This window comes from Nuphar pumila, chromosome 13 (genome assembly GCF_984573655.1).
Source record: "Nuphar pumila chromosome 13, dmNupPumi1.hap1.1, whole genome shotgun sequence".
NCBI lineage: Eukaryota > Viridiplantae > Streptophyta > Magnoliopsida > Nymphaeales > Nymphaeaceae > Nuphar > Nuphar pumila.
Genome location: NC_143261.1, coordinates 27,434,950 through 27,507,038, shown reverse-complemented (window position 1 = coordinate 27,507,038; position 72,089 = coordinate 27,434,950). Strand labels below are relative to the sequence as shown.

At 38.5% G+C, this 72,089-nt stretch overlaps 1 non-coding gene across 1 annotated transcript; it reads right to left on the bottom strand.

Moving 5' to 3' along the window:
- Positions 1–31,749: 31,749 nt before the first annotated feature.
- LOC149818184 (small nucleolar RNA R71) lies at positions 31,750–31,852 on the bottom strand. The gene has a single exon (XR_016427470.1). It is a non-coding gene; the product is annotated as a small nucleolar RNA R71 (small nucleolar RNA).
- Positions 31,853–72,089: the final 40,237 nt, after the last annotated feature.

Below are 72,089 nucleotides of genomic sequence, written 5' to 3'. Positions count from 1 at the left end.
TCTAATCCTTTTTTGCAAATTTGAAATAGAAATTCTAGGTTTAGAGCCTCGTCCCCTTCTTCGGGCAGAACCAATCCAATTTATAAAATTTGAAGATAAAAAAGCATCTAGATTATTTTCTTGATAAAACATTTTGAAATTAAGAGTTCTGGGGGTTAAAATGGGAAAATATGACAATTTTGAAGACTGAGGGGTTGGAAAATGATTTCAAAAGAGTTTGAAATTCGAATCTGGATTTAAAATTTTAAATCCAAGAGTTCTGGACCTCGAAATGACATGCTATGCAGTGAAGTGATATGAAATATTATGCGATGACATGCACTGACATGTTTCAGGGAATTTAATTTTGAATAAAGAATTAAAGATTTCAGCCTCCTGATATGAGTAAGACTTTGAAAATCCGCAACTCGAAGTGAAGATTTGAGCCCGAATGTAGAGATTTTAAGAATTGTAAATGAAATTTGGACTTTTGCATGGTCCAAGCTCAGAATTTGACCATTTTGCCCTCTGAAAAATCTTGGAGGACAGGCTGCGATGATTGTATGAGAGTGCTGGGGAAGGTGAGTGAAAATTTAAGGTGTTTACAAGAATGCATATACTGCACATTCAAACATATATATCCGACGATAGTCACAAGGCGACCACGTGCACACCAAAGTGTCCTAGAGGGCTCAACCAGGGACTAGGGTGAGATACTACTTTAGAAGGTATATGCTACATACAAACAAGCAAATACTTTAGAGAGATGGATCAACGAAGCGAACTTACTTTAAATCGCGGAATAAACGACTCTGTAATGCTTCGTCTGCTTCGAACGGGGTTCAATCCATTCTTTGAGAGGTCAGACTAGGTTAGTTGAGGTCGACCTAGTTGAGAAAGAGGAAGACCAGGTCAAGCTTCTAAACCCAAGTGGTTTGAACCAAACTAGGTTTGGTCCAGGTCAACTGGGTTCAACAGGTTCAAACTTAGCCCAAGCTGGCTGGGTCTGAGTTTAGAAAATCAAACCAAGGTTTGGGACCAAAAAGGACTTTGACTTTAAACCCAACTAGGTTTAAGTCAAGTCAACTGGGTTTGGATCAGGTTAGGTGAGCTAAGACCAGGTCAAGCAAGCTCAGACCAGGTCAGGCAGGCTCAGACCTACTAGTCTAGGTAGGGGAGGTTTAGGAGAGAGAGAGGAGAGAGAAAGAGGAGGCAAAAGGAGGGGAGGTCGATTTTTTCAAAGGGGGGTCACCTCCTTTTATAGGCAGGGTTACTTAGCCCCTAAGCAACGTCCTCTTTCTAGATTTTTCTAGAAAAAAGCTAGAAAAATCTAGAGCCTTCCTTCCCCTTCTTACCTTTTCCAGAAGGTTCCTCTTTGGTGTGAGGCCCACATGAAAATTTCATGGGATATTTTGTGGGTCTCACTAGATATTTGCTAAAGAATATTTTTGTGGGTCCCACCAACGTTTCCGTGGGTCCCACAAAAATTTTGGGTTTTCGGTGATTTTTTTTTTCAAAAAATTCTAAATACACCATTCTCTTCGTATTGACATAACTAAGAAAGTTGGCTCGCATAAATCTTTTGATTTTATTAAGGGAGGAAGTTGTGACTCCCTGATGGTTTGAGCATAAATTCATGAAGATACGAATATCCTAAGCATAACTGGTTCATACAAATCGATTTGATTCGTATTCTAGATTCAGATACTATTTTTTACTTGGAAATGCCTCATTAATTTATTCAGAAAGATACTGAAAAATTGTGGGTCTTACAACAAAAAAACAAAAGAGGAAAAAAAAATGCAAGGAAGAAGAAGAAGTAGGAGAAGAAGAAGAAGACGAAAGCATAGGAGAAAGAAGAAGAAGAAGTTGTGCTGCCACAAAAAAGAGGAAGAGAGGTTAAATAAAATAGGGTTGTAGACATGGACAACGAGTCGGGTAGGGTTTTATATAGAATAAGGTTTTACACAGATCTATATTAGGGTTTTACAAACATATAGATATCGTTGTTGCGATAACTTCATAAATACAAATCGACGTCCTGATAATTATTTATTGGAATTCTATAATTCTTTATTGTAATTCTATAATTCTTTTCTGTAACATGACATTCTATAAGTGCATAAATCTATTTTAATAAGTGTAGCACACAAATGCCACTGAACAAATCGTTGTAATGACCGACCTTCGTAAATAAAAATTAAACAAGCGTTTAGCGTTGTGTACTGTGAAAATTATGTTTTTCTTTTACAAGCTGTGTTCCTATCATGATTTACACAATGATTGATAAACGGTTGAAACGATTTGCACAAACATTGATAAAATGCTAAAATAATTTATACGTATAAAGACAATGTACTATCGCGATTTGCTTGATTCCGATTGCTTTGCAACCAGTTCTATAAGAGATCGCAATTTATTTTTTACAGAAGGTGTTCCATCACAATCTGTACATCCATCCCACCAAAAACCATCAATTAATCGAACCAAATCTGTTTGAATATCCTATTGCGATTTGCCTTTACGAGCTTTGTCTAAGTGAACAATATGTACCAACGTGATTTACACAATGACTGATTCATAAAAGGCAGAAAAAAATAATAATAAACAAATTGAGACAGTGTTTAGACTTAGTAAAGTATAAATCGACTTATAACCATAAGTCTTTAAGTTTCATAGTATAACAATATTTGTCCTATCGCGATTTGCTTTTATAAACTCTGTCTATGTGAACTATATGTCCTATAGCAATTTACACAATTCTGATTCATAAATGAATGACATGTCACACAAGTTTAGGAGGGTGTTGCTTCGCTTTGCTTCGTCAGTAAGTAACTAATGAATCAAAGTTTCCTCTATAAAATGATGTGTTCCATTTCGTCATTGTGAACGATATGTCCTTTAGCCATTTGCTTTTACAAACTCTGTCTATGTGAACGATATGTCCTATAGCGAATTACACAATGATTGATTCATAAAAGGCATAAAAGAAAAACAATAAACAAATCGACACGATGTTTATACTTAGTTAAGTACTAATCGATGTAACTTCAACAATACAAATCGAGGTAACTTCATAAATAATGACGACAACGATTGCAAGTTTTTTTTGCAGCACATATTGATAATTTCAGGTGTTAGTCGACACGATTTGCACAATGATTGATTAAAGGTTGAAACAATTTGTATGTATGAAGGCTACGTGCTATCACGATTTTCTTGACACCAATTGGCTTGCAACCAATTATAATTCATTATGTAATGTAACATTCTATGATTATATAATTCTTTCTATAATAGATCACAAATTGTTTTTCATAGAGGAAGTGTCCGATTTGTCCTATCACGATTTACTTTTACGGGATTCGTCTATGTCAATGATATGTCCTATCACGATTTATACAATGACTGCTTCAACGGTACAAATCGATATCCCGTTTAGAATTAGTAAAGTACTGGTTTAGGGTTTAGGTTTTTGGCTTTTACGGGTTGTAGGTTTCAGTGTATAGGGTTTAGGGTTTAGGGTTTGGGGTTTAGGGTTTGGGGTTTAGGGTTTAAGGTTTAGGTTTTAAGTTTTGGTTCTATCTAAATTCCAAATGGATCCTCTTAAATAAATAGAATTTGTTTTCATTTGATAACCAAATAAAATTAATTAAAATATATATATGTAGATATGTATCCCTAAACCCTAAACCCTAAAATCCTAAACCCTAAATCCTAAACCCTAAAACCCTAAACCCTAAAGCCACAGACATAAAGCGAAAATGATTTATCTTATTGCAATTTTACTTTACGAGCTTTGTCTTTATGAATGATATATCCTAAAGCGATTTACATAATGACTGATTCATAAAAGGTGGCAAAAATAAATAAATAAATAAATCGACGCGATGTTTAGACTTAGTAAACTACAAATTGAGGTAACTTCATAGATAGAAATCGATTTATCTTTTTATAATGTGACATTCTATAAGTGTATAAATTCTTTTTTAATAAGTGTAACACACAATTACTGATTCATAAAATGCATAAAACCAAAACAATAAACAAATCGACATGATAGTTTTTAATTTATTTTCTATAGTGATTTGCAATTGAAACAATGTTTTTTAATTAATGCGCAATGCCATTTATTTGCTTATAAAATTATAAACTTTGCGCACGATTTTTGAAAAGGAGCAGTATGTGAAACAACATTTCTTTTATAAATGAATGACACATCGCACAAGTTCAAAAGGCTGTTGCTTTGCTTTGCTTCATGAGTAAGGAATAAACAAATCGATGTTTCCTTTATAAACGACGTATTTGTGGGCTAAACATATAACCTGCTTTATCACAAAGGGGGTATCGATAGCAAGAAAGGAGACTTCGACAACTACACAACCAATGACGGTGAATCAGACGTATATTTTCTAAACCGTATTACGAGTTTCTTCAAAATTCATCTCTTTTATGTCATATATTCAATTTATTTTATGTACTATACAAAGGAATTGTAATATAATACGACAGATCATTTATTGAATATTCTGCTAATGTCAGTGGAACATCCACAAAAAAGGTGCCCAAAAATTCAACAAAGAGCTCCAAGATAACATCAAGCGACTACAAGATGAATTTGCAGAAGGAAACATTGATAATGTAGAAAACTTTGAGGCAAAGATGACGAAGCTGCAGGATGTATGAGATCCCATCATCATCAATATGTTCCTACAAGTAGAGAAGATGAAACCGCACGATTGTAGCATATTTGTCATTGCTGTATTATGTGTAAACTTTGATATACTTCACGACAAATATGCCACAGTCGTGGTCCCCTCATTTGTTTTAGATTGAGCACATATAAGCCTTCACATGTGTTCATGCCTGCGGGCTAGTGCAGAAAGCTTTGAGGCAGAGTTGATGAAGTTGCATAAGGTATGGATTGCAATAGGCATAGAAGATGGAGCCCACACGACTGTAGCATATTTCTCATGAAGTATATCGAAGAAAAGAGGAAGAGAGTAACAATATATTAGGGTTTTAGACCTGAAAAATGGGTCGGTCAGTGATGATGGACAACCTAGACAACGAATATTAGGCCTGGACAATGTATTCTTTTTTTAACAAGCATAAAATATTAGTACAACTGAATAAATTGTTGTAATGTTTGACCTTCGTAAATGAAAATTGTAAAAACGATTAGCGTTGTGTACAGTGGAAATCATAATTTGCTTTTACAGTCTTGCTATTGTGATTTACACAATGATTGATAAAAGGTTGAAACGATTTGTACGTATGAAGGCTACGTGCTATCACAATTTGCTTGATACCGATTGGCTTGCAACCAATTATAATTCATTATGTAACATAACATTCTATTATTATATAATTCTTTCTATAATAGATCAAGAATTGTTTTTTATAGATGAAGTGTCCGATCATGACATTTATAGCCACAGACATAAAGCAAAAAAAGATTTGTCCTATCGCGATTTGCTTTTATGGGCTTTGACTAAACCTCATGATGAGTTTCTTCAAAATTTGTCTCTTTTATGGCATATATTCGATTTGCATTATATACTGTAGAAAGGAATTGCAATATCGTTTATTGAATATTCTGCTAATGTCAGTAGAAAATCCACAAAAAAGGTGCCCGAAAACTCTGCAAAGAGCTCTAAGATAACATCAACTGAGTGCAAGATGAATTTGTAGAAGGAAACACTATCAGTAATTTTGTACGTATGAAACCAATATCAATTGTATATTTACTTATGCCATGGGTATGTATGTTACCACATAAATATTTGTTTAAAACAGACTATATACAATTTCGTCATGTATATTCAAAGCAACGCAACAACTAATACTATATGCATCGTCACCCCTTATTTCATTGTATATCGGTTCTCTTATAAACAAATCATTGTAATGTTTGGCCTTCGTTAATGAAAATCGTAAAAGCGATTAGCATTGTGTACAATGAAAATTATGATTTGCTATTACGGTATTCCAATCACGATTTACACATTGATTTACAGTAGAAATTATAATTTGTACGTATGAAGGCTACGCGCTATCGCAATTTGCTTGACACTGTTTGACTTGCAACAAATTATAATTCATTATGTAACGTAACATTCTATGATTATATAATTCTTTCTATAAAAGATCGTGAATTGTTTTTCATAGAGGAAGTGTCTGATCATGACATGTACCACCACAGACATAAAGCGAAAGCGATTTGTCCTATTGCAATTTGCTTTTACAGGTTTTGTCTATGTCAACAATATGTTCTATAGCAATTTACAAATTGATTAAGTAACAATTGCAAACCGATATGAGTAAATCAGGATATTACATATCAATATCGTTCATAGAGATAAACAAAGACATATCATTGTTGCAATTACTAAAATATTATTCCTGTATAAAACATAAATCAATATCATGCTATAAATCGATATGTATCATTGAATTTACCTCAATTTTTATCATTGAATTTCACGTTGATTTATATTTATGGGTTTAGGTGGGGGAGTGATTGGATTGGGTTGGTTGTGAGACATATGTATAATTTAATTAAATTTATTTGGTACTTTTAATAGTGTTTATTTATAGAATAACTTTTTGTGCAACGATTCAACTACAATATATATACAACAATGCATATATGTGAAGGCTAGATGAGACAACTATTTGTCCGTGCACTTTTACCGCGATTTGTACTCATGCACAATGCGATTTTCATCCAGTTGTGACCAACATATACGTCATTGTGTAAATCGTGATAGGACACTACATGGTATAATGATTTATATACCAAATAAATCACCATAGAGGCGATTTACTAATGGTGTAAAAATTAAGCTACATCGATTTAACAACGATCATGCACATGTAGTAAATGTAACAAGTTTTTACTTTTAAGACAATTTATTTACAAAATAACTTTTTGCGTAATGATTCAACTACCGTATATGTATAACAATTTATATATGTGAAGGCTAGATGAAACAATGATTTTCACTAATGGTATAAGCACTGAACAACGGCGATTTACCTACGGTATCAAAATTGTATCTCTATAGGCTAGATGAGACAACAATTTATACATGTGAAAGATACATATTACAATGATTTATACATGTGAAGGATACATTATTAAACTGAATTCACACACGATTCTTGTATTCCATAGCTCACTTTCGAATTGAACTGAGTCTGTCATGAAACAAAATAATATGACACTACATTAAGTTTCATAAGAAATGCAAACATCCTCCCAATATTGATTACATACCAAAAGACTTGTAAAACTGAAGCTATCATTCCAGAATAATTGGTCAGAAGGATTGAAGATTCCAACGTTGTAGTGCACGTCTGTAGAGTATTGCTGCATTTTAAAAATTATACAAGTTAGATATTGATAAGCTGCATGTAATGCAATTTACATGGGAAGCAATATAATGCATTACAAACCTATTCATGTGAAGGGCTTGGTTGTTTTTGCTTAGAAGTTGGTTGTTTCTTAGACCTTTTCTTGCCAACCAATTCTAATGCACCCTTTATCCTCCGACGACTGCGATTAGAGGCAGGTTTTCTTTTGATACCATTCGCTAGGTGAATTTTCCATCATATCTACAACGTTGACTCCTGACTTGTTGAAGATGATGTTTACGCTGCGGTGCAACTTCTCATGCGGGTCAAGAGAAACATGATTTTCACCTCCGCTGTTTGCTTCCATTTTCTTAGTTTGGTCTTCATGAGTTGCAATAGACTAATGGTAAATTAACTGCACATTTTCAAGTAACTCCCTTGACACTTTTCTCATGCATACATAGGCTTTTTCACTTTTTGATGCCAAATCTGTAATATGCATAAGTGACCTACATAGTTGTTGGTAACGAGAGGCTATGTGGCACTTCTCATCAACACAATATTGACTGACATTATCTGTATCCAGCAGTTCAATCTTTGCTTGTCTCATCCATCTTCACATTAAATATGACTCAGGGATTTCTTAGATCTTCTCTTGATTAAGTACTTTTAATGCATGACAACATAAAATACCTTTGAATTTATATATTTTGCACGTACATTCAACTATTCCATTGTCAACATTATACGTAACATGTGCTTCTTACCTTTTTGGATGCTCTTCGCCTTCCCATACAATATGGTATTTATGCATATTCTCGGTTTGCACGTGTCCTTCTATGTTGTAATTCATGAATTGTATAACCTCCTTCTTAATCCATTCAAATACAGTTAGTGTATACAGATCTGCAGGTCGCATCAATATTTTCATGCCCAAAGTTACGGGGCGTGTATTAAAGCATTTCACATCTTGTTCAAACTCATTCTCTCTAAGGTCGTCTACAAGTAATTCATATTGTTCTATGAAGCGAAACATTATTAAACATGAATACAAGGTTTTCTTCAGTATGGCATGAATAGATTCAACTCTTTGTATGATTATCATACATGCACAAAAGTATTATCTTTCATATGCCAATGCCCACTTCTCTTTTTTTGCATATAAATTTTATAACCACACACAGTCTCCAAGGTCGTACATCTGAATCATTTTCTCTCAATCAAACATAAAGGTGACCTCATCTACGCTCTCAAGTACACACCTTGTAAACTTTTTGTCAAACCCTGTCTTCTGATTAAATATGTGTCCTATGTTCTTTGCTATATTTTGAAAGATATACCACAAACATAGATGATGATATGCATCTGGCCATACATGAGACACTGCCACCACAATTGAGTAATCACCATCTGTAAGTACAACTTCAGGTTGCCTCCCATTCATTGCCTGTGTAAATACTCTGAACAACCACTCAAAGCTTTCCTTGGTCTGGTCATACAAAAAAGTATCGCCTATTATACAACTCTGTGAGTGATGGTTCACTCTAAAAAACTGTGTAAATGGTCATTGTTCAATATTAGTCTTCATCATCGTATAAAAAACAAGTACATCATTGAAGCATTCATAATCTACTCGACTTTGAATCTGCCCAAAACATATTCACAACATATCCATCTTCATCCAGTTGCATTGCACTAAAGAAACCATGGTCAATGTTTGATTTTTTTGTAAGTAATTAACCAAAGAACATATTTCTTCATTCTTCATGTTATCTATTCTCTTCCTTCTCAAGTGATTTCTTAGATCCATAGGTGTGAATGACACATTCTCGTGACTACCATTTATGTGCGCGTATAAGTTGTATGTCTTCCTTTCTGTAATGCCAACGCTATTAGCTATTTCAACAATTGCAACATGCACTTCAGTTACTTTACAACGTGACCTTAACATAAGAGTCATAAATAAAGCTGCTAAATCATGGTTATGATCATTGATTAAAGTACAAACTACATATTTCCCATTCAGAAGTCTTCTTAACACCATTCTCGCTGGACATCCACATCTTGAATCTGACTTGCTCCTTGTTGGATTTCTACTTGACTTCTTCCAACCTTCCTTAGAACAAACATATGTCTTTCTCACCATAACACCCTGTGCATTTTTTGACCAAGAATACCTTTTAACACTGAAGCCAAGTTTTAAGGCATAATCATTGTAAATTTTATATGCGACTTTCTCATTATTAAACTGCATTCCTTTTATGGAAACAAAGTCAAGTGTATTATCATGTACATTCCTAGTGCCTACACCTTTATCAAGTGTACTATCATGATCGTTTACCTTATTATTGAATTGCATTTCTTCTGCTGGAACATTCAAGTCAAGAGTGAATCCAATGCCTGCACCCTTCTTATCATGTGCATCATTAGTGCACATGTTCACTTCTTTAGGTGCGTCATTAGTACAAATGTTCACTTCTTCATAACTTTTCAATGATTGAGATAGATCATCTTCACTGCAACCAGATGATAAGCTCACCACTGTTATAAGCAATATATCAATTTGCGTTAGCCAGCGCATACGTTTGCTATGATTTATTCAAGATGCATATAATAACAAATATCGATAAGGTTAAGCAAGTCAAATAAACGATTGAATGAATCACAGTATAAAAGCAACAACGATTTGTTATTTGCTTATACTATGCATCAAGTTGTTATTTACCATGCCAATAAAAGAAATGATTTGTCGTATATGTGTGTTGACGATAGCAATTCACGTAACAATGATTTAATTATATCTACGATGCTGTGAAGCGATTTCAATAAAAATCGCTAAATGAGCAACGATTTGAATACGAAAATTGCCACCACAAGCGCGCAACAATGTATTTCCGCACACACATGTTTTAAAATTCTTTCTACAATTATCTTACAAATCGATACTAGAAAACACATAATACCTTACAAATCGATATACATATCGCATAATATATTACAAATCGACACTACAAAACACATAGTATCTTACAAATCAATATACATATCGCAAAATATATTACAAATCGATACAAAAATTTAGCATAATAGCTTATAGATCGATATTAACAAACAAAACAATATCTAACAAATCAGTAGTATGTTACTATAACCGCGATTTATGATACATTGCATATACTGAGTGAATGGATGATACCGAATGGGGTAGAGGCCCTTCTTCGCATATGTAACCAAGCATTCTTGTCAACAGGTCCTATCGTCTTACAAATATCTTTAATTTTTCAACCGTCGAAAAGACAAGATCCACTTGCAATAACAAAACAATGCCTTAATGACACTCATGGCGATATACGTTCTTCAACAATAGCATGATGACATGAAAAGGTACTCACGATGCCTTAATGGCACTTGTTGGAATGTTTGTGCGTCATTGCTTTTTTCCATATTGCCTAACGAAAACAAAAAAAAAGAGAAAACTGCAAAAAGAGATGGCCAACAAATGCCCCTATGATGCCCACCGTTGATCGAAAGTCGATCGATTTATAGTTATCTCCACGAGGTAGGAACGAACCTGGGAATGTTTTGTAACACAAGACAGGAATGAGAAGGCAACAATGTGTTGTAACACAAGCTAAAAACCAAGGCAAGAACCTGGACTCGAGACGACGACAAAGGGTGCTCCGACGACAACAAACGATGGTAAAGGGTGCATCGTCAAAGGGAGCTCCTGTTACAGCAGATGGTGCATCGTCAAAGGGTGATCCACTGACAACATAGGAGTTTACTGCTTAGGGAAAAAACATAACATTTGGACTTTTTGAAGAGTTAAGATCATCCTCCTTTTTCTGGATGGAGGACATTTTTGTCCTTTTATCGAACCATTGTTTCATGGCGGGAAAGGGTACTTAAGTCTTTGCAATTGCACTGGACTCTGATGCTAAGTGATGCTGACACACACGGGGATACGAGCCCCACATGCTTATATACGTGGCGCTCATTCGGACCCCGAACACACAGTGTAGCAAATAGTGCATCTTTGGGGGAGAACACACAACACCCTCCCAACATAAATAGTCAAAGTGTGTATAGTGACTTCTAGTCACTGAAGGGATCACATCCAGAATGACGCTTCCAATTTGATTGAAAGTAACAAGAGAAATCAACCAAATTAATAAGATTCATTGCTCTTTTAACTGAGCATATCAGTAATACGATATAATTAGCGCATCGAGTCCACAAGGGCTCCTTTCATCTCATAGGGGCAACTTGTGAATATCACTAAGTTGACCGAACATCACAAGTTTGAAAACTCATGGGTGGCATCCTTTGCCACAAGGTTGAAGCAGGGTGTACTTCTAGTGGGTGTGAGGGACTTTAAGGGTTTTACCAACCGGAGGGCCGCTAATGTGTGGTCGGTGATGGGGTTTTGTCTCTTAGATTATTAAAAAAACATATCTAGATTCTTGGGTATGTTTGGAAGAGAGAAAAACTCATGGGAAAAGAAAGTTTTGCCTATGAGAGTTTTTTATATAAGAAGTTTTTCAAAAGAATGTTTTTTCTTGTTTGTGTAGCATGAAAAAAAAAGAGTGAGAAAATGTGAAAAAATGAAAGAGAGGAGGAGGAGGGTGGTGGTGGCGATATGTGGTGAGATGGGTGGTGGAGAGTGTAAAAATATATTTTTTTTGGTAAAAAATATTTCTCCACTCCATAGAGGAAAGTTTCCTATCAAAAGTATACTTTTTAGAAAAACTCTCTAAGCGAAAAGGTCTGTCATTTGGAGGATCGGAAAATTGATATATTTTTTTTCATTTTGCATCACTTTTCTTACGTCTTTCTCACTTATAGACATGCACTTAGTGCATGTTTGATAGAGAGAAAAACTCTCATAGGAAAAAAAAGTTTTACCTATGAGAGTTTTTGATATGAGAAGTTTTCCAAAAGAAAGTTTTCACTTGTTTGTGTAGCATGAGAAAAATGAAAAAATGTGAAAAAATGAGAGAGTGGAGGAGGAGGGTGGTGGGTAGTGTAAAAATTAAATTTTCTCTTGGTCGAAAATATTTCTCCACCTCTCCCATAAATGTTTCCTATCAAAAAGTGTACTTTTTTAGAAAAACTCTTTCAGCAAAAAAGTCTCTCATGTTTGGAACGATTGCAAAATCTGTATGAATTTTTTCATTTTGCATCACTTTTCTTACGTCTTTCGGGCTTCCAAACGTGTGCTTATCATATTAAGTTTTCTAAAATACTATGTCTAAACCCAGTACCGCAGTAAAAGAAGCCAAATAGATATGTAATGTAAGTTTAGATATAGCATTCGCTGGCTGGCTCTAAAAAAACAAGAGAAAATCGTCCCTATGCACACAGGACAACTTCTCATGACAATGACGACGTGATAGCAATGATATACTCAAACCTCACTTTTTCACTATGTCAAAATTAAACATATATTTTCAACACGAAGAAAAGTTGCCGAGTACAAGACCCACTATTGACTTGACTTAGGGCATGTTTGATTGCGCAGAAGGCCCACCCAAAGTATTGGGCTTGCACGCCCATGCAAACGTGAGACACACGGATGGACAGGACATTGTGAGAGACACGTTTTGGTGCTCTGTGAAGTCCCTCCCTCGCCCCCGCCCTGAAACAGGGGAGGACATGACAGCTTGGACACCTTTGAAAAAAAAGCCAAAAAAATGTCATTGTGTATCCTTGTTCAGGGCTGTCAACAAACAGGATAGGACAGGACAAGACATGGTGTCCTTGTTCTTCACTGTTCGTGAACCAAACTCCCTCTTAGGGTATGTTTGCTTATACCAAAAAGAAAAGACTAAAATAAAAGCAAGATGGTCTTTTAACACAAGCCAACCATGGTTCAACAAAGGTTAATGTTGGGGCTAAGTCGACAGCCTGTTTGAGACTTCTTTTATTAATCAGGTTCTCATTTATAAAATCCCAAACATTAGGTAGATATTTGCAATTACGTTAAAAGTTCGGCATGTACCTGTAATTTTTTCAAAAAAAAAAAAAATCAATTGGCTTTAGTTGGAGACTTATGGAATGCACGCGAGAGCATGTCTTGGGCAATGCCAAAGCTCCCAACTACCGACGACCAAGACAAGGTAGTTGGGATGGTTCAACTTTTTTCGTTGATATTTACACGGAGAAACCGCCCCTAAGAACAGACACTTAGCCCAGTTGACTCTGCCTGCTGTGCCTATGGTCACTGTCCTGGTAGCGTAAAACTCCCTTGCTAGTGTGACAAATATCGCGAGATTTATGAAAAATCTTGCGATAATATCGGAAGAAATTGCCTGAAAGATTAAAATGTCAATTTCTTGTGAGATTTACAAAATATTGTGAGATTTATGAAAAAACATAAAATACCGTGATTTAATTGCGATATTTATGTTTTAAACGACTATTTATCACAAAAAAAAATCATGTATTTTTATTTTTAAATAATTTTATCAATATTTTCTTATAAAAAAATATTTTTTTATTTTTTAATTAATTTTTTTATTGCCGAGATTTTGCCAAAAAAATGCAAGATTTTTATGATTTTTTTTTCAATTTCTCGTGAGTTTCTTTAAAAATGAGAAATTGCCGATAAAAATGTTTGTCGCTATGCCCCTTGCCCTCATAGAGTGGCCACACGGGATGATTCAATTAAAAAAGGGCGAAGGAGACCCCTGTGTGTATCTCATGTGCCTTCAGGTATACTATGAAGATAAGACCATCCCAAAATCTATGATTATGGCCACACAATCTGCGAACACAGTTATCCATCAATTTCCTACCCACCTGCCCAACAAGATCAAGTACCCAAAGGGAAACCAACTTTTTCTACAGAGAAAGATCGGGTTAGGCAGACCCATCCCAACACACGTGCACTAACTGCTCTTGACAGACAAGCGGAGCCCCGGTTGGTCAAGTGTAACCAACTTGCCAAATATAAGAGAAATTAAAACACAATGTAAACTCATGCCTAAAAACAAATGGAAGATCTTATACAACAAATTAAGCATCCCCTTTAACAAAAACCACGATAACATAAAACCCCAAATTTTCATTTTCTTTACAATTAATCCAATGTTTTCTAATGAAAAACAAGCACACCAATTTATTTTGATCAAACGAAATATCATATTAAGCTCTGTACAACCAACGAACTAATTAATGGCCCAGATTGAATAGATGCAGCGGATTTACAAGCGTAGGAGATAGAGAGAGGAGGAGGAGGATTTATGGCTTCCTTCAAGGGATTTCTACCTCTGTTATTACCAACTATGACTTTCTATTAAATAGAACAGTACTATATTAGCATATTAGCTCCAAATATTTATCATATATAAGTACCACAATCTTGAGTAAAGCCCTAATTGCATTATTTAGTCAATCACACTTGTCATGGTGTGTGTATCATGGAGAGATTTAGGTTAGAGCACGATAAAAATGTAAGGCCCACCTGTCACCTTGAGTATCTCTTTCATGTACGTGTGCCAACTCTTGTAGAGTGCAGATCATATAAAACGGCCCACCAACCACAGCCACTAACCCTGCCCCTTTGTTAGAGTGGGATTTAGGAGAGCGAGGGTTAGTGGTTGTGGTTGGTGGGTGACATGGCCGTTTTATAAGATCATCTCTCTCTCTCTCTCTTGTGGGAGACTGTTGCATGTTGCCGACTACAATTTGAGAATGCTGTCAAAGCCTGCACTACAATCCATTCAGTGGTTAAGTCTTGAAAAAAAGTATCAGAAAAATTGTCTGAAACAATACAAAGATCCGGCTGAGACATGGCTTGGAAGGTATGAGTGGGGCCCACCCGAAAAAGAAAAAAAAACCTTCTTTTATAGGAGTTTAAACCTATGACCAACACATCAAACACAATTTCTCATGGGAACACCAATGTCACGGGCCTATTTCTTCAGCAGGCCAGTGCGGCGCGACAGTCCTTCCTTACTGTTGCAAGCCTTTTCGGTTGCTCGCTTGCTGCTGCGGAAGCTTTGAGTATAGAGAGTGCAAGAGAGGGAGAGAAATTACAATCACTTGAAGGTAATCACAACGAGGGTGAACAAAGAAAGCTCAACGCAATTGCATTCATTCACTATTTTGCCCACAGGTTCATTACAATTTAGATCTACGAGCTAACCCTTCAGGCTATTAATCAAACTGAACCAAAGTGTAAGGGTGGCCCAGAGAAAGTTACAAGTGACTCAACACTTACATCATGACTCAACCAAAGCAAAACAGACTCTAGACACAACGGTATAAAGTAGGTCACAAGGAAACATGCTCTCCCCTTCAAATCACGTGTCACCCTCAGCGCCATCTGTTTCATAGTAAGCTCTGACTTCATCTAGATAGCGGCTCTTCATCCGAAATGCTGGCTTTCATGTTGATTCTGTTGTCTCCTCCCACTGCACAAAATACTTCTTTGCTTCATCCAAATAGTTGACCTTGTGATGAAGGATCTTGCTGAGACGCTTCTCAACCCGTTGTGTTGTCGAGGCCATCTACAGGATAGGAGCACATTGTGGCATGCTACGTTCCAAATCCTCCTCATCCACATAGAACGGTTTTAGGTTAAACACGTGAAACACCGGGTGCACCTTGAAGTCCGGGGGCAAGTCCAGCTTGTACGCCAACTTTCCCACTCTCTTGGTGATGATGAATGGTCCCTCATACTTTCTGATCAGTCCTCAGTGTCGTCCATGAAAGATATTTGTGCGATCAGGATAAAGCTTAACCAACACTTGGTCCCCAACACGGAACTCAGCAGGTTAACCACGCTTGTCAGCCACTTCTTCATCTTCTTAGCCGCCTTGTGCAGAAATGCCTTCGCCAGCTCGGTCTGCTTGTGTCAGTCTCGAACAAGCTGATAGGTAAATGATGGTCTTCCCTTCTCCTGTGCGGCTAGAGTATGCAAAGTCAGCGGTTGCTGCCTCATGGCTATCTCAAACGGGCTATAACAAGAAGACTCTCTTCTGAAGATTGTAGTAGAATTATGCCACGTTCAGGAGCTTCACCCAACCTTTCTGATTGGCACTAACAAAGTGCCTTAGATACTGCTCCAACAATCCATTGATGCACTCTGTTTGCTCATATGTATGTGGGTGAAAACTTGTTAAAAGTAGCAGATCGGAGTTGAGTAGCCGAAACACTTTACGCCAGAATTTGCCCATAAAGCGAGCATTGTGATCGCTCATAATGCTTCTTGGTACACCCTAGTGCTTCACAACATGCTTCACGAACAGCTCCGCAGTCTTTTCTGTGGGGCACTCCTTCAAAGTTGGGATGAAGGTGGCATATTTAGAGAAATGATCCACCACCACCAGGATGGAGCTGAAGCCATCTACCTTCGGCAGACTAACAATGAAATCTATACAAATGCTTTCCCAAGGATGTTTTGGAATAGGATGAGACTCAAGGAGGCAAGCAATCTTCTGGTTGATACCTTTATCTTGCTGACAGATAAAACACGTTCGCACATACCCCTCACATCGTCTCTCATCTGCGGCCAATAGTAGCCATACTCAAGGAATGCTAATGTTCGCTCCTGACCTCGATGACTGACCCATAGTGTATCATGAAACTCCTTAAGCAGTTCGCGGTGAAGGCTTCTCCACCGCGGCACAAAGACACATCTCTCTTTAGTCATAAGAAGGCCACCCCGTAGCCAGAATCATCGAGTCTTTCTCGCTTGCGCTAGAGAGACAAGATGTTATGTCATCGGGTCCTGCTGAATACCTTCATGGATGCAGTCCAACAATACACCCTTCAAGTGAAGTTTGAAAGGCTCTGCCTATGCAATCGCTAGTTCCGCCTTGTGACTCAGAGCATTAGCAATAACATTGGTCTTTCCCACCTTATACTTTAAAGCGAAGTCAAACTCAACCAGGAACATTTGTCATCGAGCTTGCTTGGGCATCAGCTTCTTCTACGTCTGAAAATAGCTCATGGCAACATTGTTCGTCTTGACGATGAACTGAACATCCAAAAGGTAGTGCCGCCAGGTTTTGAGGCAGTGCACAATGACCGTCATCTCACGTTCATGCACCGTGTAGTGCGTCTCAACATCCTTTAACTTCCGACTCTCGTACGCAATCAGATGTATGATCATGCATAATTTCATACATTTTCATGCATGATTATGTGTGATAAATGCTTGTTTGCTAAGGGTTTCATCATTTTTTATCAAATCATAATTTGAGCAAATTGAGCCTCTTTGGAGTATTTTGGAGAAACTAATTAAGTTTTTAGAAAATATATTTAGAAAGAGAAGTCTTTTAAAATATTGAAAATTTTACAGACTCTTTTTGAAAGATTTTCTAAAAACCTAATTAGAGACTATAAATAAAATTTTTAGAAGGGAAAAACATTTTTTCCCTCTTGAGATCTGCGCCCCCCCTCTCTCTCCTCTCTACTTCTTCTTCCCCTTTTTCTTTTCAATCGGTTGCCTACCTCTTTCCTCTTTCTTCTTTTTCTTTCTCGTTCTTGCTTCTAAACCTCATTGTCGCCGGTTCTTCTTGCCTCCATCATCGAAGAGAGTGGAGGTGTGTGTGATTGCAATGGAAAGGCCACTTCTTTTTCTCAACCCATCCGTCGGAGGCGAGCCGCAAAGCTAAACCTCTTCTCCCCCTTCTCTGTAGTATTTATGATCATTGCATGCATCATAGTTAATATTTAATTTATTTTTGTCATCTTTATCGCATCTAGCATGACTTGATTTGATTTTTTTTACCTTGTTTTATTTTCAACATATTAGATTAGGTACATATTGCTTCGTAGATAGTTTAGTTGATTTTAGTTTTCTTTTAGAAATAGTCATAGCATTAGAATAGTTGCTACATGTTATTGTTTGCTTGCTCACAATCAGAGACAACCTGCGTGACATCTTTGATTGCGTGAACTATCGTGAGTGCACATAGCATATCTTGTTGCTGGGGTTTCAGCCGAACAACACTCACAAACTACACGATCATGATAGTGCACTTACAGCCAAAGACGTCGAACAATGTGATTTATCCGATCACATCATCTAGTCAACCCACCTCTATATCGTACAGCCATGCGTAGGAAGCCAGTGCAGATCCAACGAGCTATGATCCAGCTTAGTTAATCACGGGTTGTTGAATACCGTGTTAACCAAGCTTATCATTTTCTACAGATTGTGCACTGACTAATATAGCATGAAACACTGATCATGTGAGGCATGCAGAGGTAAGAACATGAGCAACCATAGTCATGTTGAGTCGTGTTAGTTTTCTTTTAATAGTCCATTTGCTTTATAGGTTATTGAGTCACATAGTATTTTGTTAGCATAGGGATTAATGAGGACTGTGTGATTTCTATGGTGTTGCATGTTTTATTTCGTTGATTAATTAGTTTATTTTTTAGTCGAGTAGTTGTATTAGTTTTAATGTTTACTGTTAGATATGCATTGTTTAGCATGAATTCTTTTAGTTAAAAGTTTAGTTTTGCATGTTTTAAGTTTGGTTTGCTTAGTTAGCTTCACATCTCACAGTTTGTTAAGTGGTGAATTAGTTTTTAGCTTGTTATATTATGTATTTGCGTTGAAGTTAGTTTGTTTTGATAATTTGTCCTTTAGTAGTTATTACACCTTAGTTCTTGTTAGTTTTACTATTTTGTCCTTTAGTGTAGTTTGTTATTTCATGTTAGTTCATTGCATGATTTTGTGATTTTTGTTCATACTAACCTTTGATTCTTGTGTAGTTTTCTTTCTCTTTTTTGTGTTTTATGCTTTTATTTTTTTTTTGCAAGGAAGCGTTCAGACATGCAATGAGCCCTCGAATAAGCCCTTGAAGAGTCTTTTGAGGTCCTGAAAAGTTCCCCTCTTCAGGCCCCTCAGGAAGCCCTCAAAATACCATAGTATAAACAAAATGCAAGGAGAGGATGAGCAGCTCAAGCACTGAAGACCTTTTCTTTCATTTTTAATTCATAATTTATTTTATTTAATTCATTAGGTCTATAATAAAACCATAAATTATTTTTTGTAAGCCCTCCGCAGAGGGCAACACTTATTCTTTTATTTAGTTAATTAATTAATTTTTATTTTCAAGGCAACAAAACTAGTTCTGCATGGGGTACAAAAGTACTTATCCCGTTCCCTAAATTTGACCTGGACTTCACCACTTGTGTGAACCGGTTTTTATTATTTGATGCACGATTTGCACAAACATTTTTATTGAAAATATATTTTTAGAATACTCTATTGAAAAAAATGCATCAAATTTTTGGTGCTGTTGTCGGGGAATGGCGAATTAAGAACTGAGTACCCATTTTGTTACTTAGTTCACGTTATTTAGGATTGTTAGTTTCTTTTCTGCAGTTTTTTAGGATTGCTAGTTTATTTTTCTGTTAATTAATTAAGATTGTTAGTTTGCTTTTTACATGTAGGATTGCAGAACCACATGCTTGTGAACCTAGAGATCATTTTATTTTTCCTGCATGACCCACCTACTAGGCTACTCCTAGGAGGTGGCTGTGCACGATTGGTACCGTTCTCATAGTTTGCTTTGTGTAAAAATATCTGTTGGTTATAAGTGTGTGGTTTGTTATTTCTTATTTTCCTATTTTCATTATTTTGTTTTTGCCTACTTTCGTGGTGCAGTTTGATCACGTTAGTGCACTAGTTAGGTAGAAACTCAACTTTTAGGACGGTTGCTACATCGGTCTACCCTAAGGTGTATGCAAGGGCGACACTCACTTGACCTCGAACTTATTGAGCCATTTGAGGACCCGAGTCTATTATTAAGAAAGCCCGTTGATCTGACCCCATGACTGAAGATCAGCAGTTGACCCGTCCCCTGAGGGAGTATTTTATTTCCAATAAATATACTCCCGCCTCCTGCATCACTAGTATGAGTGAACCAATTTAAGATAAAGGCCAACATCATTCAAATGTTACCATTCTTTTATAGCCTTAGCAACAAAGACCCCTACCACCATCTCGATGAGTTCCTCGAGATCTGCTCTATGGTGAAGATCAATAATTTCAAGAATGACGCATTGTGGTTGACGTTGTTCCCTTTCTCCCTCAAGGATAAAGCCAAGCACTGATAGAAGGCTTTAGATATAGTTTAAATTATTACTTACAAATACATGCAAAGAGAGCTCCTTAAGAAATACTTTCTGATTGGTAAGACAAATCAGTATAAAAAAGCCATCACCAACTTTTCGCAGATCGAGAGAGAACTATTTCATGAGACTTGGGAGAAGATGAAAGATCTTCTCCAAAAGTGTCCCCATCACCAGGTGCCCCGTTGGCAACTAGGTAGTACTTTTATGATGGGCTGACCGAGAAAAACTGCCAGATGGTTGATGCAACCTGTGGGGGCACTTTCATGCTAAAGAGTGAGGATGAGGCATTGTAAACACCTCAAATCTTTCACCTTCGTTCATAAACTCTTTCCTCTTGTCATTGGGACCCGCTCTCTAAATCCTTCAAGGAACCAGTTGGTCGACATCTGAGCCAGGGCTATTCAAAGCCTGAATTTTGCTCCAAATTCAAATACTTCAAAATTCCATCTCCATTTGGACTCAATTTCAATCATCATTTTTTGCCTTCGAACAGAAATGTTCAATTCTTTATCTCTGTCAGGGATCTGAGACTTCAAATCCCTTATCCAGGGTTTAGCATTTTGCATATCATCACATGTCATTTCATCGCATTGCATGTCATTTTCGAGATCCAACACTCGGGTCTTTCAAAATCTTTAAATCCAGATTCGATTTTAAAACCCTATTTCGAAATCAATTTCAAAAACTTGGTTTTTAGATTGATATTTGCCTTTTGTTAACCCCCAGGATATTATATTTTAAAATATTTTTCTTAGAAAGTGATCTGAATTCGTTTTAAACTCAATTTTTAATTGATCTTGATTCTCAAATGAGACCCATCTAAGTGGTGTCGCTTCTGGATTCCTTCATTTCTAAAATTTCTCAAATTTTAGAATTTTTTTAGAACTTTGTCTTTTCACCTTTTTGAACCTTTTCAAAATTCTTTTTTTTGGTTTTAAATCAAAGATAGCCTTATCCCTCATCCATTTCTTTTATTTTGGCCCAAATTTTAAAGTTTCAGTCAGACTAGGACTTTATCACAGAGTTTCAGTCGGATTAAGACTCTATCTTTCACTTTTATTTTTATTTGTTTTCAAGAAAATCTTTCATTTTGGCCAAAAAATTTATAGTTTCAGATGGACTAGGACTCTATTTCAGAGTTTTAGTCGGATTAGGACTCTATCTCTCATCGCTATTTTTATCTGTTTTCAAGAAGATCTTTTGAAAGAGATCAGAGTTTTAGAGTTTTAGTCAGATCAGGACTTTGTTCTAGAGTTTCAGTTGAATTAAGACTCTAACCCTGACTTCATTTTCGAGAAAACCTTTTAAAAACTTCTTCATTTATCCTTCAAAAAATCAAATTTCAAAATTTCAGAACTTTATTGTAGAGTTTCAAAATTTTAGGACTCTGCCTCAGAGTTTCAGTCGGTCCAGAACTCTACTTTGATCTCATCTTTTTACTTTTATTTCACTTATTTTTCGAAAATAGATCCAATTCTAAGAGTTTCAAAATTTTGGGACTCTATTCTAGAGTTCCAGTTGATTAGGACTCTAACCCTGGTTTTGTATTTTTGTTTATTTTCACTAATTCTTGAGAAGATCTTTCAAAACCTCTTCGTTTATCTTTCAAAAACCAAAATTTAAGAGTGTTAAAATTTTAGGACTCTAGTCAGGAATTTCAGTTGGTTTAGGACTCTAAATTTCTCAATTTTATCCTTTGCCTTTATTTCCATCTGTCTTAAAAACTCTTTTTAACCTTTATTTTAATCCTTTTTAAAACCCTAATGTGGGGCCCACATAATTGGCACCACATTTAGGAGAGTTTCAACTCATTCAGAACTTTAGTCATTTCAAAACTTTTAATTTTAAACTCATCTTTCATTTTAAAACTTCTATTGAAAACCTTTATTTTCAAAATCGTTTTCTAAAAAATAAGTGGGGCCCACAGCAAGCGGCACCACATTTGAAAATGTTTTTAGGTTAGTTCAAGTTTGATTAGTGTCCTAATTGAATTAGAATTTCAAAAAAATCCAAATTTATTTTAAAACATAACCTTTATTTTCACTTTTTAAAACCATGTTTTTAAAACTTGTAATTAGGACTATTAAAAATCAAATGTGAGCCAACAACAGGTGGTGCCACATTTGGATTTGTTTTATGCTGATTAGGACTCAATTATGTTAATTAGGATTGACTAATTAGCATTTTAGTTAGGTTAGAACTCCACCAAAATCGTCCCCCCTTAATTAAGCTAATTAGGAAGAGTTTTGAGAAAGCAAAATTCTTAAAACTCTACCCTAATTAATGCTTATAAAAAGGGATCAAGGGGTCGACCCCCATGGGTTCTCTCACCCTCTCTCTCTCTCTAAAATTTGTCTCTCTCTCTCTCTCCTCCAAGCTCCAGTTTCCTCCATTGAAGCTTCGAGGTAAGGTCTTCTTGCCTTTTCTGATTTTTTGTTTATTTTTCATTAAAATCGCCATTGTCGCCTCTTTTAGCATATTTTTTTCTTCTTTTTAATTTCAAGAAATCATGTGAGGGTCTCAAGATGATGATCAACTAATGTTTGATGGTCCCTTACACGTTTTGATCTATTAATAATATTTATTTTTTATTTATTTTATTAAACACCCCAAAAAATTGAGATTCGATCCCTCTATGGATCAAATCTCTCTTTTAATGGCTAAATCAAATTCTAACCTTGTTTCTCTATTTTTTTTTATTTCATCATATCTATGTTTATTTTACTCATTTAAGCATCGATTCATGATTCACTACATTATTGCATTTTTTTATGAGTTTTTATGTTTAGATTAGGTTATTCATGCTTTTTATCGATAATACGCATATATCGATCCCGGGCATGCGAGAACGACACTATTTCATGGAAGCAGATCAAGTCATGCTGAAAATGAGCATTTTTGCTCATGCAGACGTCGTGGCCGTCTGTTTGCATTTTGGATGAATGCCATGTGGTTTTGTTGACTTTTGAACTTTTTAAAATGCAAATCGGATGACCACGATGTCAGCATGAGCAAAAATGCTCATTTTTATCATGACCTGATCTGCTTCCTTATTTCATGTGCATTTTTCTGTCAATAAATTTTGATTTTTTTAGGGTTAAACCGTGCATGTGTCAGTGACTTTCCATAAAAAAATTGGATTATGTTGGATTCTATAACCCTGTTAAAAAAATAAAAAGCCGAACTCTGATTCTTGTACTATGAAAGCGCTATGTGGAATCAGGTACAGTTTATCGAGGCAAACAATTCATAAAAATCAGTGGGTTCATCAGGATGTCTAGTATATTCTGTGAAAATTTTAGATTTTTCTATGGTTGTTTGTTATTTTTACTCTGTCAGAAATCAGAATATTTTTCTCAGAGATTGTTATGCATTGCTTAAGCCCTAGGTCAATTTACGCGAATCTTATATCCCTAATCGGAGATCATTTTTCTGATCTGTAAAATGCCACAGATTTGGCAGCATGTCTAATTTTATCAGTGTAATTTTTGAACTCTATTTGCTATTTTTAATTGAACCGAAATCAGAACTGTATTTTCTAGAACCATTATGTGTTCGCCATAATCAAGCGTATATTGCCGGAACAATATCTCCCTAACCGAAGATGCTTTTTATGATCTGTGAAAAAGAATATTTTTGTTCATCTGTCTAGTTTTTTCATGTAAAATTTTACTATTTTTTATTACTATTTGATGCCTGATTCAAGCCTGACATTGTGATAGATACGTGCCCACAGACAAAATGGCATATTTTCACATTTTCATTTAATTTTATATCAAAATAATGCTAAAAATTATATTTTTTGATTCTATTTTAATTTTAGGATTATTAGAAGTGTCCATGTCACTTTTTACAGATTTTGGAATTCGTTTGGTACATTAGTTGGTTAAATCATGAAAACAGGATGCCCGTAGAGTCCCAATTTAACTGAAATACGGGCAAAATTTGATATTTTTATGATATTCTAATTTTTCATAAAAAGTTTTCTATTTTAGGGTTTGATCATGTTCATAATCATGCTAGGGTCCTTCACACCCGATTTGGTGTTGATTTGAATCCGTTTGATCCCTAAATTAAAAGTTTTACAAAAATCTTTTCTGAAAACCCTGATTTCAAGGTCATAGTCTTGTTTTTAGGGGTATTTTGGTTATTTTTCTCATAATTCTGAATTTTAAAGTTGTTTATTTTTATTATTTATTCAATTTTGCATCATATTTTATTATGTTTATCTCAGAAAAACATGAAAAAAGCTTATATCTGGATAAATCCCTTAATTTCAGATATTATTGGATAGATTCAGAAAAGTTGACATATCTTTACTAATAAGTTTGCTAATTTTGCAGAGGCACTCAAGACTATTTTATTTATTTTCTGTAATAACCATAATTTTAGGCATTTATTTTAAATATATTATGATATATGGGTGATTTGGGCCTAGGATCCAGTTTCGGATCCAAGACCCATAAAGGGGTATTTATGCTTAAATATTTGTGTTATATTAAAATAATATTAATGTTAGTAATAAAATAGAAATATATATATATATATATATATATATATATATATATATATATATATATATATATATATATATAGCGAATTCGAGGATCCACAGTTGGATCCAACTTGCGGATCCATATTGATGGGGGTTAAATTATATGTATAATGTTAAATTCAAATTAAATAAATAATTAATATTAATTATAAGAAAAAAATAAATAAACAACTGTCGGACCCACAGTTGGACCCACAAGGATCCAACTGAGGATCCGCTAGCTTTTGGCAATCCAGATCCAGTTGTAAACTGGATTTGGTATCGCGGGTCACGGGTTCGGACCCAGACCCGGGGCATGCCTTTTAAAACCTGTAAAAGAGAATCGTGCCTAGGGCACAATTCTTTCTATTAAGGAAAGAGGCAGGGGGGGGTTACGCAGGGCGTAACTGATCTCCCCCCATCTTGGCATGAAGGGGGGAGGGGTCTTGGCCGATAAAAGGGAGTGGAGAGAGGCCCCTCTTCACTCGTCTCTCTCTGTCTATGTGCGTGCGCTGGAGGGTAGAAGATCGTCGGCAAGCTGTGACAACCCACATCCACCATCGCCGACCTCCAGCGAGCTCCCTGTCACGGCAACAACAAGGAGCAACACCAGCCGGCCCTACCCACGCGATTGCAGCCTTCGATCGCCGAAAAACCAGCAAAAATCAGGTACGGTGCTCCTCTCGATTCTAGGTGAGGAATCAAACATGGGTTTGATCCCGTGTAATCTTTTGAGGCGAGGGTCCATGGGGACCCTTTTTGATGGCCGATTTTTTTTTGTTTCCTTGGTTACTTCGTGGGTTAAATTTTGTTTTGGGGGTTTCCATCGACCCTAATCCGAAAGCCCAAATCTATGATTTGGGGGTTTCGGATTTCCATTGTGAAAGGGGTATACAAATCTCGATTTTCTGCAAAAAGGGGGATATGCAAGGAAACCCCAAATCTAACGATGTGGGGATTCTCGGTAGACTTGGAAGAAAACTTGGCAGCTATATTATCCGAGAACGAATTCTTGGTTTTGATCATAATATTATGATATTCTCTGTTAAGAAATAAAGTGCTGGAAATTAATTCAACATATTTATGGGGGTTTTAGTTGAGGTAACGAGGGTCTGTACGCATGTACAGATCTCTGTTCATAATAGGTTAGGTGTATAAAATCAGCATGTAGTACTAGAAAGAATCACCTATTCTGGCCGAATGAATAATTTCCATCTGTATCTATCTAAGGTAATTAAGTCAGAACTTTTTACCTTTACACTACTATAATGCTTCGGGTGTATCGTAATTTTGTTGAGCAAATGAAATCTTAAATGATGTTCCTATTAGCTTTGAAAAAAAGAAAAAGAAAAGAATATGTGTCATAATCATGCTTATGCACAGTATGAGTCTCCTAATTATTCCATGATCAATGTAGTTGAAAGGTAGCGATATCCTGTACGTAATGGTTAAAGAACTATTAATGATGCATGAAATGCACATCATGTAAACAAGTTTTTCATGCATTTTGTATCAAGTTTAAGGTTTTAAACCCATGTTTAGATGTGTTTTGATAGTAAGGGGCTATGGTTCGAATTTCAGAAAAATCGGAGTTAAAATGAGAGAGTTATGGCTATTTCAGTGTTTGGGCACGGATTTTGAGGTGGATCAGATCCATATCCGACCCATTCAGGTCAATTGGACCTTGGATCAATTCTTAAAAAGTCCAAAACCCAACCCACACACCTATCCATATCCAAATTAAAAAAAGTTTTGCAGAAAACCCCCCAGAAAGTGGCGCCTAGCAATATTTTATTTTTTAACACTCTTTCTGAAAAATGTCAAAACTATAAATAGTTTTTTTTCAAGAACCCTAGGCGTCTTTGGCTGTGTTTGGACGCCCCTTGCAGTGAATCTACTCCAGCAACTCCTTCCTCTCCATCTCCCCCACCTGTTGGCCATTGAAGACCGGTCTATGCTTGATTTTCAAGCATATTTTCGATCTTTCTTTTGTTCATTTCCATTTCTTTCTTGTTCCTTGCTGTCTTTTCACCACTTTTCTGTATTTTTGCAGGTGTAGCAGAGGTGGAGACCATTAACCTTGAGCGGGAGTATGAAACACACCACCAAGGTGAGCCGGCCCTACCTCCATCCGGCTTTCTACTCCCTCCGATCAAGAATCGGCTCACATTCCACCGTCGGTGGATCTCCAACGTGTAGCAGCTGCAAAGGTGCCATTTTTTGGTGAAGTACAACATTCTCGAACTGTGTAGGACGTCCATCTCTAGCCACGGTCCGCTCTTCTTCATCCCCCCCAGTCGTCGGATCTTCCAAAAGGTAGGTCTTCTTCTTCCTTCTCTTCTAGCTAAAACCGAAGTGTGTGTGGTTTTCTTCTTCTTATTTTCTGAGTGTTTCTTGTTTTTCTTCTCGTTTCAACCTTAGATTAGATTTCGTGCATAGGCCATCACGTTAGATTAGGTTTATTTGTTTGCTTGATTCATTGAAATCGATTGTTTTTTTTTTAGATTTTTCATGCCTTTCATTAAAAATCGGCTAGATCTTCATCTAGCCGATTCTTCAAATTTCTCATAGGCGTTCTTGGGGCTGTTTTACAGAAAATCCAATAAAAAAAAGTGTTCATTTTGATTCACCTTAGTCGTTTTTGTGTGGGTTGCATTTGATTTTAATTGAAAAGAAAAATCCAAAAATCGGCTAGACTTATTCTATCCGATTCTTGATTTTTAAAAAAATATTTTTCTTTGCTCTGATTTTTTTTATGTCCAGCATGTGTGTTGAGCTGTTTTGCAGAAAATCCAATTATAAAAGTTCAGTTTAAGTCAGTTTATTCATAGGTTGTGTTTGTGTCTTGTTTGTTTTCACTTTTGAAAAAGAAAAAAATCGGCTAGAGATATTCTAGCCGATATTTACATTTTCGTTAAAAGTGTGTTTAGGTTAGTAAGACGTGTAGTTTACTGTGTGTTTAGTATGTTAACAGTAGCATAAACTTGTGTTAGTCATTTCATTGTTTTAGGGTTGATTTAACTAAGTGTTTTAATCATTTTTTGTTTTTGTGTTTTGAGTCTATTGACGAAAATTACAAAAATCAAGTTTTCTTTTTTTTTCATGTTTTTAATTCCAGCATAGTGCTGTTCTTGTTAGCATTTGTGTAATTAGAAGTCTTTTTTTTTTATTTTCTAATTTAATCTTATCAAAATAGTAATTATTTATTTTTATTGCTTTTTGTTAATTTATATTTTTATTTTTAATTTTCGTGTGGATCTTCTTCTTCCCCAAGGTGGGGCGGCGGCCATTAGAGCTCTTGGTCGATTTTCTTAGAAAGTTTTAAATGTCATTAGTTGAGTTAGGAAGGTGTCTAGGTTCAATGTATTAGGGTTTTCTTTCCTAGCTGTTTTTAGGGGTTAATTAAATAGGTTTTGAGAGTTAGGTTAGCATTAACTCCTAGGAAATCGTTTTTCCCTTTAATTCCTTTTATTCCCTAGGTAGATTTAATTCTTTTAGTTTAGAAAGTAAAGCCAATTAGTGTAGACGATTTTTGAGAAGGAAAGCAATTAATGCATTGAAATATGGAAAGTTTTTGGAAAAAGTTAAGTTTCAAAAATCGTGTGGGGTATTTAAAAAAGGATTTAATTCTTGATTGCCTATTAATAGGGAGTTACAAATTGAGATTTGAAAGGCCAATTTGAAAATCAATTAAATTTCCAAAGTAGGTGTTTATGGGTTCAAGAAAGAAATAATTGCATTTAAATTCTTGGTTGGAAAGCCAAAATCGTGTGACTATCTAGGTTGGACGGTTTGAATTCTCCAAAAAAGAATTAATTTCAATTAAAGGCTTTCCCTCACCTTGGTTTTGGAAATTGCATTGATCCATGTTTCCCAATTGGATTTAAAAGCTCATTAAGGTTGTAACTCCCCATTAGAAGGACGATTTTGGGACTTCTCCATTTCCAAAATTATCTTTGAATTTTTATTGTGTGCCTATCCTTATAACCGACCTCAATTGACTAAGTTAACCCGAGTCAAGCTTGATCCAAGCCTATCCCAACCGACCTAACTCAAACCGAGCTTAGTTGACGAAGTCAACCCTAAACCGAGTTCAACCTAGTCTTAATAAGCCTAAGTCCAAGACCAAGACCTAACCCGAGTCACGTTTTAGTCTAACCCAGGGTGAGTCCAAACCGAGCCTAGGTCGAGTCAACTCTAGTCTAAGTCAAACCTAATCTAGGTTAAACCAAGTTGAGTCAACCTTAACCAAGTTAACCCAACTCTATCCAAGTCAAACCGAGTCCACCTAAGTCAACTGAACCTAGTTGACTAAGTCAACTCAAAACCGAACCCAATTAGTTAGGCCAAACCTATACCAAGTCCATACTAGTCCGAGTCGAGTCAAACATAGCTCGAGCCTACCTAATCCAAACCGAGTTCTCCCAAACCAACCCTAACCCTAGCCTTTGTTCTTTAGTGAATTAATTTCATTTAGTATTATTTATGTTGTTTTTTATACTAATTAGTTTATTTATCTAAGTTAGTTTTAGTGTAGAAGTGTGTGTACGGATATCGTATTTGTTTCGTATGTGTGAAATGTGTTTATGATTGTTTGAATTGGTAATTAGATATTGTTTAACTTAGTAGTCGTATTGCATTTTATTGTTTAGCATAGTTGCATTTGCATTGTTAGTTAACGTAGTTCTAGTCATAATTTGCTTATCGTGTTTTGCTCGTCGTGCATTTAGCGTATTCATAATAGTCATCTGCATATGCACTGTTATACAGTGTCATTTAGATTGCATTAGGTTTGCTTTGTCTTTTAGAGTGTTAAAATAGATTCATAAAGTGAATAGTGCACTCAAATAAAAACCAGATTTTTGCCCTGTCGCACCAGCAGTATTTTCTGTGCAAAAATTCTGTGTTTTCCAAAAAAAATTATTCTATTCACTTGATAGTTGTGTTATTTGACTGCAGACCAAATTTCAGCTCATTCGGAGTTGATTTGGTCTGATTTTTAAGCGTTTTGCGAAAACCGCTTTTTCTGGATTTTAAATTACAGGACTGTCGATATCCTGATTTTTCCCAGATTTGAAACACTTATATCTGGAGTTCCAGATATCGTTTTTTCATTCTGTAAAAACTGTCAGATTGTTTAATCTGTCAGTTGCAGAACAGAATAAATTTCGGAAAAATCGGACCTTGTTTGCCCTGTCAAACAGTGGTTTTACGATAACCTGTTAGAAAGCTACTTTACACTAGTTAGGGGCAGTTTCATAATTTTATTAGTTTCAGCATTTTAGACTTGTTTTCAGTAGTTTCTGCATTTTAGGAGTTGCATAATCATCACACAGCATTAGTAGAAGTAATTTGGTTAATTTTAGAATTAATTTAGTATTTTATTTAATTTTTGTTTGATAAGTAGCATTTGTTTTATGATTTTTGTAAAATTAGAATTAGTTTTAGTTATTGTTTGCATTGTTAGAATAGAATTCTAACTTTGTATTTTCTGCATTTTTAGGTGAAAAGCATATTTAGTTTCCAGGGTTATTGTCCAAGTGCAAAGATTCTCTAATTGGCGAAAAGACGGAAAGACCCTTGGTGTGGAGCAGAAGACTGAGTGCTTGTTTATTTTCCTTTTAGTGATTAATTGTAGTTGTATTAACTTTATAATTGTAGATTGACATTTGTCATTAATAAATTAAATTTTCTAGAAATATTGTGATTAATTCCTGTTCCCTGAGGATTCGACCCGTACTTATCACTTTGTGGAAAGTCGGTTTTTATATTTTTGGTTGACGATTTTCCAAAGTTTTATTGAAAATAATTGTTTTAAAAAGATCATTTCAAAATATCAACCAAATTTTGGCGTCGTTGCCAGGGAACGACGAATTAATTACTTTATTTCTTAGAGTTTGATTTATTAATTTGTTTTAGTTAGTTAATTAGTTATTTTATTTTTAGTTAGTAGGATTAGTAAGGGAATATAGGATTAACATAGTTAGTAAATATAGGATTCATGTTATGTTCTTTCTAGGATTCAACTGAAATTCATTCTGCAAGGAGCGATTAGACAGGTGGGTTTTAGAAAAACTTAGTTTATGATTTCCTGTATTTATCTTTTTAGTACTTTAGAGTAGTTTAATTTGTTATTTCATTCACTTAGTTAGATCATTCTTACATAATTAGTTTAGCATATTTGTTTAGTAGTTGTCAATTTTGTGTTATTTACATTTTAGTACCTGTGTAGTTTAGATTTAGAGTTAGGTTGTTTGCGTACATCTGGTCTTAGTACCAGTGTATGCAGGGTCGACGAGGTCTAGGAACCCCATTACACCCATTTGTTGACAACCCAGAGAGAATTTTACATTCTCATCGAAGTTCGGCAACAATGGCTGACATGGATCCTCCACCTCCACCCCCAGTTCTTTCACGCCCTCTGAGGGAATACTTCATTCCCACAGACTATGTTCAGGCATCCTGCATTCGGAGACCCGATGTAGGAGCGCAGCATTATGAGATTAAGGCCAGCATTATTCAGATGCTTCCATCCTTTTATGGCCTTAGTCATGAAGATCCCTACCGACATTTAGATGAATTCCTCGAAATCTGTTCTACTGTTAAGATACAGAATTTCGATGATGATGCAATGAGGTTGACTCTATTCCCCTTTTCATTGAAGGACAAAGCCAAGTATTGGCTAAAATCCTTAGATTCTGTAGAAATAGAGTCATGGGATCAATTGCAACAGGAGTTTCTTCGGAAATATTTTCCCATTGGTCGTACGAACCAATATCGTAGAGCCATCACTAGCTTTTCAGAGCTAGATGGTGAGCGCTTTCATGAGACCTGGGAGAGAATGAAGGATCTCCTCAGGAAATGTCCCCATCATCAGGTGCCGAAATGGCAACTGGTGCAAAGCTTCTATGATGGATTGTCTGATAAGAATCGTCAGATGATCGACTCTTCATGTGGAGGGACATTCATGCTGAAGAGCGAGGACGAAGCATGGAGGCTATTTGATACATTGGCCGAGAATTCACTCCACCATGCTTCGAGCTCTCATTCTGATAGAGCCACACCCAGCATTCAGAAGAAAGCTGGTGTTCTTGAGATTGGTCCATCTACTGCACTACAGTGCAAGGTAGACATGATTGCTCAGAAGCTGGACCAGCTTCTCTCAGGACCATCCACTACACAACAGGTGTGTACTCTTTGTGCCAGTCCGGCACACGAGATCACTGAGTGCCCTTCGGCAGCTCAGTACCCTGAATTTGTTCAAGAACAAGTTCAGGCAGCTCAGGGTTACGTCAGACCGCCGAATAACCCATTTTCATCGACATATAATTCGGGTTGGCGTAACCATTCCAATTTTTCATGGAAGAATCCACAGTCTTTCATACAGATGCCTACATCCTCTCAGCCAGTTCGGCAGCCATCTTTTACTCAGTCATTTCAAAGACCGAACTATTCTCAGTCTTCTTCTTCTTCTGTCACTCCCCCGATTCAGCAGGAGTCTGCCCCACAGACATCTTTTGAGGAGAGACTTCTCCAGGCATTCCAAGAGGTGAAAACCTCTAATCAGAACGCCTTCGAGAAGTGTAGCCAGATTTTGAGCTCGCATACGCAATCCATTGCGAAGTTAGAATCACAAATGGGACAGTTAGCTGAGGCTATTAGTAGGAGACCCGAGGGTACATTGCCGAGTCAGGCTGTCATGAACCCGAAGGGTAAGGACCAGATGACTGGAGGCCTATTTCATACTGAGACACAGCAGCAGGCTAAATCAGTTATGGCCTTGAGGAGTGGACGTGAGTATCATGTCGAGAGCAGAGAGCGAGAGAGTAGAGAGAGGATAGAGGAGCCAGAGACCATTGTTTCACCTACGTCGGCTCAACCATCATCCCCATCATCATCTTCATCATCATCATCATCTTCATCCTCAGAGAAGAAGAAGGATAGGAGTGAGCCTTCTCACAAAGAGGAGGAGTCAGCATAGTATATTCCCCCACCACCCTATCCCAAAGCATTAGAGTCTCCCGGGTTTAGAGGGAAGCAAGGTGCGAAGATCCAGGACATGCTTGATATATTCAAGCATGTGCAGATCAACCTACCTCTGCTTGATGCGATTCAGCAGGTGCCGGCATATGCCAAATTCCTGAAGGAGCTATGTACGCAGAAGAGGAAATCTAGAGAGCGAGTTCCTAACAGGGTCCATCTGACTGAGCAGGTGAGTTCAGTACTTCAACATCAGACACCACCAAAGCTCAAGGACCCTGGAGCCCCTATCATTGCATGTACCATAGGAAATATCCGGATAGAACGCGCATTGCTCGATCTTGGAGCAAGCGTGAACATTCTGCCCGGGTATTTCTTTGATTCTTTCAGGCTAGGAGAGATGAGATCGACTCCGATTATACTTCAACTGGCAGATCGTTCTGTCAAGGTACCGAGAGGTGTCTTGGAAGACGTGCTAGTTAAGGTGGATGACTTTTATTTTCCAGTCGATTTCATTATTCTTGATATGGAAGGAGTAGACAGCCAGCACCAGACTCCGATTATTTTAGGCAGACCATTCTTGGCGACTGCCAATGCGTGCATCAACTGTAGGACCGGAGCCATGGATCTCTCATTCGGCAATCGAAAGGTCAAGCTGAATATTTTCAATGCCGCGATGGGACCAGCAGAAGACATGGACTGCTTTCATGTAGACATTGCACAGGAGTTAGTGGAGGAGCAGCCCGAGTTGTACATTACTGAGGATTCTTTAGATTTGTACCATATAGAGAAGAATAGTAGTGTAGATAGTATAGATGTGTCTAGAGTGTCGTCAGAGAGACCACCTTGGGGAGCTGTCAGGGAGCCTCTTCCACCACTTGCGGAGACCCCCACCAAATCATCGATCGAGTCACCTCCGAAACTTGAGCTGAAGCCCTTACCAGATTCACTCAAGTATGCTTATCTCAGAGATGATGAGACTCTGCCTGTGATCATCTCGTCCTTGCTCACTGAGGAGCAGGAACAGAGGTTGTTGACTATTCTTCGAGAGCACAAGGCAGCGATTGGCTGGGGAGTTGCTGATCTGAAGGGGATTGATCCTTCATTCTGCATGCATAGGATCCATTGTGATGAGGAAGTCAAGCCATTTAGGGATATGCAGAGAAGGCTAAATCCCAACATGAAGGAAGTGGTTAAGAAAGAGGTAGTGAAGTGGTTGGATGCTGGAATCATTTACCCTCATTCTGATAGCCAGTGGGTCAGTCCGATTCAGGTTGTGCCGAAGAAGTCAGGACTCACTATGGTTGAGAACGAGAAGGGTGAGAGAATTCCGATGAGGACCACTACAGGATGGCGAGTCTGCATCGATTATAGGAAGCTGAATGTGGCAACTAGGAAAGATCATTTCCCATTGCCATTCATTGATCAGATCTTAGAAAGACTCGCAGGGCAGAGCTACTACTGCTTTCTAGATGAATATTCAGGATACAATCAGGTAGTTGTCCATCCTGATGACCAGGAGAAGACCACATTTACATGTCCTTATGGCACCTTCGCGTTTAAACGTATGCCGTTTGGGCTCTGTAATGCCCTGGCTACTTTTCAGAGGTGCATGCTTGCTATCTTCTCGGACATGATTGATGATGTGATGAAAGTTTTTATGGACGACTTTTCAGTGTATGGCTCTTCTTTTGAAGATTGCCTCCAAAAACTTGCTCGAGTACTGAGTAGGTGTGCGGAGACCAATCTCGTCCTGAGTTGGGAAAAGAGCCATTTTATGGTCCAGGAGGGGATTGTGCTAGGACACATTGTGTCCAAGCATGGTATTGAGGTTGACAGAGCGAAGGTGGAATCCATTTCCCGTTTGACTCCACCCACCTCTGTGAGGTAGATTCGATCATTTTTAGGGCATGCAGGATTTTACAGGCGGTTCATAAAAGATTTCAGCAAAATCTCTCGACCGCTCTGCACTTTAATGGAGAAAGATCAGCCCTTTGTTTTCGGTGAGGATTGTATGAAGGCCTTTGAGATTCTCAAAGAGGCCTTGATTACTGCACCTATTTTGAGACCTCCAGATTGGACTCTCCCATTTGAGATTATGTGCGATGCATCTGATTACGCTATGAAGGCCATTTTAGGACAACGCATTAATAGGAAGCCCTATGTGATCTACTATGCGAGTAGAACTCTGTCTGATGCTCAGATGAATTATACTACGACAGAGAAGGAGCTACTTGCGGTAGTTTTTGCATTGGATAAATTCAGGTCCTATTTACTCGGTTCGAAGGTGGTTGTCTATTCTGACCATTCTGCATTGAAATATTTGTTGAATAAGAAAGACACCAAACCGAGATTGATTCGTTGGATCCTACTACTACAGGAGTTTGATCTCGAGATTCGAGATAAGAAGGGAAGCGAGAATGTAGTAGCAGACCATCTTTCCAGACTGATCGTGGAGACCACGCAGGATCAAAGGCCGATCAGTGATTCTTTCCCCGACGAGTAGATCATGTCAGTCAGTACACCGCAGTTACCCTGGTTTGCAGATATTGTGAACTATCTGGTTTCGAGGCAGATACCTAAGCATTAGAACAAGAATGAGCGTGAGAGATTCCTATCTCAGGTAAGGCACTATTATTGGGATGAACCAGAGTTGTTCAAATACTGTGCAGACCAGATCATTAGGAGATGTGTTCCGGAGGAAGAGTACCAGTCCATTCTGAATTTTTCCCATTCGTTAGCCTGTGGAGGGCATTTTAGTAGTAGGAAGATGGCTGCAAAGGTTTTGCAGTCAGGATTTTATTGGCCCACACTCCACAGGGATGCTCATGAGTTCTGTAGGCGATGTCTTCGATGTCAGCAGATTGGGAACATGTCCAAGAGGGACATGATGCCCTTGCTTCCGATTTTGATAGTCGAGATTTTTGATGTTTGGGGCATTGATTTCATGGGACCATTTCTGCCTTCATTCGGAAAATTCTACATTTTGGTGGCAGTTGATTATGTGTCCAAGTGGGTCGAGGCTGTGGCAACCAAGACCAATGATCACAAAGTAGTGCTTAAGTTCATTAAGCACAACATTTTCAGTCATTTTGGGGTGCCACGTGCGATGATTAGCGATGGTGGCAAACATTTTAGGAATATACACATAGCTTCTCTTCTGAGAAGATATTCTGTCAATCATAGATTCACCACTCCATATCATCCGCAGACTAGTGGACAGGTTGAAGTGTCCAATAGGGAGATTAAGCGAATTTTGGAAAAGACAGTTCGCCCGGACCGCAAGGATTGGTCTCAGCGCTTAGATGATGCCCTTTGGGCATATAGAACTGCATTTAAGACTCCCATTGGTATGTCCCCGTATCGCCTTGTATTCGGGAAAGCATGCCATCTTCCTGTCGAGCTAGAGCATAGAGCGTACTGGGCTATCAAGAAATTGAATTTTGACCTCACCCAGGCTGGCAAAGAGAGATCACTGCAACTCTCAGAATTAGAGGAACTCCGAAATGATGCGTACGAGAATGCCAAATTATACAAAGCTCGCACGAAAGCATTTCATGATAAGCATATTGTCAGAAAAGTGTTTGAACCAGATCAGAAAGTGTGGCTATACAATTCTCGTTTGCATTTATTCCCAGGAAAGTTGAGATCGAGATGGACAGGTCCTTACATCGTGAAAGAAGTATTTCCCCATGGAGCAGTGACATTATTCGATCCTATGACCCAAGGTACATTCAAGGTAAATGGGCAAAGACTGAAGCCCTTCATTTCAGATGCCTTGCAGGATGGTGAGTGTGAGATAGTGCATCTCACGAAGGCATGAGGATTCGACCAGAGGGATGTATCATATGTACATTAATTTGTTTTTCATTTCAGGGTTTTTCTTTATTCAGTATTTCATTTCATATGTGCTAACATTTGTTTTGATGTATGCAAGATGAATCTAACACTTAGTGTATCAGTTACCAGGTGCATGGAAGAGCTTTCAAAGAATTCAGAGATCAGATGAAATTCAACTTCAGAAGCTCAAAGCAAATCAGGTTGTATCTATCCTTTCTCCCATATTTTTGTTAGTGTCTTTTAGTGTGCATGTGCATTACATTTTTACTTATTTTGTATGCCACTAGGGACAGTGTCATTCAAGCATGGGGGGGTGGTTTAGATGCATGCACACAAAAATTTCAAAATTTTTTGTATGACTGGTAATCTAAGTAGGCATTTGAGAATAAGTTGTAGCATATATGATTATTTTTGGCATAATCTAACAGTTTATAAATTTTTAAGCCCCATAATTTTTTTTCTCTGAACTGAGTCAAATAGAGTAGTTATTCATGAGAAAATTCAAAGAAAAGATAGTATTTGATTGTTAGAAAATTTTGAATCACTTTAGTATAAGTATGCACAGTATGTTTTCTGAAAGAAATAAGCAAATGGAAAGATGTGTTTGAAAAATGAGTTTAAAAGAATAGAGCTACGTTTAGTTGTTGATGTCTTCGTGAATCCTAGTAGTGGAACTCAGACACGAGATGAAGTGTTTGAGTATCTTAACGAAAAGGATAACGAAGGAGATCATCTTCTTGTCTAAGTCGATATCTGTGGCCTTTGTAGTTCGAGTAAGTAGAATCTGAAGGGTGTTTTACACCTGGTGCCCCAAAGCCAGCTGGTTTGGGAGCCACCGGTTCGAAAGCTTGTTACATGGACTGCATAGAAAGCCTAAGAGATAGAGACATTGCACATGACGAGAGGCAGACTATACGTAAACTATTAGAATAGAAGGTCTAGTGACTCGAGCAATTAAGTCTGAGGGATACTTTGTATCTAGTGCCCTAAGGTTGGCCAGCCTGGGAGTCACTGACCCAAAGCTCGCTACACGGGTCACGAAAACTGACTATTCGAAATAGTGCTCATATGAGAAGAATGCGCAAGAGTTCAAAAGTTGAAAAAAAGAGTGAAAATGAGAAAAAAAAAGAATGTGCTGTATGAGAAAATTTTCATTGCTTAGGCATATATGTGTATTACTGTGCAGAAAATATACAAGTGAGAATAAATGAGTAAAACATGAGAATACTTGACTTTCAGAGAAAAATCATGAACTAGCTACAATATTAGAAAAGTGAAGGAAAAGAATTTTTACTGTGGCGGCATGAGATTTTTAAACTTGTTTTGAGAATGTCAATTACATGAAATATTTGTTCCAACTGCATTCTTAAGAGCCTCATATTTTTGAAAAATCATCCTCGCATTTCATTGATGTTTGTGGGTAGCATCTCTGCAAACCCTCACGAAACCTTACTCGTCCTCTAGTGTAAGCTAGGGGTTTAAAGGGCTTGTTGCATACGCTAAATGCAACCGTGATTCCTACGAAAGTGAGTTAGTATTATGCATTCATGCTTAGCATTTCTTGTCTTCAGTGCATATCATGATTAGGGTTTGTTAAGGGACTAACAAACATTTAAGCATGGGGGTATTTGATGATGCATGAAATGCACATCATGTAAACAAGTTTTTCATGCATTTTGTATCAAGTTTAAGGTTTTAAACCTATGTTTAGATGTGTTTTGATAGTAAGGGGCTATGGTTCGAATTTCAGAAAAATCGGAGTTAAAATGAGAGAGTTATGGCTATTTCAGTGTTTGGGCACATATTTCGAGGTGGATCGGATCCATATCCGACCCATTCAGGTCAATTGGACCTTGGATCAATTCTTAAAAAGTCCAAAACCCAACCCACACACCTATCCATATCCAAATTAAAAAAAGTTTTGCAGAAAACCCCCCAGAAAGTGGCGCCTAGCAATATTTTATTTTTTAACATTTTTTCTGAAAAATGTCAAAACTATAAATAATTTTTTTTCAAGAACCCTATGCGTCTTTGGCTGTGTTTGGATGCCCCTTGCAGTGAATCTACTCCAGAAACTCCTTCCTCTCCATCTCCCCCACGTGTTGGCCATTGAAGACCGGTCTATGCTTGATTTTTAAGCATATTTTCGATCTTTCTTTTGTTCATTTCCATTTCTTTCTTGTTCCTTGCTGTCTTTTCACCACTTTTCTGTATTTTTGCAGGTGTAGCAGAGGTGAAGACCATTAACCTTGGGCGGGAGTGCGAAACACACCACCAAGGTGAGCCGGCCCTACCTCCATCCGGCTTTCTACTCCCTCCGATCAAGAATCGGCTCACATTCCACCGTCGGTGGATCTCCAACGTGTAGCAGCTGCAAAGGTGCCATTTTTTGGTGAAGTACAGCATTCTCGAACTGTGTAGGACGTCCATCTCCAGCCACGGTCCGCTCTTCTTCATCCCCCCCGGTCGTTGGATCTTCCAAAAGGTAGGTCTTCTTCTTCCTTCTCTTCTAGCTAAAACCGAAGTGTGTGTGGTTTTCTTCTTCTTATTTTCTGAGTGTTTCTTGTTTTTCTTCTCGTTTCAACCTTAGATTAGATTTCGTGCATAGGACAGCACGTTAGATTAGGTTTATTTGTTTGCTTGATTCATTGAAATCGATTGTTTTTTTTTTAGATTTTTCATGCCTTTTTATTAAAAATCGGCTAGATCTTCATCTAGCCGATTCTTCAAATTTCTCATAGGCGTTCTTGGGGCTGTTTTACAGAAAATCCAATAAAAAAAAGTGTTCATTTTGAATCACCTTAGTCATTTTTGTGTGGGTTGCATTTGATTTTAATTTAAAAGAAAAATCCAAAAATCGGCTAGACTTATTCTAGCCGATTCTTGATTTTTACAAAAATATTTTTCTTTGCTCTGATTTTTTTTATGTCCAGCATGTGTGTTGAGCTGTTTTGCTGAAAATCCAATTATAAAAGTTCATTTTAAGTCAGTTTATTCGTAGGTTGTGTTTGTGTCTTGTTTGTTTTCACTTTTGAAAAAGAAAAAAATCGGCTAGAGATATTCTAGCCGATATTTACATTTTCGTTAAAAGTGTGTTTAGGTTAGTAAGACATGTGGTTTACTGTGTGTTTAGTATGTTAACAGTAGCATAAACTTGTGTTAGTCATTTCATTGTTTTAGGGTTGATTTAACTAAGTGTTTTAATCATTTTTTGTTTTTGTGTTTTGACTCTATTGACGAAAATTACAAAAATCAAGTTTTCTTTTTTTTCATGTTTTTAATTCCAGCATAGTGCTGTTCTTGTTAGCATTTGTGTAATTAGGAGTCTTTTTTTTATTTTCTAATTTAATCTTATCAAAATAGTGATTATTTATTTTTATTGCTTTTTGTTAATTTATATTTTTATTTTTAATTTTCGTGTGGATCTTCTTCTTCCCCAAGGTGGGGCGGCGGCCATTAGAGCTCTCCTTGAGCTCTTGGTCGATTTTCTTAGAAAGTTTTAAATGTCATTAGTTGAGTTAGGAAGACGTCTAGGTTCAATGTATTAGGGTTTTCTTTCCTAGCCGTTTTTAGGGGTTAATTAAATAGGTTTTGAGAGTTAAGTTAGCATTAACTCCTAGGAAATCGTTTTTCCCTTTAATTCCTTTTATTCCCTAGGTAGATTTAATTCTTTTAGTTTAGAAAGTAAAGCCAATTAGTGTAGACGATTTTTGAGAAGGAAAGCAATTAATGCATTGAAATGTGGAAAGTTTTTGGAAAAAGTTAAGTTTCAAAAATCGTGTGGGGTATTTAAAGAAGGATTTAATTCTTGATTGCCTATTAATAGGGAGTTACAAATTGAGATTTGAAAAGCCAATTTGAAAATCAATTAAATTTCCAAAGTAGGTGTTTATGGGTTCAAGAAAGAAATAATTGCATTTAAATTCTTGGTTGGAAAGCCAAAATCGTGTGACTATCTAGGTTGGACGGTTTGAATTCTCCAAAAAGGAATTAATTTCAATTAAAGGCTTTCCCTCACCTTGATTTTGGAAATTGCATTGATCCATGTTTCCCAATTGGATTTAAAAGCTCATTAAGGTTGTAACTCCCCATTAGAAGGACGATTTTGGGACTTCTCCATTTCCAAAATTATCTTTGAATTTTTATTGTGTGCCTATCCTTATAACCGACCTCAATTGACTAAGTTAACCCGAGTCAAGCTTGATCCAAGCCTATCCCAACCTACCTAACTCAAACCGAGCTTAGTTGACGAAGTCAACCCTAAACCGAGTTCAACCTAGTCTTAATAAGCCGAAGTCCAAGACCAAGACCTAACCCGAGTCACGTTTTAGTCTAACCCAGGGTGAGTCCAAACCGAGCCTAGGTCGAGTCAACTCTAGTCTAAGTCAAACCTAATCTAGGTTAAACCAAGTTGAGTCAACCTTAACCAAGTTAACCCAACTCTATCCAAGTCAAACCGAGTCCACCTAAGTCAACTGAACCTAGTTGACTAAGTCAACTCAAAACCGAACCCAATTAGTTAGGCCAAACCTATACCAAGTCCATACTAGTCCGAGTCGAGTCAAACATAGCTCGAGCCTACCTAATCCAAACCGAGTTCTCCCAAACCAACCCTAACCCTAGCCTTTGTTCTTTAGTGAATTAATTTCATTTAGTATTATTTATGTTGTTTTTTATACTAATTAGTTTATTTATCTAAGTTAGTTTTAGTGTAGAAGTGTGTGTACGGATATCGTATTTGTTTCGTATGTGTGAAATGTGTTTATGATTGTTTGAATTGGTAATTAGATATTGTTTAACTTAGTAGTCGTATTGCATTTTATTGTTTAGCATAGTTGCATTTGCATTGTTAGTTAACGTAGTTCTAGTCATAATTTGCTTATCGTGTTTTGCTCGTCGTGCATTTAGCGTATTCATAATAGTCATCTGCATATGCACTGTTATACAGTGTCATTTAGATTGCATTAGGTTTGCTTTGTCTTTTAGAGTGTTAAAATAGATTCATAAAGTGAATAGTGCACTCAAATAAAAACCAGATTTTTGCCCTGTCGCACCAGCAGTATTTTCTGTGCAAAAATTCTGTGTTTTCCAAAAAAAATTATTCTATTCACTTGATAGTTGTGTTATTTGACTGCAGACCAAATTTCAGCTCATTCGGAGTTGATTTGGTCTGATTTTTAAGCGTTTTGCGAAAACCGCTTTTTCTGGATTTTAAATTACAGGACTGTCGATATCCTGATTTTTCCCAGATTTGAAACACTTATATCTGGAGTTCCAGATATCGTTTTTTCATTCTGTAAAAACTGTCAGATTGTTTAATCTGTCAGTTGCAGAACAGAATAAATTTTGGGAAAATCGGACCTTGTTTGCCCTGTCAAACAGTGGTTTTACGATAACCTGTCAGAAAGCTACTTTACACTAGTTAGGGGCAGTTTCATAATTTTATTAGTTTCAGCATTTTAGACTTGTTTTCAGTAGTTTCTGCATTTTAGGAGTTGCATAATCATCACACAACATTAGTAGAAGTAATTTGGTTAATTTTAGAATTAATTTAGTATTTTATTTAATTTTTGTTTGATAAGTAGCATTTGTTTTATGATTTTTGTAAAATTAGAATTAGTTTTAGTTATTGTTTGCATTGTTAGAATAGAATTCTAACTTTGTATTTTCTGCATTTTTAGGTGAAAAGCATATTTAGTTTCCAGGGTTATTGTCCAAGTGCAAAGATTCTCTAATTGGCGAAAAGACGGAAAGACCCTTGGTGTGGAGCAGAAGACTGAGTGCTTGTTTATTTTCCTTTTAGTGATTAATTGTAGTTGTATTAACTTTATAATTGTAGATTGACATTTGTCATTAATAAATTAAATTTTCTAGAAATATTGTGATTAATTCCTGTTCCCTGAGGATTCGACCCGTACTTATCACTTTGTGGAAAGTCGGTTTTTATATTTTTGGTTGACGATTTTCCAAAGTTTTATTGAAAATAATTGTTTTAAAAAGATCATTTCAAAATATCAACCAACTATGTAAATATATATATTCATTTAGGTCAGGGATTTATTAAGACTGTAAGAAGAAAAGTTTTTGAAATTAACTGCACATGGCATTGGATAATCAAATGCATATTGTACTACATTTCTCTTGTATTCAAAACCCTTCTATGATGCATATGTCCTACTGTTTCAAATGTATGAATGAGTCGTACGCTTGAAAGATTAGTTGCCTAGTAAAATACTTGCATTCTGAAATAGTTTGTGACTGCTTAAATATGAAAATTCTGGAATATATGTGGGTATTGAGGAAGGGGTATATAACCATGCTCTCTAAGGAATTAATGGGCTGTAATTCTCTAATTGCTTGTGAGAAATTTAGACACATGCCTGGCCGAATGGACAAGATGGATTAGATACCCGAGGTGGGTATTTGGAGATGATAATTGATGTACATTGAAAGATAAATCTAAAGATAAATCTAAACTTAATGGTTGTGTGCTTGACGGGTTTAAAGGCACTGGGGCATCAGGGTTTTTGTTGTAGAATTTGTAACATGAGAAATAGTTGGTTTTTTCTTTGGTACAGGTGTATACCTGATAAGAATGTTGTATTTCCAGAATTTGAAGTCATTTTCGGTTTGCATTTGGTTATTGTGATATCAAAGGGGATGACTATGCCTATAATTTGAAAGGGGATTAAAAAGGGACTGTGCGATGATCTGCATATAGGAAATTTCTTGTTAATTGATTTCCTTTATTTTTGAAATCTGGCTATCCTCAAATGGAACATTGTTGTGTATACCGAAACATGGGCTAGATGTGTTTGATGATGCAGCACCATACAATGTTTTGAATTAGACTTAAAATCAGTATGTGTTCCAACTGACTATGTATGTATATATATATGTCTTGGTTACTATTGATTTCCATACATTTTCGTAGTCAGCTAAATGATGTAAATATGATTTCCTATTTTCATAAATGGATATACACAATCCTAAATAGTTAATTCATGAATAGTGTGATACACTTCTGCTAGGTAGATGAATTATTAAGGTCCGATAGAATCTTGCATGTGTTACCTAATGTTTTGCTTTAGGTTGTTTATTAGCATAATCGACGGTGCTTGCTGAACAGCCAACTTCAGCTGATCCAGTTGGCTGGGCTGGTTGACTGGCTCGGTTGAATGAACTGAATGGACTGAGTGAAATGAATTGACTATATTTCTAGCTAGGAGGTTGGCGGGTCTGGGATTGGTAAGCCCGACTAACTTCCCTAGCATATGGCAAAACTTAAGCTTTTGCCCAGTAATTATGTAAATGTTGTTTTGCTTTTCATCATACTAGTTGTGAAATCTGGAATGTGGGCATGACTTGGTTATTGATAATTCTTCTTGGGCATGAATGCTTGATTCATTATGTGAAATGGTACATGAACACTCACTCAAAAGAAGACATGGGTTGGTTGATACCCGTATGTGATGTAAGTAACACACATATAGTGGAAATGCATATGATTGATAATTGACATGCATATGATTGGGTTATGATTGCATGAGTGTACATGCTTTTGGCATTATTGACATAGTGTTATAGGTAAACACTACTTTGTTTTATTATGTGATACACCGATGGCCTAAATGGACCATTATCGGCCTGGAGAGTCGTGGGTTTGGTTTCCTTTCACATATGTTTTTAATTGCATCACTTAAACCACATAAGATGGTTTGGCACGTTATTACACTGTTCTAGTGGTTTATATGGGTTGGAGTCCCGAATGGGTCCCCGCAAGGGAGGATGCGGGTTTTTACTTTACTTTTGCATATGGTGTTGCAAACTTAAATAATGGACTTAAATAAAAAATATAATGAATAAGAACAGTGTAATATACATTCTGAGATATCTCATCTGGAGTATGAGAATCTTGGATATTCGGTCTTGGGGAGACTGTGAGGATACAAAAACTCTGTGTGCGTGAATTTGGTCCCCAGAACCCGATATTGAGGTTCTTTCTCCTGGCCACGGTTTTAGGGAGAGTCCGTCACTTTACCCGGGAGTGGTGTGTTTGACACAACTGTTGTTTATGGTACCAAGGAAGTGACACTTGTAGGCGTGGGGTATCCCTTGTGTCCCCGACATTAGATGTGGAGGTCTAATGTTTCGATGGATGGTGCTGTTTCCTGATATCGGTCGAGGGCTAAGTTGGAACCCAGTAATAAAATACAAATTGTGTGTTAAGCTACCCTTAGGACCTACTTGACCTCGGGGATTGTACCCGTTTGGTGTATCCGCGGGCCACAGTAATTAAAAAGAGGAACTTAAAGATGTGTGCATTTAATAGGACATGCATATGGAAAGATGGAACTTAAATGAAAGATAACAAAAGAAATCATGCATTGCACATAATCATGCATTTTTTGTTATGCATTAGATCATGCATGTTTGAATGATTATTGATATCATGACATAATTTGGTGGTGGCATATGATTTACTTTGTGAAATCATGCTCCAAGGTTTGATTATTTAGTTCTTGATATATGACACTGCTTTACTGTTCTTGACTGGTGAGCATATGCAATTATTGGTAGTTATGGATATTTGAATGCTGTAAATTTTATATCTGCACTCACTCAAATCACTGCATGAAATCCTATCCATGTTTTTTTTCTCACCTGGTTTCTTTAGAAGTAGCTGTGCTTAGAATTTTGGTTCTGACACCCTACTTTGTTGGTTTTTCACAGGTCATGGTAAACAGTGAGGCTGGACTGGCTACTGGGGATGAATGAGAGTCATACTTGGGCTTGTCAGCTTCAGTAGAGAACTTAGTGTCTCTTTCTTTTGTCTTAGTTCTTCTTGCTTCTTTTCAGTTGTTTCTTTATTTTCAGTTGAATAAAATCTTGTTTTTGAAATTTACTCTTTCTCATAAATAAAGAAATTGGTTTGGTTCTTATGGATGATGATTGCAACTTCGTTTGTGGTGGTTGGGCTATCCAATGGAGATTGGAACTGTGAGGACCCCAGATCTCTCGGAAGGTTTCCGCAACTCTTAGAAAAAAAAAATCTGCATTTTCAAAGGGTATGGATTGGGGTCGTTACATTTTCCTTTATGTATTTCAATTTATTATTGATATAAATTATAAATTTAGAATAAGAATTTAATTTCCTACTTAGAATAGGGCTGCATTGCATATAGTGTATTTTTCAATAATGTTAATGTGTGATGGATGATGATTCATGCATATTCAAATTTATAATAGTCTAGACGAATGGCACATGCACTCGCTTGTAAGGAGTTGATAAACTCGATGGGTTTCGTATTTGTAGCCATAGTCAGAATACGAACAATATCCAGATTTATCATCTCCTTTTAAGCCACAAAGAGCCTACATTCTTAGGCTATTTTAAAAAATCATAGCATATTTTCTAAACTTTTCTAAGTATTCCCCCCTTTTAGAATCAAATGAGGTATATTCAATGCATATTCGTGGCCATAATCAGGAATATGTGCTGAATTTATTTCATGTAAATTCTATAAGGCACATAAATTCTTTTACAAAAGGTTTTCTCAAACTTCTTCAGAAAATATTTTCTCAAATTGCATTCATACATCATCTAGGTTAGATTGCATCATGAATAGCTTTTCACAGGGCCACACGCCCATCCTTTTGATCAATTTCAGAGTTCAAAACTTAGAAAAATCGATTTTCTTAAAAATCTCTAATGTTTCTTCAGAATTTGATTTTCTCAAAAGAACTCCTTTTCTTCATAAATCAATTTTACCTTCTTAAAAAATACTTTCTCAATGCAATTCACGATTTTTAAAGTGTCATCTTTTCCAAGTATTCCAAGCAAACATCATATTTTCAATCCGCATTTTCTAAAGTTCATACCACGTGCCTGATTCTTTGTGCATTTAGGAATAGAACATCGATTTAGACAAGTTGAGCAAAGCAAAACATATGATTGATCTTTGGTTCGATTACCTCTGGTTATGGCGCCAGAAACGGTCGAACCTCGTACCGACAAGCGAGTCCCATTCTTCAAAATTTTCTCGCATTTTAAAACGAAGGCAAGTTATTTTCAAAAACTTTTTAAAAGGTTAGTTTGACTTACAAAAGTAAAATTTTACAATAATAACAGGCGTTGGCCCTGTTTGAGATCCTGAGCGAGAATTTGATGCACCATGCTTTGGCCTCATGATCTGAGAGGGCTACACCTGCCCCTCTTGGTGCCAAGAAGGCTGGTACTTTCTAGTTAGGGACAAACCTTGAGTTGCATAACAAGGTTGACCTGCTAACCTAAAAATTAGATCAACTGTTGTCGAATCCCTCTCTAGCCATGAAAGTGTGTGTGCTTTATGCTAGCTCAGTACACCATGTTTTTGACTACCCTGCGGCACCACAATACCCTGAGTTTGTCCAGGAGCAAGCTCAAATGGTACAAGGTTTCGCTAAACCCGTGCCCAACCCATTTTCCATCACCTATAACTCGGGTTAGCGAAACCATCCCATTTTATCGTGGAAAAATCAACACAACCAACCCCCATCCCTTCCCAGAACCCACCCAGGCAAGGCGGTTATGCGCCTGATTTCCAGCGGTCAAGTTTCTCTTCAGCTCAGCCTCTACCCCAAGAGCCTATATCCAATTAGTCCTTTGAGGACAAGATGTTGCAGGCCTTCTCAGATATCAAGGCGAATTTGAGCTTCCACACACAACCTATTGCCAAATTAGAGATGCAGATGGGACAGCTCGTCGAGGCGCTTAACAGAAGAAGCGAGGGGACACTGCCTAGTTAGTTGGTAGTTAACCATAGGGGTAAGGAGCTGATGCATGGCTTGCACATGACAAATACCCATTAAGAGTAGGCTCAAGCGGTTATAACCCTTACAAGCGGAAAACAATATAAAGCGAGGGAGGCCGCAGAAGAAAGTGAGAGACCTAGTGAAAGCAGCCAGTCCCTACTGTCATACCTTAGGAAAGCGTGAGGGATCCTTCTTCTGAGCCTTCCAAGTCCTATATACCCAAAGCCCCCTTTTTTGAGGCGCTAGGGAGGCCAAAGTTGTTCGGCAAGCAGAGACTGAACATGCAAGAGATGCTTGAGATATTCAAGCACGTTCAGATAAACCTCCTCTTGCTTTATACGCAGAAACAAAAATTACAGTCCAATGTGCCGAAGAAGATTTATTTGATTGAGCAAGTGAGTGCAGTGCTCCAGCACCAAACTCCACCGAAGCTCAAGGACCCAGGAACTCCTATTATTTCATGTGTTATAGGAGACATTACTGTCGAGCATGCTTTGCTCAACCTTGGAAAAAGTGTGAATAACTTGTCGAGTTTCTTTTATGACAAATTCAGATTAAAGGAGATGAAGTCGACACCTATGACCCTTCAACTAGAAGATAGATCGATCAAGGTCCCATAAAGGATTTTTGAGGGCTTATTAGTCAAGGTGAAGGATTTCTATTTCCCTATAGATTTTATCATTTTGGATATGAGGGCATGGATGAAGTGAGGTAGACGCCCATTATTCTTGGTTGCCCCTTCCTGGCTACTGCCAATGCATGCATCAATTGCTACACTGGTGCGATGGACGTTTCGTTTAGCAATAGAAAGATGAGGTTGAACATTTTTAATACAGTGATGGGCCCTGCAAGAGAGGATGCTTCTTTCCAGGCTGATTTGGTTCAGAACCTGGTAGAAGCAGAGCCGATATAGACGTTGAGTGATCCAACTCAGGATGATGATGATGAATCACTCAAGAGAGATAGCCTTGGATTGATTGATAGACGGTCTGATGAGCTGAATTGGACCTGGCACTTTGACCCACTCCCTGAGTTGACAGAGAAGCCTACCCGATCTTCCCTTGAGAGTTTGCCCGAACTTGAGTTAAAGCCCTTACCAGCTTCACTTAACTATGCCTTTTTAGGCAAGAATCAGGCTCTCACCATCATCATTTCCACAGACCTGACGAACATCCAAGAGTGTCAGCTTCTTCAGGTTCTGCATGAGCATAAAGAGGTGATTGAATGGTCGGTGGTAGATTTGAAGAGGATAGACCTCTCCTTTTGCATGCATCAGATTATCATGCATGAGGGTGCTAAGACCTCAATAGAAATTCAAAGGAGATTGATACCCCATATAAAGGAAGTGGTGAAGGAGGTAGTCAAATAGTTTGATGCAGAGATCATTTATCCCATCTTCGATTGTCAGTGGGTGAACCCCACCCAGGTTGTCCCCAAGAAGTTTGGGCTCACTGCTCTTCTGAATGAGAAGTGAGAGAGCATCCCCATGAGGACTACCATGGTGTGACAAGTGTGCATCAATTATAGAAAGTTAAACAGTGCAACGCAGAAGGATTATTTCTCATTGTCGTTCATCGACCAGATTTTGGAGAGACTCGCAGAACAATATTATTTCTGTTTCCTAAATGGGTATTCAGGATACAATCAAGTGGCCGTTCACCCCAAGGACCAGGAAAAAACTACCTTCACCTGTCCCTATGGCACCTTTGCATTCAAAAGAATGTCATTTGGGCTCTGTAATGCCCCGACAACTTTTCAAAGGTGCATGATGGCCATTTTATCCCATATGATCGATGATGTCCTAAAGATTTTTATGGACGACTTTTCAGTGTATGGCTCTTTATTTGATGATTGTCTCCAAAAATTATCGCGTGTGCTTAAATGATGCATGGAGACAAATCTTGTGCTCAGCTAGAAGAAGAGTCATTTTATGATACATCAGGAGATTGTTCTTGGACATATTTTATCCGAGAAAGGGATCGAGGTCTACAAGGCCAAAGTGGAGTCCATTGCTAAATTATCTCCACCGACCTCAGTACGGCAAGTGCATTCATTCTTAGGGCATGCATGTTTCTATCGACGGTTTATCAAGGATTTTAGCAAGATTTCTAGACTGTTATGCAACTTGCTCTCTAAAGATTAGCCATTTTATTTTGATGATGCTTGTCTGAAGGCATTTTTGTCTCTGAAGAAGGCCCTGACCACTGCACCTATTCTTCGATCTTCCGATTGGTCTGTACCTTTTGAAATCATGTGTGATGCTTCAGATTATGCTGTAGGAGCCATTCTGGACCAGAATATAGAACATAGGTCTCATGCCATTTATTATGCTAGCAGAACTCTCTCTGATGCTCAAATGCATTATACAACCACTAAGAAGGAACTACTAGCTGTCGTATTTGCCTTCAATAAGTTTCATTCATATTTATTGGGCTCCAAGGTCATCGTTTACTCAAATCACGCTGCCCTGCGATACTTGATGAGTAAAAAGGATGCCAAGCCATGACTCATCTATTGGATCCTCTTGCTATAAGAATTTGATCTCGAGATTCGAGATAAGAGTGGATGTGAGAACCTTGTAGTAGACCATCTGTTCAGACTGACGATAGAGACATCTACTGATCAAGGACATATTGATGATTTATTCCTGGATGAGCAGATTCTTTATGTCAAGCGTTGGACCTAGTTTGTTGACATCATCAACTATCTGGTGATCAGTCAGTTCCTTGCGCTTTGGGCCAAGAATGAGCGAGATCATTTTCTGGCACAAGTAAAACATTATTTCTGGGAGGATCCAAAGTTGTTTCGATTATGTCCCAATCAAGTGATTCGAAGGTGCATCCCTGAGGAGGTGTACCATCTTTTTGTAATTCTCTGGCCTATGGAGGCCACTTTTCCAGTCAGAAGACCGCTGTGAAGGTCCTCCAATTTAGATTTTGGTGGTCGATACTACATCGAGATGCTCATGATTTTTGTAGGAAATGCTTACATTGTCAGCAGACAGGGAGCATTTCCAAGCGCGATATGATGCCCCTTCTTTCTATTTTTGTCGTAGAGATTTTTGATGTTTGGGGCATCAACTTTATGGGTCCCTTTCCGCCATTGTTCGATTTTGTTTATATTTTAGTGGCGGTCGATTATGTGTCCAAGTGGGTTGAGGCCGTGTCCACCCAGACTAATGATCATAAGGAGGTGCTTCGATTTATCAAGCATAATATTTTTAGTAGGTTCAGTGTCCTGAGAGCGATGATTAGTGATGGTGGTACACACTTCAAGAATATGCAGGTAGCTTCCTTACTCAGGAAGTATTCTATACACCATTGGATTGTTACACCATACCATCCGCAGACGAGTATCCAGGTCGAGGTCTCTAACAGGGAGATCAAACAGATTCTTGAAAAGACAGTGCGACCAGACCGCAAAGACTGGTCCTAACGCCTTGACAATGCATTATGGGCATATCAGTATGCTTTCAAGACCCTGATTGGCATGTCCTCCCACCGATTGGTTTTTGGGAAGCCATGTTATCTCCTTGTTGAATTAGAGCATAGGGCGTATTGGGCAATCAAAAAGTTCAATTTTGATATGACCCAAGCTGGCGTGAAGAGGAGATTGCAGATGAGTGAGCTCGAGGAGTTGCAAAATGATGCGTATGAGAGCACCCAAATCTATAAGGCTCGAACCAAGCATTTCATGACAAGCACATTGTGTGAAAATAGTTTAAGCCTAAGCAGAAGGTTTGGCTTTATAATCTGCGACTCCATCTCTTTTCAGGGAATCTAAAGTCTAGATGGGATGGCCCGTTCATAGTCCAGAGAGTTTTTTTGCATGGTGCTATTGAGATTTTGGACTCATGAACGGGCAACATGTTCAAGGTCAATGGCTGAAGCCCTACATTTTGGATGTCATAGTTAGTCAGGACATCGAGGTCACTGACCTTGTTGATGTATGAGGCAGCGTGCAATGTTTGTATGTTGTATTGTTAAGATTAGATTTATGGTTATTTCATAGTTTTCTTAGTATTTGTTTGCTTATTTCATGAGCATGAGAGTCAGATGATCATTTACATTTTTTATGCATAATTTCATACATTTTCATGCATGATCATGTGCGATAAATGTTTAAAAATGCTTGTTTGCTAAGAATTTCATCATTTTTCATCAAATTATAATTTGAGCAAATTGGGTCTCTTTTGAGTATTTTTAAAGCTAATTAAGTTTCGAGAAAATATTTTTTTAGAAAGAGAAGTCTTTTGAAATTCTTGAAAAATCTTTGGAGTCTTTTTGAATTTTTTTTTGAAAACCTAATTAGACCTAACCACTAACTATAAATACTAATTTTAGAGAAGAGGGAGATGTTTTTCCCTCTTGAGATCTGCGCCCCCATTCTATCTCCTCTCTACTTCTTCTTCCACTTCTTTTTCTCTTTTCTCTTCTCAAGCCAGTTTTCTTCCCTGTTCTTCTTTCTTCTTCTTTCTCTTCCTTTCTTTTAAACCTCGTCGTCGCCAGTTCTTCTTGCCCCCATCATCGGAGAGATTGGAGGTGCGTGTGATTGCAATAGAAAAGTCGTTTCTTCTTCTCAACCTCTCCATCAGAGGTAAATCATGAGGTTTGCTTCTTCTCCCTCTTCTCTTTACGTTTAGGTACATAGATTAGATTCTTTTCTTGGTTTTCATTCATTGAATGCATACAACATGATTTCTTTTTTTTTACCATTGCATACATCATATTTTATCTTCTGCATGTGCATAATCGTTAGCGCAAATCATTTTCTATTTGGTCAATTTATTTAGCAAAGAATAAGATTTAATGTTTAGCAATAGTTGATTAGTAGATCGTTACTTGTCGTTTTGCCTCATCGTTTAAGTAATATCTTTTTAGTTTTCCTTTTTCTTCGGTTTCTGAAACACACATAGTGCAAAACAATCAAGGGGACAGTAGATCCGTTAGATGGGTTTATAAGTGCGTTGAGTGAGTAAATTAATGTTTTCACGAATTTTGGTGAACAACCTTGCTTTGAAAAAAATTATTTTCTCGATCGTCTTGTTCATGCAATACCAAAACGCACTTGATTGGATTCAAGGTTTTGATCCGCAGGCTGCTGGCATCAGCATGAAAACACGGTAGAATAATCAAGACTATATTTTTTTGGATCATCAACAAACAACGTGATTCATGTTGATTAATCACAGTTCACGCATCAACTTGATCGACGGTTAATTAGTGTTATGTGTAGCGGATGTGTTTCAGCCTAGTTAGTTTAGTTGTGATAATTTTTCACTTATGTCTAAGTTTTCATTGGATTAAATCTGTATGTTCTGAGGTGTAGTGAGTCGGTATAGCCAACAGTTTAGTGCTAAACAGAACCAGCATGTTCTGAGCTCAATGTCAATCACGTCAATTCTAAATATGTGTGATTGACGCTGATTATTATTCAGGCTCTGTTTAGATTAGTTAATTAGTGGATAGTTCTATATTTTATCAGTCGGTTGCACCATCACGTTAGCCTATTTCGTGTGTTTTAGACTTGTATAGCCTAATGGTTAGTTATAAATACATTTTTTTAGCTTATATAACAATCCAACATTAGTTGTTAGCTGTAATAAAGTTAGCTTTAATTTTAATTAGTTAAGAGTAGATTTATAGATTTTATAATTGCCTTTAGTTAACATTTTATTTAGACTAGATGCAGTTGTGTTCCATGTTTTCAATTACCTAGTTTGAATCCACGTTTTCCTTAAAGTAGAATAATTTATTCGTTTAGTTCATTTTATGCATAGGTAAATTATTCCTATCTACAGTTTATTTGCTTTATAATTAGTGAGTTGAATAGTTTGTCTTAGAGTGTAGTTAAATTAATTCATAGATTGTTATTAAGTTAGTTTGTAGTAGTTTTATAATTTGTTAGTTGATTGGTTACATTAGTTAGTTTCTTAATTGTTAGTTAGTTTTGCTATTTTGTCATTTAGCTCTTTAGTTTGTTACATGTTAGTTCTTAGGTTGTCACATGCTAGTGGTTTGTTAAAGTTTGCTAGAGTAGTTTTTTTTATTTTTCTTGATTAAATTATTAGATTTTAGTGGTGTTTCTTTTTGTGGTTCTCCTCGTTTTATGATTTTTGTTTTGCAAGAAATAGTTTCGACGTGCAGTGCACCCTCAAACAAGCCCCTGAAGCGCCCTCTAAGGTCCCCTCAAAAGGCCCTTCAGTCCCTTCAGAGCACCCCTTTAGGTCCATTAGGGAGCCCTTCAAGACTAAAAACCAATAATGAAGAAACAAAGAAGGAATGTAGTGAGGATACAAAGGGTCTAGAAGCTCAGAGCACTGAAGACCTTTTCTTTTATTTTTAGATTAGGATTTATTTTATTTATTTAATTCATTGGGTCTGTAATAAAACCATTAATTATTCTTTATAAGCCCTCCGTAGAGGGCAACACTCATTCTTTTATTTAGTTAATTAATTTTTATTTTTAAGGCAACAAAAGTAGTTCTGTGTGGGGGTACAAAAGTACTTATCCTGTCCCCTGAGTTCGACCCAAACTTCACCACTAGTGTGAACCAATTTTTATGATTTGATGAACGGTTTGCACAAACATTTTTACTGAAAATATATCTTAAAAATACTCGATTGGAAAATATGCATCAAATTTTTGGCACCATTGTCAGGGAACAGTGAATTAAGAACTGAGTACCTATTTTTTTGCCTAGTTTGCGTTATTTAGGGTTGATAGTTTCTTTCTAGTAGTTATTTAGGATTGTTAGTTTATTTTTCTGTTGATTAATTAAGACTGTTAGTTTGCTTTCTGCATTTAGGATTATAGAACTACGTGCTTATGAACCTAGAGACCATCTTACTTTTTCTGTACGGCCCACCTATTAGGTTACCCCTAAGAGGTAACTGCGCATGATTGGTACCGTGCTCATAGTTTGCTTTTTGCAAAAATATCTGTTAGCTGCAAGTGTGTGGTTGTTTATTTCTTCTTTTCTTGCTTTCTTTATTTTATTTTTGTCTGCTTTTGTGGTGTGGTTTGATCACGTTAGGTAGAAAACCAACGATTAGGACTGTCACTACACCGGTCTACTCGAAGGTGTAAGCAAGGATGATGTTCGCTTGACTCCGAGCTTGTGGAGACGTTAGAGGACCTTGAGTCCCTTTATAGAAGAGCCCATCGATATGACCCCATGGCTGAGGATAAACAATTGACCCATCTCCTGAGAAAGTATTTTATTCTAAATGAATACACTCCCGCCTTCTGTATCACCAGACATGTTGTAGAAGCAAACCAATTTGAGATAAAGGCCAACATCATTCAAATGTTACTATCATTTTATGGCCTTAGCAACAAAGACCCATACCATCATCTCGATTAGTTCATCGAGATCTGCTCTATAGTACAGATCAATCATTTCAAGGATGATGCATTAAGGTTAACGTTGTTTCCTTTCTCCCTCAAAGACAAATTCAAGCACTGGCTGAAGGCTCTAGATATTGTTCAGATTACCACTTGGGAACACATGCAATGAGAGTTCCTTAAGAAATACTTCTCGATTGGTAAGACGAACCAATATCGTAAAGCCATCACCAACTTTTTCCAAATTGAAGGAGAAATATTTTATGAGACATGGGAGAGGATGAGAGATCTTCTCCGGATGTGTCCCCACCATCAGGTGCCCCATTGGAAACTGGTGCAATATTTTTATGACAGGCTGACCGAGAAGCACCGTCAAATGGTTGATGCTGCCTGTGAGGGCACTTTCATGCTGACGAGTAAGGATGAGGCGTGGGCTATTTTTGAGACCCTAAGCGAGAATTTGATGCATCACGCTTCAGCTTCATGATTTGAGAGGGCTATACCTGCCACTATTGGAGCTAAGAAGGCTGATATCCTCGAATTAGGGATAAACCTTGAGTTGCATAACAAAGTTGACCTGTTGACCCAGAAATTGATTCAGTTGTTGTCGAATCCCTCCTCATCCATGCAGGTGTATGCGTTGTGTGCTAGCCCAACACACCATGTCTTTGACTACCTCGCGATACCACAATATCGTGAGTTTGTCCAGAAGCAAGCTCAGATGTTGTAAGGTTTCGCTAAGCCTGCACCCAACTTATTTTCCAACACCTATAATCCGGGTTGGCGTAACAATCCCATTTTTCCGTGGAGAAATCTACAAGTCCAACCCCCCATCCCTTTCCAGAACCAACCCAGGCAAGGCGGTTATGTGCCTGGTTTCCAAAGATCCAGCTAGCCTCCAGCCCAACCTTCCTATAGTCAGCCTCCATCCCAGGAGCCTGCTTCTAGTCAGTCCTTTAAAGATAAGATGTTGTAGGCCTTCTCGAACCTCAAGGCGAACCTGCACTCCCACACACAGTCTATTACGAAACTTGAGACGTAGATGGGACAGCTCGTTAAGGTGCTTAGCAGGTGAAGCGAGGGGGTGCTACCTAGCCAACCGTTGGTTAATCCTAGGGGTAAGGAGCCGATGCATGGCCTGCATATGACAGATGCCCATAAAGAGCAGACTCAAGCGATTATAACCCTTAGGAGCGGGAAGCAATATAAAGCGAGGGAGGCTGCAGAAAAAAGCAAAAGACCTAGTGAAAAGTATCCAGTCCTTACTGTCATACCTCAGGAAAGTGAGAAGGCTTTCCCATCTGAGCCTTCCAAGTCCTATATCTCCAAAGCCCCCTTTCCTGAGGCGTTAGAGAGACCGAAGTCATTCAGCAAGGAAAGGGTGAACATGCAAGAGATGCTTGAGATATTCAAGCACGTTCAGATAAACCTTCCCTAGCTCGATGCCATCCAGCAAGTCCCTGCATACTTAAAGTTTCTAAAGAAGCTTTGTACGTAGAAGACGCACTACAAGAAAATTGCCAATTAGCGACGAATATTTGCGACAAATTTTTTCCGTCGCCAAGTTGCAGCGGATTAACGAGAGAAACTAATTCGTTGCTAAGATTTGTAATATTTATGAAACTAGCGACAAAAGTATTTTCGTCGCTACCTCCATCGCCAGTTAGCGATGGCAGATTTTTGTCGCAATAAATGCGATGGGTAGCGACGGATTTGGCGACGGACATTTTTTGTCACTACGTAACGACGATGTTAGCGATAGAAATATTCTGTCGCTAACTGGTCATCTAAATTTATGATGGCATTGCGATAGAATTTGGCTGTTGCCAAATCCGTCGCTAATTTTTGCGTAAATCTCTAATCAGAGCCTTTTTTCCTCTTTCCTATTTCGTCTCTCCCGCCCGCCCGACTCACTCCTTCGTTGCTCGACGCAATCCTTCGCCGCCCGATGCACTCCTCAGCCCGCCGCCCGCTGCTCGTCGCTCCCCGGTCCACCGCCCGGCCCATCGCCCCCCGCCCACCGCCCGACGTCTCCCAGGTAAATCCCTTTTTAGTTTTTTTCCGATAAAAGGGACGCCTGCCCCTTTTGTTTTTTTCGGCAGGGGGTTGGCCCCCCTGCCTCATTTGTATTTTTCGGCACGGGGGCGACCCCCTACAACGTTTTGTGTTTTCCGGCAAGGGGGCGACCCTCTGCCTCATTATTTTATTCGGGCAGGGGTCGCCCCTCTGCGGCGTTTTGTGTTTTCCGACAGGGGGGCGACCCCCTTGCCTCGTTGTTTGATTCGGGCAGGGGTCGCCCCCTGCCTCGTTTGTTTTTTCCTGCAGGGGGTGACCCCCTGCCGCGTTTTGTGTTTTTGGGCAGGGGGCGACCCCCTGCCTCGTTGTTTGATTCGAGCAGGGGTCGCCCCCCTGCTACGTTTGTTTTTTTCGGCAAGGGGGCGACCCCCAGTCGCGTTTTGTTTTTTCTGGCAGGGGGGCAACCCCCTGCCTCATTGTTTTATTCGGGCAGGGGGTCGCCCCCCTGCCACTTTTTTTCCGACAGGGGGGGAGGGGCGACCCCCTGCCTCATTTTTTTTTCGGCAGGGGGTCGCCCCCTGCCTCATTTTTTTATTCGGGCAGGGGGTCGCCCCTGTGCCTCTTTTTTTTTCTGGCAGGGGGGCGACCCCTGCCTCGTTTGTTTTTTTCGGCAGGGGGTCGCCCTGTAAACACCCCAAATTTTCACTCACCTACCCGACATTTTCACCAAACATCATCATTCAACCTTTGAAATCGTCGGAGGGCAAAATGGTCTTTTTTTGAGTTCGGACCTGGCAAAAGTCCAAATTTCATCTACAACTCTCAAAATTTCTCTATTTTTAGCTCAGATGTTCAAAATTTCACTCCTGACAGAAGACAGGAATCTTCAAGTCTTGGTTCAAGATGCTATTGCATAAGACATGACATTGCATATCATTACATGGGCATTTCATATCACTGCACTGCACAGCATGTCATTTCGAGGTCCAGAACTCTTGATTTCAAAATTTCCAATCCAGATTTGAATTTCAACTCTTTTCAAAATTGATTTCAAAACCCTAGGTCTTCAAAATTATCAATTCTTCTCATTTTACCCCCAGGGCTCTGAATTTCAAAATATTTCCTCAGGAAAACAATCTGGATAATTTTCCAATAAATTTCAACTCAGATTTTGCCTTTTGTCAAACTATTTCAACTATCATTCTTTTACAAAATCGCCCTACAGGGGCCAACTCTTTTCAAAATTTCTGTTTTACCAATTAGCCCAGATTTTATAAAAATTCCAAAAAGAAGTTGTTGTTTTATCCCTATTTCAATAAAGAAGCAATGTGGGACCCACACTGAGGTGGTGTCACACAGGCTTTTCTTTTGAAAAATTTGAATTTTGAAAAACCCAAAAAAATAGGAGCCTTGTCCCCTGGATTGGCGCCACTTGTCTTTTCTCTCTCCTCCCATTTACCTGCCAAGTGTCAGCGTGGGGTTCACCTAGAGGTGGCGCCACATGTCATTTTCTCTCTCCTTCCATCCTCCGACACGTGTCAGTGTGGGGCCATCTTAAGATGCCGCCACATGTCATTAGACATCCTCTTCATTTTATGCCACGTGTCAGTGTCCACCATCTTCACCCTGTGCCATGTGTCATTCCAAGGTCACCATGAGATGCCACGTGTCATGTGTTGTCCTGCTCACAAAAAGTAGAGCTTGTCTCCCCTGAGGTGGCACCATTTGAATTATGTCTCCTGCAAGTGACACATGTCATCCTCTGCTCTTCTTAGAAAAACCAAATGACACATGTCATTCTCTGCTCTTCTCAGAAAAAGCAAATGACACATGTCATTCTCTGCTCTTCTCAGAAAAAGCAGACTGACACATGTCATTCTCTGCTCTTCTTAGAAAAAGTAGAGGACTTATGTCATTTTCTGCCTCCTTCAGAAAAAGCAACAATTCAAATATTCAAACTCCAGGATGAGGTGGCGCAAATCCTGAACTTCACCTTTTCTATTTTGACTGAGATGGTGCCACGTGTTCTTTTCCCTCCTTTTCCTCCCTCTTGCCACATGGCATCGTAGGAGCCACTCTGAGGAAATGCCACATGTCCATCCTTCATTCCTCCAGAGCCAACCTCCATTTGAAATTCAAATTCACCTTCTGACGTGGCGCCATTTGAGAAGGCCTCACCAGACAGCTGACACTTGTCTGCCACATGTCCAGACCTCCCTGCATCAGAAAAAGTAGAAAAACTCCCCCTCTGAGGTGGCGCATTTTGCTTCCTCCATTCATGTTCTCCTGCCACATGGCATCGTAGGAGCCACTCTGAGGAAATGCCACATGTCGGCCTCTCCTTTCCTGCAGAAAAGTAGAATTTGAATTCCTCTGAGGTGGCACAGTCTGCTTCCTCCACTCTTGTCCTTCTGACACATGTCAAGAGCCTCCAGAGGTGGCGCCACATGGCATGCTCCAATCGTTTCCAGCTTTACACCTCAAATCTCCTTTTGAGGTGGTGCCAATCCAGAGTCCCACTTGGCTTCCTCTCTTTTATTTAATATATTCTTTTTATAAAAATAGCCCCATGAGGTGGCACCACCTGAGGGCTCCCTGCAAAAGCCAAATTCGAATTTCAAACCCCCAGATAGCACCCCCTGAGATGGCGCCACATGGAGGGCTCAGATTGAGCCTGTTTGAAATTCAAAATTTTCAGAAAAATCTATAAAAACAAGGCTCCACGCCCAGCCTAGGGGGACCATCTTTTGAGAACTCCTGTTGGACTTGAAAATTCGACCTAGCCTTCTTGAGAACCCGATTTTTTGCACTTTGGAATTCACGCCCCCTTTGGCTCAGTGAAGAAGGCACGGTGGGACGATTTTGGTGAATCATCCCAAGCTCGGATCGAAGGACGAACGAAGCCCGTAATAGCCGTCCCTTTCAAGAGCTTCAACGCTGCCTAACGAAGCAAGGTGCACCTCTTTTCTTCTTGATTTGATTTCATAATTTGATTCGAGAGTCGTTTGAAGAAAGAGCTCATCCGAGAGATGGATTGAGCTATTCTCATGAAACGGCATATATAAAAATACATGATTATGCTTCCTTGATGATTTTTAACATTCATGCAATTAGATAGATTTATTTTGCATTTTATTTCATTAATTTAACACGTTTCATGAATTAATTAGGATTAATTTAGCATTTATTTCAATTCTGCTCATTTTCAGTAGTTCTTTGTTTTTGTCAGTCAGTCCACACGTCATTTCATGCATTTATTTTTTATTAAAAATCCCAAACAAATCACGGAATGCACCCTTAGGTGTTCCTATAATTGTGCCAAAAATTCGGAAGAATTTAAATTTGTTTACTATGGTAAACATTCAAAATGGCAAGTCGGGTTTTGTTACTCGGGATGCATTTTAAAAATTATTTTCCGACTTGTAAAATCGAGATCTCCCTCATGGGAGATCCGATTTTCGATCCGAAATATGTTATGAACTTGGGAGAATGTCTAGTTTGTAACCTGATTTTCGCAAGTGTTTCTAATTTTATTTTATGTCTGACAAAAATCCGATAGTTCGGGACACGTGTCAGAGCCTGATTTGGGACTCTAAGATTTTGGATCGACTTAGGGCTACGGGTTCTCTTTGTGTGTTGCTCCTAATCCAAAACTGTAAAAAGTGAAAGTTATGTCTGACGTATCCTCTGTTTGCATCTGAAAACCTGTGATTTTTAGAACAGCCGTGATACTAGTTTCGGATTTTTCTTGTCAGTCCTCTGTTTTGTGACATTTGTCTGTCCTGTTGATTTAGGCAGAAAATGTTATATTTTTATCTGTGTTTCTGTTCATCAAATGCTTAAGTCATGAACATAAAAGTTGTCCATGTAGATGTCGTGAGTATCTCTGTTAAATATTAGAAATTTCCATGGCTATTTTTTATTTATTTAGCATTTTATATTAGATTAGGTCGATTTTTACCTCCATCAGAGCCAAATCCCTGTTACCGAACTCACCATAGCTCAAATCCCGAGGCTGTAAAAACCAAAAATGTCCCATTTCGGGTCCTTTAGCAGTCTGCAAAATATCAAAAGTTTTCATGGTGTAAATATTGCATTATCAGGTTAAGCATTGCATTTGGTTCAGATCCATAGGCAAAATCCACCATTTTAGGATTTCCTTTAAATTTTAGCATTTAAATCATATCATTTCATGATTTTTAGCATTCTAGGCTGTTTATCAGAGTAAGTAGATGCTTCATACCGAATTTGGTGCAATTTAGAATCCATTTGAGGTTCGGATTAGCCATAATATCAAAACAGGGCCCCGCGGGACCCGGATCCAAGTGAAAAACAAGCGCAATTCGTTATTTTGGATAAATTGCAAAATGTCAAATTCTGATTTTACAGTCTTAATATGTTTAGCAGCATGTCATCATGTCTCTTACTGCATTTTTTTTATTCAATTTGAATTTCAAAATCTCAATTTTATCAAAATTTCCTTCAAAAACCCTGATTTTAAAGGTATAACTTTACTTTTAGGGGTATTTTGGTCATTTTGACCCCAATTCCGAATTTCAAACTATTTTCCACCGAATTTCCTACATTTACATCATTTCAATTATCAAGGAAGCATGAGATTAGGGTTTATATCCAATTAAATCCAATAATTTCACAATATTATTGGAAAATCTTGGAAAAACCCACATATTTGAGCTAACCCCATTTCAAGTTTGACAGGTACATTCAAAAGAAGGAGATGAAGCCTGCAAAATTTTCATTTATTTCATTTACTTAGTGATGTAATAATGTAAATTTTGGAATAAGATTTTAATTTTCTGCTTAGACTAGGATGCATATCATATAGTTTAAATTTATGCAATATCCTGCTTATATGATTCATGCATTTTTATTTCAAAAGCACTATGGATGTATACGAATGGCACGTGCACCAACTCTTAGGGAGTTGATGAACTCGGTGGAGTCCATATTTACGGCCCTAGTCGGAATATGGACGAGACCCAGATCCATCATCTTTCTACTAGTCACATTGAGCCTACACTCTTAGGCTATCTTAAAATCTACATCATATTTCTAATATTTTCAAAGCATTGTGCATTAAATCAATTAAACTCGGAACATATTCATGGCCACAGTCAGAATATGTGAAGGATTTATTTTGACTTAATACACATTTTTCCAACAAATCTCTTAGAAAATCTTATCAAAGTGCATTCATTCACTCATATCATGTGCATCATGAAATCATTGGTTTTCTCATGATTTTCTCAAGAAAACTTCATTCTCAAGAAAATCGATTTCTCAAGAAACTCTGAGGATTTTCCAAATCGGTTTTTCCAGATCAAAGTTTTCCTGTGATTTTCCTTGAAAATATTATTTTCTTAAGATGCTTTCGAAAAGAATTTCTCATCTTTCTCCAAGATCAAAATCGACTTCCAAGTATTTCAAGGGTAAAATTCCCAGGATTTCAATTTCCCAAGTTTGAATTTCCTTCTCCAATGAGTTATCCTATAAATTTTCCATCGTTTTCCTAAGAAAATTCTCAAAGTCTGAATTTTCCTGAGAAGAGTTTCCCTTTTCAAATGCTCACCTTTTCTCAAGAATCACTTCCATTTCCCCAGGATTTTCGACTATTCATGATTTTCCCACATCTTTATGAGCTTTCTCGTGATTTCAAAAACCCCTTTTCTTCTGAGTTTCCTGAGAAATTGACTTTCATCTTTTTCTTGAGAGATTCTTTTCAACTCCAAATATTTTCCAAGCATACATCATGTTTTCCCAAGCTGCATTTTCCAAAATCTCATAGCACATGCCTGAATTCTATGTGCATTTAGGATAGAACACAATTTCAATGATTTTACTAAGTCAAGCATAATTTTGGTCCTTGGTTTGATTACCCCTGTTAAAGGCGACAGGAACGGTCGAACCTCGTACCGACAGGTCGAGCCCCATCCCATGGATCTTCCCGCAATTTTCAAAACGGAGGCGAGTATTTCAAAACAATTTCCAAAATCCGGTCAAGTTTGAAGCGCGAAATCATTTTCCTCTTTCTCTCTTCCGCAAGGAAGGGAAGACGGGAAAAATTTTGCGACGATAACAGGTTTGGAGACCGTGATGGGACCTATCCTTGTCTGATTAAAATCATGCTTGACTTAGTTCAATTATTGAAATTATGTTCACAAAATGTCAGCTCTTTTACTTTTGATATCATGTGAACCTAGGAGCCTAGATTCTGACCTAGCTGACATTGATTGCATATAGACTAGGCATGGTTTGGTAGGACCAGATTGAGGAGAAATTTTCATGCTCACATAGACTTAGGTCTAAACACAACTTTCCTCAATTTAGGATTTGAATGCAAACAATATATGCTTCTTCAAAGATTTTCAAAATCTATCTCTCTAGGACTTAGAGCCTCCTATTTCTTGCATGTGATCATTTTTTTAAAAATCTCCCTTACCTACTATTACCTGGTCTTCACGTTGCTGGGCTCTCTTCCAGAACCCTAGTTCGGGACAGAGCCTCACAACTGGGCCAACTATTTGGGTTAACACCCCCCTACCACGTACCGCGGGCCACAGTCCGAAGTATATCGGTAGACGCTCAAGGATGTTGGAAAACCTTACCTTAGAACCGGAGTTGAAATTATATGCCACGTACCTCGGATTTTGATTCTGAGTATTTCGGCATAACTGGATTGGACAAAGATGATCTGGACCTAGAGTTAGGATTAAGGTCCTACAGTTGTTTTCAAAATGATGCATCTAGAGTCAGCCTTTTAGGGAGTGCTGAATGTGCATAAATGTTTATGCAGGATGTGATTGTATGTATGATTTTCTCAATTTTTTATATTTTCCAATGTTTTCCAACTCATTAGGCCTTTTCCAAAAATATCCTTATTTTCCACAAGGTCTTTTTCTCAAACCCTGGATGATTTTCTCAAATATCCAATTTCTTTCAAAACTCCAGGCGATTTTTCATTCTACTTTTCTACTAAATCTCGAATTTCCAGTTGCATTTTTTTTCCTGCCTGCAAAATTTTTCAAAATTTCTCACATTTTCCTAAGTCTCATTCTGAGTCTTTCTCTGTTTTCAGTTTGATGGCATCCAGTCAAGTCGATTCTATCTTTCCTAAAGGTCACATCTCCTACGAGGTGCGACAAGGTCGTCCTGAACATCGAGCCCTCAGCACCGGAACTTTCATTCCCCGGTGGTACTATTCCTGGCTATAAAGCTTTTCCTGAATGTTCCCGGACCATTTGAGCGAGTGCGGATTAGAACTGGCGTCAACAGTCGGAAAGCAGACCATCAATGGCAACCTGATCCATGCGATGGCAGAGCGATGGAATCCTCGGACGTGTACCTTCTGGTTCCCATGGGAGAAATGACCGTTTTAATGGATGAATTTTCAGAAATCATGGGGTTACCAGAACCAGCCGGTCAACCAAGAGATCCATTAGAGCATCAATTTCTTATCAATGTCAAGGGTTTGGACCCCCGAGACTCCTTAGCTCGTATGACAGGCCGCCGATCTTGGCCCCTGATCCAGTTGGACGGCAATGAATATGTTGACCTACTCGAGTTGTACCGCCAGTACGGGACCTTCGTCGAAGTCAGCTCGCTATCGAGGACAGCTAAAGAAAGGATTCAGAATGCAATGGTTCTGTGCACTGTAGGATTATCCCTCTTCCCAGATGGACAAAACTACATGGATATCAGAATAATCCAGCTTATGAGAAGATGGGGAAGTCGGCAGACCAATCGCCTCTCCATAACCATGGCAACGCTCGCTTTCCTATATCAAGGTCTGACTCGATTCTCACTTGGAGAATCCATTTTAGTTGAAGGTTGCATCTACGCACTTCAATCCTGATTTTTCCAGCATGTTCCAGCCCGAGCAAGCTCTTTCAGATACAATGGTCAAGAACTCCTTCCAGTGTCGCAGTACCAAACCATAATCAACAGCATTCAAGAAGATGACGTAGTCTGGGATTATTTCGATCGGCAACTATCTCCTCCCAGATATACGTACGCTTACGGCAAGCGGTTCAAGTTGTTGGGACCTTTCTTTTGCACTTACTACCAACCAGAGAGATGTGTTCGGCAATTCTCCCAGAGGCAGCAGTACGTCGAAGCCCGACTGTTATCAGGAGCTATGGCAGAGTTCGATCTCACATCCGCACAATGGTCCGGGGCATATCATTCTGCCCGCTACAGCTGGGATTCCTTTGTCTCTCTTAAAATCTTTCCAAGTCCTAGAGTGTCTGCCGACTATCATGAATGGTGGCAACTTGTTTGTCCCCCACCTCTTTGTCAAGATCAATAAAGTCATGTTTCCTCATTTCTATAAAATTGTCTCTCTTTCCATTGTGGTTTGACGACCTCGCCTAGGTAACAAGGCATATTTTCGTTGTTTATTTCTTTTGCAGAGGGAATGACAACACAATTGTCGTGATTCCCGCGACGACTCAGTCCCTAGTAATGGGATATCTTTTTCAAATTGTCTACCATATTTCCAGCAAATATTTCTTCAAAAAAATCAATTCCTACAAAATCTAATCAGGTCTTTGCCCTGCAGAAAGCATCCACGGCATTTGATGGTGCAAACAAGATCAGGCAAAAGGACAGCAACACCGCAGTACTCGTCAGCCTCGGAAGAAGAAATGGGTTCCCCCCGATCCGAAAAGAGTCAAGAGCAGCAACAAGAAGATGATGGCATAGACCCTCAAATGTATGCCATGTTTCACAAGATGATGAACAAAATGATGAATGAGCAGCCCGGGACCAGCTCAGAAAGGAACCCATTCAGAGAAAAGTTCCATGGTCACAGGGGTAAGAAGGCTTCCAAAAGGCAAATCTAGTCAGAGGAAATCTCAGATGAATCAGACTCCATTGAAGATACAGATGAAGAATATGAAGTGCCTCCGGCATTTCAGAAACGTGGCCAAAGTAAAAGCCGCAGATCAAAGAGCAGAGATGCAGAAGAGCCTTTGCAAGTGCAGTTCAAGGAAATGGCTCGAGTTGTCAAGGATCTGCAAGCCCGCGACAAGGGCAATAAAGTCTTCACCATTGAGGACTTCTATGACGGCTTAGAAGGGGATGATGATCTGGAAAATCTTCCCCGAAAATTCATCAAATTCGACGGTTCTGGCTACCCAAAAGTTTATCTCGCCACTTTCTTTGCTGAATGCTCGAGGTTCAAAAGGGACAACAGAGCACTGTTCTTATGCTTTCCCCGCAGCTTGGAAGGAGTTGCAGCTAAGTGGTATGCTGAGCATATCAACCCGATCGAGCTCAAGGAGTTCGATAAAGTTGTGAATTTGTTTATTGAACGCTTCTTGTTCAACACAGAAGCGCTGCCTACATTAAGCCATCTCTGCAATTTGAGGCAGAACGAGAATGAAAATGTGCGAGACTTCATTCACAGATGGAGATCGGCCTGCAACAAAATGAGAGATCCTATCTCAGAAAGGCATGCCTTGTCATTGATTCTCAACAATTTCTCACAGCCATTAAGAGGATTGATCTCCACAGCACCATCCAAGACTTTCATCGAGTTGACTGAAAGAGACGAATGGATCGAACTGAGTGTGAAAAATGGAGTCTATGAAGGCTTCACCTTTTCCAAAAGCAACCCCCAAGGTGAGCAGAAGAAAAAAGCTCACTTCACTTATTCTGCCAACAACAACAACAAAAGCCGGAATTGATACAAAGGGCAGAAGAAAGATTACTGCTACGACTCAGGCAGTTCAAACAACAAGGATCAGAGAGCAAAGCCTGCCCCTCAATACAGCAAGCCTCCTCAGCAAGATCAAGGGCCGAAACTGCGTGAGAAGACTAGACATGAAGGATGGAGTTACAACAGAAAGTTTACTCCTTTAGACCAATCACTCGAAGATGTGCTCGAGTATATGCTGTCAAAAGAGATGGTCAAGTTGCCTAGATTGGCCGATCCCCCTGTGCCCATGGGGAAGTGGAATGATCAATTTTGCAAGTTCCACAGGACAGTGGGACACAACACTGAGAACTGCTTTGTTCTCAAAAACATTATACAAGATCTCATCGAAAAAAATCTTTTAGTGGAAGGAGAAGAAGAAGAGAAAATGGACATTCTCAATCACCCCTTCCCTTCGTACACCACAGCAGTAGTGTCTGCTCAGCCATTCTTACCGCATGAGCACATCAAGCCGTGTTCTGCACAAGATCTCCAGGTTCAGCATCAGGTGTCAGTGCTACGGCAAGCAGCTCTTGATTCTAAGAAGATGGATCTAATCTCAGCCTTCGACAAGATGAAAGTTTTGGAAGCACCTGTAAAGTCAGCCTCCAAGTCAAAGGGAACTCCTGACTTCTTCAAGCAAATTATCAAACCCAGGCCGGAAAATTCAAGTCAGAAGCCTTTGATCGCTCTATCCAATGTCTCCATCTTTGACTTGACCAAGAATTCTAGTAAGCACCAGCGAGTACTAGATGATTTACTCAGGAAAATCAAAGTTAAGCCCAGTACCACTCCTGAAGACATGGCACAGATTGTGAACTCTGCCATGACAAATGCGCCGATCACCTTCTCGGATGAGGACCTTCCAAAGCCTCATTTCTTTCATAATAATGCCTTGTACATTGTCGTTCGAGTCAGAGGAATGACAGTACCGCATGTGCTAGTCGATGGAGGCAGTAGCCTCAATATTTGCCCTGAGATGACCGCAAAAGCATTAGGGATCAAGGATAAAGAATATATTTCAGATCCCATCACAATCTATGGATTTGACAACCATGGTCAAACGGCAAAAGGGAAGATATTTCTGGAGGTATTCATCAACTATTCGGTGCACTCCGTCCTTTTCCACGTGGTCAATGTACCACCTACCTACAACTTGCTGCCCGGAAGGACATGGATTCATAATGCAAATGCAGTGCTTTCCACCCTCCATCAATGCGTGAATTGGTCAAAAGGTGGAATGATTACCACAGTGCTCGGAGAAGACCCAGAAGAAAGGCTCCTGCAGCCTATGATTCCCCGGCCCTCATTCAATGCAGATATTCCCAGCATCAGGAAAGTGAAGAGATCAGTCACGGAGAAAATCAAGAAATACTTCAGGCATCATCAGAACTATCTCTACACACGGTAGTCGTGACCTGATGGAGAGGTCCTCAATTCTTCAAGGTTGGAGGCCGAATCAACTACAACACCATTAAGGATCACCCCTTGTTTCCTCAACTCATGAAGGCAAGAAAGGGATTTGAGTTACTTCTAAAGAATGATTATCAACCCTTCAAGGGACTAGGCAAGAATGAAGATGGCCGCATAGAGCCAGTGATCCAGAAGCATCGTCCCCACAGGGCAGGATTAGGGTTTTCCGACGGGAGCTCGTCAAAGAAGACTGTTTTTGTCAAAGGGGCACATTAAAGACCATTTGTTATTTTCTATTCTTTCAAAATAAATGTCTCATTCTACCAATGTCTTTGATCAATCAATAAAATTCCAAATTTCTTTGTCTATCTGGATGCCATATGTCTCCTTTCCTTCTATCATGTCATTATAATTTTAAATACCATTTTATGCATAGTTCTCTTCAAATGATTATTTGTCTTACGATAGGCCGATTTATCTGAATCAAACTTCTTATCCAAAATTTCAGAATGACTTCTCAGACAATCAAGAAGCTCATTCTCAATCCCAAGGCCTTTCAGAAGTCGACAACAATTCACAGAATCAAAGCAAGCACCAAAGATGGCAAGAGTGCAAAGCAGTCAGATGATTGTGCAGAATATGATCAGTCTCTTCAGGAATTACCAGAATTCGCCTTAGTTCAGAAGCAGGATGAACCATCTCCTCTAGTACAAGATCCGACTGAAGGTGTCAATATCGGTTCAGAGGAAGATCCCAAAATTCTCCAGATTCGAACCAGTCTGAGTCCGGAAGAAAAGAAAAGGCTTACAGATTTTCTCAAGCGGCATGAAGAAGTGTTCGCATGGACATATGAAGATATGCCAGGCTTAGACCCAAAATTAGTTGAACACCGTCTCGTCTTGAAGCCAGATGCTAAGCCAGTCAAGCAGAAGCTGAGAAAAATGGATCCTAGAATAGAACAACAAGTCAAGGAAGGACTTGAAGATCTGCTCAAAGAAGGATTTATTCGAGCTATTGACTACCCGGATTGGTTAGCCAATATCGTCGTTGTCCCAAAGAAAAGTGGCAAAGTAAGGATCTGCATAGACTTCAGAGACCTCAATAAGGCAACTCCGAAGGATGACTATCCACTTTCAAGCATCGATCTTCTAGTCGACAGCACGGTAGGACATGCCATGTTCTCGTTCATGGATGGATATTTCGACTACAATCAGATTAAGTTGGCCGCCCGCGACCAATCAAAAACTTCCTTCACCACACCTTGGGGCACTTTCGACTATACAGTTATGCCTTTTGGTCTCAAGAATGCTGGAGCAACGTATCAACGGGCAATGGCCGTTATCTTTCACGATCAGATGCGCAAAATCATGGATGCGTATGTTGACGATATCCTCGTGAAATCTAAAGAGGGAGAAGATCACCGTGAAGCGCTTGATCAAGTCTTTAAGCGACTCATCCTTTATAAGTTAAGGCTAAACCCGCAAAAGTGTGTTTTTGGAGTCGAATCAGGAAAATTGGTGGGTTTTCTTGTCAGCAAAAAGGGAATTGAAGTCGACCCAGCCAAAGCAAAAACTATCATTGATATGCCACCCCCGAAAAATCTCAAAGAATTGCGTAGCCTTCAAGGACGTATGCAATCAATCCGGCGTTTTATTTCCAATTTGGCAATGAGATGCGAACCTTTCAATCACTTGCTCAGAAAAGGAGTGAAGTTCGAATGGGGACCAGAGTGTCAGCAATCGTTCGATAGAATCAAGAAGTATCTTCTCAATCCTCCAATCCTGAAGCCGCCGAAATTGGGAAAACCTCTTCTGTTATACATCTCAGTCAATCAAGTCGCATGTGGCGGATTCTTGGCACAATACAAAGAAGGCAGCCTGATAGAGCACACCATCTATTATGTGAGTAAGACTTTCATAGATTATGAAAAGAGATACTCTCAAATAGAAAAGACCTGCCTAGCTCTGGTGTGGATGTGTCAGAAGCTAAGACACTACCTGCTAGCATCAGAAGTCAAAATCTTGTCTAAACTCAATCCTCTCAAATACATCTTAGAGCAACCTTTTCTCAGCGGACGAGTCGCCAAATGGCAAGTCTTATTGATGCAGTATGACTTAGAATATGTCTCGCAGCAATCAATCAAAGGCCAAGCAATTGCAGATCAATTGGCGGATTTTCCTCTGGCAGAAGAAATGAAAGCCGAAGATGACTTCCCTGATGAGCAAATTTGCAATATCCAGCAATTTCCAGTCTGGAATTTATTTTTCGATGGTTCTAAGAACATGACCGGAATAGGCATCGGAATCCTATTAATCACTCCTGAGAAAGAGATGATTCCATTTTCCCTCAAGTTAGATTTTCAATGCACTCACAATATGGCTGAATATGAAGCTCTGATTCAAGGTCTAAAGATTCTACTATACTTCAATGTTAAGAGAGTGCATGCCTACGGCGACTCATTACTTGTTGTCAATCAAGTTCGAGCCGAATGGCAAGTCAAAGATTAGAAACTATTTCCCTATCAGAAAATTGTTTCAGCTCTTGTCAGCAAGTTTGAAAAATTTCAGCTCTTCCATATCAAGAGAAATTTCAATCAAGTGGCCGATAGCCTAGCCAGTTTAGGCTCCATTATGGCATTCAAGAATGGAGAATCTTGTCGCTCTTTTGAGATTGGCAGACTTGACTAACCTGCTTTCCTTCCAGCAGAGCGAGTACACCAAGCTGAGCAAAAGAAGAGGTCTTGGTATTACAATATCAAAACTTTCATAGAAACTGGCGAATTTCCCCCAGAACTCTTAAAGAAAGAGCAACGAGCAATCCAGCGTATGTCCACTCGATACTTCATTCTGGTGAACGTCCTATATTGTCGTGGATTCAGTTCAGAGTATTCCAGATGTTTAGATAAAGACGAAGCCAAAGAAGTCGTGCGAGAAGCACACGAAGGCATCTGTGGTGGCCATGTCGGCTACCAAACCCTTGTCAAACAGATCATCAGAGCAGGTTACTACTGGAAGACTATACAACAAAACTGTTATCATTATGTGAAGAAATGTGTGCAATGTCAAATACACGCACCTTTCATCCATGCTCCGGCAACTTATTTACAGTCTGTTGTCTCTCCATGGCCATTTTCTATGTGGGCCTTCGATGTCGTAGGTCCCATCACTCCTTCAGCTTCAAATGGCCACAAATACTTTCTGGCCGCAACCGAATACTTCACCAAGTGGGTAGAAGCTATCACTCTTTGCACAGTAGAAGGACGGCACGTAGTCTCTTTCATCCACAAGAACATCCTTTGTCGTTTCGGCATCCCGCATGACATCGTGTCAGACAATGGCAGTTATTTCAAGAATGAAAAGATGAAGACATTCTGCTCAAAATTCAAGATCTATCATCATTTTTCCGCTCCCTACTATCCTAAAGAGAATGGTCTTGCAGAGGCCACCAACAAGATTTTAATTCGTATCTTGGAGCGAACTGTGGAAACAGGCCGTGACTGGCATGAGAAGATCCACGATGCACTATGGGCCTATCGGACCACCATTCGCACTCCGACGAATTCTACTCCATCAGAATTGGTCTATGGAACAGAAGTAGTATTGCCGCTACATGTTCAGAAGCCCGCTTTGAAATTTGCTTCACTTCTGCAATTACCTCTTGATCAATACCAGCAGCAGCGACTAGTGCAGCTAGACTTGCTCGACGAGAGAAGGCTAAAAGCAGCAGAACATGCTCAATCCTATCGCCAGAGAGTAGCCAGGCAATATGCAAAGTCTATCATCGAAAGAAGATTCAAAGTCAATGTTTTAGTACTTCGATCCACAGCTTATCTCAAGCATCATCCCGGCGGCAAATGGTCGCCAAATTGGGAAGGCCCATATGTCGTCAAAGAAGCATTACCCCGCAACTCATATCGGCTCATCAATGCCGATGGGGTAGAATTGCCAGATCCCATTAATGCTCGACACTTGAAAAATTTTTATACTTGAAACATTTATTCTCCTCTTGTAA